Below are 72,089 nucleotides of genomic sequence, written 5' to 3' on the forward strand. Positions count from 1 at the left end.
AAGATGGCGGCCGGCACAGCACGAGGCCGCTCTCCCTCCCGCACCACCGGAACGTCCCTCCGCACCTTCAAGGTCCTTGCCGCTCTCCACAGCCTCCAAGGACGTCGGGGGGCCCAGCAGTCAGCGCAGGTGTCCGGAGGCACCAGCACGCTCCTCCGCGCAGGAACCAGCAGCCGGAGACAAAGGGCCAGAAGGAGTGTCTTAAGATGTTGCCCAGGATCCCGCCGCGGCCAAGGAGAGGATTCCCGCCAGTCTCCACCGCAGGCCTCCCGCTGCTCCCGCACTCCGGTCCCGTCCGCAAGGAGCCCCCAGTCCCGGTAAGAGGCCTCTTCAGCTCCCCAGGGAGCGCAGCGACGGCCAGAAGGGGCAGCAAAGGCCGCAGGCTTCAGGGCCTAGATCTCTCCCCTCAGGTGGGCTCGCACTCTATGCCCCCTCTTCTCCAAATAGCACCTCCACAAGGATCCCCCAAGCAGCAGGGGTCCTACAGGGCAAGGTAGCACACAGGTAGAAGCAGGATGGGTGAGATATCTTCAGGATGGATTACAGGATAGCAGGAGCTCCCCTCACACACGTCTGCTCAGGCAGCCATCCAAGCCACACCCCTGGAAGTACCCCTTTTAAGCTAAGCTGGCAGTAGTACACATGCATGCACTTCCTATTCCTAATTTACTAAGACCACTGTTTCATATGCCAAGCTTCAGTAAACCCTCTGCCCATGTAGAATCGCACTGGATTCTTGAAGAGGCACATGATCCTTTAAAAAAGACTCACGTGATGCTGACTGTACAGCAGCCTCAGAAATGTAGGCATAAACTGTAAATTTTGTGTGCAGGTAGCCACACCCTCTTTAGACAAGCCCATCCTTCTGCCCCAGGTGCAGACGTTATTAAATCCCTTCCCCAACTATCTACTGCTATCTATATACCATAACTTATGAAAGTGCATGTAATAGACCAACTGTGCTGTGGGATGGTTTACACAGTAAAGTACTACAGATGAAATGTGGAGGGAGAAGGCATAACTGATGCACTGGGTTTGCAAGGTGCTGTGTGAGCAGAAAGAAATGAATCCACTGAAGCACAACAAGGAAAGGATTACCCTAAGCACTGAGGGGGAAATAACACTGCAGCACTGTGGACATACAGCAGTAGCTAAGACTGGTATTTATACAAGAGACAGCTGCCCTGAGTTGTATATGGGTGTTCAAAGAAGAAAGGGAAGCCTTTAGTTACCTTTTGTGGATCTTCAACAGGCAGACTGGCTGAGCTTGCATGAACACAGCCCAGGCTTTCTCCCAAGAAGTACATAGTATACCCTATCCCTAATTCTTGTGTTTTGTCCTAGGTCTCTGTTACTACAGAAATCTCAACAGGCAGTGAATAACAGACTGCAAAGAAGCAAGGCATCTAGTAGCCAAATTTTAGTGCCTGATGAAGCAGATAATCTGTGATACGTGTTGCATGATGGGTGATTAAGTGGATTTTACCCTCCGAGTGTGTCCAGCGCCTCTTGATGTCCACCACCTCCTTGGAGGCTCCTTGTTTCTTTGTGTATCTGTTCGAAGGTGGACCGGCTGCCGGCATACTTACACACAAGCCCTTTTCCATTGTTACACTTGGCGAGTGTAACATTCTGGGTGAGCATTGCAATTACCTCTGTTCACCCTTGTTTTTAGTGGTAATGCGCTAGGTAGCGCCCTCTCTATTCCTTTGCTGTTTTTATCTATTGTCTATAGCAGTGTTCCAGATCTCCTGCAATAACACATATGGGGTAAGAAGGGTAATGTTAAAATGTCCAGTTCCTTGGGATAAGCCGCAGCCGCCCCAACCTGAGGTGTCTAGCAGCAACTCCTCTCTTCCATTAAAGGGGTATTCTGGATAGCAAAAATGTGTCCTTTTGTTTCCCTCATGCCCAGTGTAATAACAGTGTAATGTACTTTCATCGACAGCAACAGTGTCTGGGGGAGATTTATAAAAACTTGTGTAGAGGAAGAGTTGTGCAGTTGCCCATGGCAACCAATCAGATTGCTTCTTTCATTTTTCACATGTCTCTTCAAAAATGAAAGAAGCAATCTGGTTGCCATGGACAACTGCACCACTCTTCCTCTACACAGGTTTTGATAAATCTCCCCCTCCATATCTGAAGTGAAGGAACTGATGGAAAACACCTAGTCCTAGGTCCTCTTCATTTCCATATTTGATAGCAAGAATAACTTAGCAAATGCTTTCCATACATTTGAGAGATTTTTTTTATTCAAGAATATATTTTAGCTGTTTATCTATATTACAATATATACACATTCTTACTTGTGAAAAATATCTAGTTAATTTCATTGGAGTCACTGTGTACTTTTGTATATTTATATTTTTGCCATGGGTGTTCAGTTTCTTCAGCACCCATCCACTCCAGCCAACGATTGTAGTAACCACGGAAGCCATCAATTTTCTCCAAGTACACATTCTTCTTAAGGTTCTATAGAGGGAATATCCAAGAATTAGTGCCAACAACCAGCAAATAAAATACCCGACTTGTTTAAAGGAGATTTGCATTCTGCACTCAATGCTTTCCCACCTGTGGGACACCTAAGATCAAGGAGAATACGCCAAACTTGAGGATAGGCAGCTTTCTGATTTGTTTAATTGTTAGAAAATTAGGTTTTATACAGATATGAGTGAAACTACTGCTTCCCCAGTGCTCCAAATTCCTGAAAAAGTTTGGTATGATTTTTCCAGAGATTTACAGCACTTGTAAAGCAAACCTTTCTTATGTCTCCAAGGTGGGATTGATAACGGAACCAAGTTTTTGGACTGGCCCCTTAGACCCCTTCTGCAGGAGGTGCCATCGCTGATAAAGAAGTCAAATCAATTTCTTACTTGCTTGCAAGATGTCTCGTGGCAAGAAACCGGTTTTCTGGCCTCAATAGACATCGAAAGCCTGTATACTAGCATTACACAGAAACTGGGTGCAGAGTGCATTAAAGGGGTACTCCGGCCTTAAGACATCTTATTCCCTATCCAAAAGATAGGGGATAAGGTGTCTGATCGCCGGGGTTCCGCAATCTCTCCTGCAGCACCCACCCGTGTGAGCTCCACGCAGCGCTGGAGGCTCAGAGTCTGAAGCCTCAAGACTACGGGTCGGAGTATCGTGACGTCACGCCCCGCTTGATGACGAGGTGCAAGATGCAAGAGCTGTAACCCACCTAAAACGGACAAGCCGTTTTATATATACCTTTGCACCTCGAAGACTGCAGTGAATTAAGAGGTTTTTCTATGCTTTAATGGTGAGTGCTGCCTGTTCTTTCTTCTTTTGGATACCTTGTCTAAGGGAACTTTTTCTAGACATAATAAATCTACCAATTGACTACCGAGCGGCTTCCCTGTCTATCCTGCTATGATTTCTCTGCTGCTGAGTAAAATCTATAAACTAACCTATGGGTGTAGCTATCTGTGTAAGCTGAAGAGATTCCTGGAGCTTGCACCGGGCTGGAGTGCGTGCAGCACAGACCTATAGTGTTTTATCAGCCACCAGCATCTTCTCATTACTGTTTGTGTGGATCTCCTAGAGCAGTGGTCTTCAACCTGGGGACCTCCAGATGTTGCAAAACTTCAACTCCCAGCATGCCCGGACAGCCAACGGCTGTCCGGGCATGCTGGGAGTTGTAGTTTTGCAACATCTGGAGGTCCGCAGGTTGAAGGCCACTGTCCTAGAGACTGGAGCCTGGGATTATATAATATATATTGGGGGAGGGGTAGTGTAAAATGAATATATTACTCACAGAGTCCTGTTATTTAATCCCAGTATACAGATTGTAGTACAATATAGAGAGCTCTGGACTCCTGGAGGACAGTGAAGAGAAGACGCTGTCTGCTGATAACACATCATCAATCCATGCTGCACACAGGAATCTCTCACACGGATCACTATACTCAGAGGTCAGTTCATAGATCTGTACTTAGCGGCAGAGAAAGCACCGCAGCAGTGATAGCAGGAGAGACATGGGAGCCATGCACAGTATACACCCCTAATATAAATCACTGCCCCTCGCACACACAGTACTAGAATGAAGGATATGCCCATTTGACAGTCACTGACAGTGAGATGGGGTACAAAATCCTTCATATTTCAGGAATGGGGCAAATAAATAAAGTATAAACACCCATAGACGCGGGGCACCCTAAGCTTCACAGGTCTCCTTTAATTTTAAGTCATATGTTTGTAAGAGAAAACATTTTCAACATGTTACAAATTTAATTATTCTTTTTATTGGGCTCCATTTTGATTAGAAAACTAGGTTTACACTACGTTTTTTTAATGTGTTTTATACACTTAAAAAAAAGGTAAAAACAGGTAACGGATGTTAAAGGACAACTGCAGTGGTACACATTTATATATGCCCGTGCCTCAAAAATAAACCAAATAAACTCATACATACCTTCCTACAAGCCCCCGTTGGTCTGGCACAGGCCTCACGGTCCGGCAGTGCTGACGTCATTCCACTTCCTGGGGACGGGGACGCCGCAGAGCCGTCAGCCTATCACTGGCCGTAGCGATGTCCCGCCCCGGTCGGTGATAGGCTGAGCCCACTGTCATGTAAGAAGCCGGCAAGAGCTCCTTACATGACAGTGGGCTCAGCCTATCACAGGCCAGGGCGGGACATCTCTATGGCCGGTGATAGGCTGACGGCTCTGCGGCGTCCCCGTCCCCAGGAAGTGGAATGACGTCAGCACTGCCGGACCGTGAGGCCTGTACCAGACCAACGGGGGCTCGTAGGAAGGTATGTATGAGTTTATTTTGTTTATTTTTGAGGCCCGGGCATATATAAATGTGTACCACTGCAGTTGTCCTTTAACAGATTCTAAAAACAGATTGCTATATGCCATACAACAGAATCAGTTTCCTACTGACTTACATAAAAAAAAAAACAGATGTGTAATACATACTTTTTTGCCGTATACAATAGCATAACAGATACAGCGAAGCAGATACCTAAATGGAGCGTGAACCCAGCCTTATTCCCACCTTTTGTCTAGCCAAGAATGGTTTTGGCTGTGACTTTTACCTTGTCCGCTCATATACTCACTCTGTCAAAGTCTGGTGGGTACTGAGCTGCAAATTCCAGCTGACGGATAACCACTTCATTGGGAGCAACACTTCTGTTCCTCATGTCACGAAGAATATAGGTTAAGTAGTCATAATCTAACCTCTTGATGGCCACATTTATCAGTGTGCTATATACATTGTTATTTGGGCAGAATCCAGCGACCTGCAGAGGAAGTGACCAATCAGATAAGCAGAACATGTGCAACACATCTTAAAAATGCTAAATATTTCTTTCCCGACTTTATCAACTATGAGACACTAAATAGACAATGTAAAATGGTAAAGATTATCAATACCGTCATGTCTTGGAGGAGCTTTAAACCATCTTCTTTTTTATGGCATGCTTTAGCAAGATTGCAAAAGGTATGCATGTTTGGTGCAAATCCTCTCTGTGCCATTGTAGGCAGCAGTTTCTATAACAAAACCAGATAATAAATAAGAGGCATATATAGGTGACATTTTAAGAAAAAGAAAAAAACACAATGGGAGAGATTTATCAAAACCTGTGTATAGTAAGAGTGGTGCAGGTGCCCATAGCAACCAATCAGATTGCTTCTTTCATTTCTTAAAAGGCTGGTAAAAAAAATGAATGATTGGTTGTGATGGATAACTGCACCACTCTTCCCCTATGTACTCAATTTGTTAAGTAAATATACCCATCAAAGACATGTAACAATACATGGTAGTCCTGCCCACAGCAGCCAGTCAGCTTTCCTTTTTCCAGAGCAGATATTGCAGATCTGATTGGTTGTTATGGGTAAGACCCACATAAGACGTTTGAAGGCAGTTTGAAGAAGCACCAACTTTTCCACAGTGGCTTATGCTGCATGTTAACTATTGTGCATCATTCTAGACATCTTAGACCCTTTTGCCTAACTTTATACCACCCGTTGGTTGATTTACTTTATGGTAATATCTTACAGAATATTTTTTTTCGGCAGGCACAGGAATAATAAATGTCGCTCAAAGTACCTTTTTTGACAGATGTCTGCGTTAGCAAACAGGTAAAAAGTGCTTCTTGGTGCTGCAGTGAAGCGTCAAAGAGTCGTAGCCTCCTCCCTTGCCCTGTTTGAGAGACAGATAGGGCTGCGGCTCAGTGCATCTCAGTGGTCAGACTGCCCTAGATCTTCATAACAGGATTACTGAAGTTCTCGCAGTGCGCATATATGACTGCCACTCCATCCACTGTCTATGGAATTAAATAACGCTTGGCTATCCACTGCACTCCCATAGGCAATAAATTGGTCAAGTATGCTCACTCCTGCTCCATTCAGACCTCACTGCACACACAGGGCTGCTGCCTGGTCACATGTGCTTCTCTAACAGCTGGGTAACATTAATATAGAGTAGTGGTCTTCACCCTGCGGACCTCCAGATGTTGCAAAACTACAACTCCCAGCATGCCCGGACAGCCGTTGGCTGTCCGGGCATGCTGGGAGTTGTAGTTTTGCAACATCTGGAGGTCCACAGGGTGAAGACCACTGCTATAGAGCATATCTGTGGTTTAGGAAAAAATTCCCCAAAATCCCGATTGAATGGAGCAGGAGTGCCAAACCTCAATGCACACACAGTGCTGCAGCCGGGTAGTCCTGTGTGTCTGCTCATAAAATGGTTAGTTATGATCACCATTTTCTAGTTTCAAACAGCTAGTAGCAAACAATGCAGAGAAAGAACAACACCCCATTGATAGTATTATTGTGTATTCTCTAAAGAATGGTTTAAACATTTTATGTTGCATCATGTTCTTACCAAAGCTGACTTCAGATTCAATGTTTTACTCCTATTCAACACCAAAGTGTTAAAAAAAGTCAGATCAGGTTGTATTCCATACGCATCCATAATACTTAGGAGTGTCGATTCTGACCCAGATTCTGCTTTGACGACTTCAGCCAAAAGCGTGAAGGTTTTTATTGTAGGGGATACTTTGTCACCTTTCATTTTTTTAAGAATGCCCCCTAGGTCACCAATCAGCGCCAGTCTGTCAGAAGGGGTATTGACATTTGCAAGTGATACCATTTTATCTGTATTTATAGATAGGTCTAAGAGGTTTGGTAGATTGCTGGCATCAAGAGAGGACACACTGGAAAAACCTGCTAAGTCTATAGCCGTGTCATCACTAATATCTGAAGAACTTCTTGAGAGAAGCGGCTGACTCCTTATCTCTTCACAACCTTCCTTTCTTTTCTTCACTCCATTGCTTTTCCTCCCTTGCTCCTCTTTGCCCGCACTTAAACTCAAGGGTGCCAGATCTTTGGATTGCATGAGTAAATGTAGAGCCTCAGCAGCATCTCCTATTCCACAATCTCTGGTGGCACGAATAAGCAAGTTATAAGTGTTTATATCTGGCTTTACACCCATACGCAGCATCTGTCTCCAAACCTGAAACGCAATATGCGACATAAATACATTATAAAAGGAAAAAATTTGTGCAATCTCTTACAAGTCAGTATTGAAGAACTTGATGGTGGCTAGGCAAAATCCCTTTCTAACCAAAATGATCTTCTGAGATGAGAATTCACTAACGTTACCATCTTACATGTGTCTATAACATATCAGATCACCATTCATTTCCAGGATGAAACAGCACCACAAAACCTATTTACAACTGAAAATAGTTTCATGGATTCCATGATGAAGCCATTATCCGGTGAAACATGTTGGGGAGGTTACAGTTTAGTTATTAAATAGCAGTGTGTTATCCCTCAATGCAGGTAGCGATGGACTACAGACACCATGTGCACTAATGTGATGCATAGTAATCTCTCCACATGCTCAGTCACTGTCTGAATTAGCTGGGCTCGGATCAATATATACTGCAGTGGTGCAGCTGAACACCAAGTAATAGAAGTCATAGTTATATATAATGCAGAGCACTGTAGCTTTAGTGATATTCATAGTGTATCTCTGCAATGAATATTCTGACCAAATGTTCTGTCAATAGACAGTATAGTGTGTACACTGAAAAACACTGTAGCAGCTGACTTCTGGACTGTGGTTAGCAACCATAACTACAAGTGGTATATTACTACAGTGCTGGCTGGTATCATTAATAGTTAACACTCATGTATATCATCTCAGTGTAATAAGATGTAATCTCTATTAGCCATAAATATAGATATATATAATAACACTCAGTGAGTGGCATTAGCATTTCACGTATACAAGAGGATGAATAGAGGCAACATCTGTTGCCTCTACAAATATAGCACAACCATGTAGTGTCTACTGTTCCTATGTACAGATAATATCCACATGAGCAACAAATGTTGCTAGCATTATTTGTAAGGCCATGTTAACATACAGTAAAACTGCAATTTTTTACTTTTTATTATAAAACTGCATTTTTATAGTTAAAAGGCAGATTCTTAATAATATGATATGATAATAATGTGTTCTATTGATGTCAAAGGAAAATCATCCTTTAATGCACACGAAGGGGGGGGGGATGTCCATTAACGTTTGATACATTTATTTCATAGGCAAAATTTTAAACAATTTGTTTACATTTTTTTTAACAATTTGTTTACATTATTTTTAACAAAAATATCAGATTTTTTACAGCTAAAAAAGATGTGTGTGTGTTTGCGTGAAGAGCCAAACTGTGTAGGAGTATAATACACTCTTTCAGCATAATTGTCTAGTGGACATTTGGACAGTGAGGTTTGTCAACCATTGTCTTTGGTTTGAATAATGATAACACAATCTTCCAGTAGCACAGGTCATCAGTTGATCATTCCCAGATTTCCCACAAATTCTGTAAGTCTAGTAGTATTAGACAAAAAAAATGTGTTACACTTAAAATCTAACACTAACCATGTGCAAGTAAGGCAGTTTTCAGTACATTTTAATAGAGGTACTCTGCTGGAAAAAAAAAATATCAGCTGATGCAAGAAAGTTAAACAGATTTGTAAATTACTTAAAAATCTTAATCCTTCCAGTACTTATCAGCTGCTGTATGCTCCACAGGAAGTTTTTTTTTTTTTCTTTTCTGTCTGACCACAGTGCTCTATGCTGACACCTCTGTCCAGGTCAGGAACTGTCCAGAGGAGGAAAGGTTTGCTATGGGAACTTAATGCTACTCTGGACAGTTCCTAAGACAAAAAAACAGATAGAAAGGAAATTCAAAAAGAAAAGAACCTTTCTGTGGAGCATACAGCAGCTGATAAATACTGGAAGAATTAAGACTTTTAAATAGAAGTAATTTACAAATCTGTTTAACTTTCTGGCACCAATTGATTTAAAAAAAAAATTATATTATATTAATATATATCTATCTATATATGTTTTCTAGCAGAATACCCCTTTAAGAAATGGATGCCTTGTGGGATGTTGCATTGTTTTGGTTTGTACCTGTAAAGCGTATAAGAAGCCCAGCTTTTCATCCTTTATGCATCCCATAAACAGAACATTGAATATTTCAGGCGTGTTGACACAGACCTTTTGTGAAATTTCCTTAAAGTTAGAGAAAAGAAGGGTCAGAAACAACTTCATTTAGTTTACAAAATAAAATTCAGAAAATGTTAGAAAGTTATTCTCCATCTTGAGACATCACTGCTCAAAGGAATTCAAGGATTAACTAATTTGGAGTTAAGATTACTCTGCACTTAGCAGCTGACACTTAATATCTAGGTTCTACTCTGTGGAATCGTCAAGAAAAAACTAACCAGCGCTCCTACCGCTCATTCTGGTCAGAATGCCAGAAACAATCAATTGGGCTATTTTGGACACTGTCCGATACAAAAACATATTGTCAAAAAATTATTCTTTCTAATATACTTCATAAGAAAATTTTATTTCTTATTTGTAGAAATCATGGCTTTGTCCAAGCTGAAGCACAGGCATGGACAAAGTACAGTAAGTGAGGGTGGGCTAGCACTCCTCTGTGTTCTCTCCTGTCTGATAGCACTCCTCTGTGCTCTCTCCTGTCTGATAGCACTCCTCTGTGCTCTCTCCTGTCTGATAGTACTCCTCTGTGCTCTCTCCTGTCTGATAGCACTCCTCTGTGCTCTCTCCTGACTGATAGGACTCCTCTATGCTCTCCCCTGTCTGAAAGTACTCATCTGTGCTCTCGCCTCTCTGATAGCACTCCTCTGTGCTTTCTCCTGTCCTATCACAGAGGCTAGCTGGAGTTACGTAAAAAGTAAGCAACGCTGTTTTCTTAGGTCCAAGATAAGTGCAAGTCCCAGAAGTGGTACCCTCGTCTATCAGACATTTTTGGCATATCCTATGGATATCCCATAAATGTTAGCGATGCAAACTCCCCACTTTTGTTTGCGGTGGCAGTGGAGCCCCTGACGCTCCTCATCCGACAGGACCGTTTATGTGGGTATGAATATTGGGGGTGGGGACGAACGTATTGGCCTGTATGCTGATGACAGTTTTACCCTATGTTATCCAATTGATGGACCCATTCACAGTTTTCTCCCGCCTGTGCATTAACTTGACAAAATCTGCATTCATGCCTCTGCTGGAGGGAGCATGGCCTTTGGTGGTATGTGGCCTGCCAGTTGTCCAGTCCTTTAAATACCTCGGTATTTACATTAATAGGGACCCCTCCATGGATCTCCAATCTAATATGATCCCCTTACTCCCTATGTTAGAGTCAAATTTAAAATCTGGAGCTCCCTTCCATTGGTTGTGGTGGATTGCATCAACTTAATTAAAATTAATTATTCTCCCTAAATGCCTTTATAGTCTAGAACATGCTGCTTGCCTAAGACCTAAGACCTTTTTTGATACTTTCCAGTCCCTGCTGTCCCCGTTTATCTGGGGCCCTAATCGTCATAAAGTAGCCCTTTCGGTACTACAATGCCCTAAATTGTGGGCAGGCACTTCGCTCCCAGATATCCATTTATACTATTTAGCAGGTCAACTCCGCTACCTTCGCTGTTGGGTCCTATCTGACCCCCTGCCTAGCTCTGAACAAACCCTGGCACGGTTTGCTAATGTTAAATTGATGTCTTTCACTCAAATGCAAGAAAAGTATGATATACATAGGAACTCGTTTTACAAATACCTACAGTTGCGACATGCTCTTTATGAGCAGTTTCCTACAGGGAGCCCCCCAATTTCAGACTAACACCTGATAGGAGTTTTGAAATCCCAAGGTCCTAGAGGGTTGATTTCTGTATTGCACTCACACCTCATTTAGGCCAAAATTGCCCAAAATCCTTTACCAGCTGAAAGGCGTGGCGGGATCATATCCCTGAGATGTCTGCTGAATAGTGTGAGGAGGTTCAGGCATCTCTCACCATGGTTGATCAAATTACATATTATCCATTACAGCTACATTACCCCGGTTAGATTATTAGCAATCGGTCGTTCGGACTCGGCAGCATGCCATCGCTGTCATGCACCTATAGCGGACTTCCGGCACCTTATGTGAGACTGTGCTTATATTATGCAGTTCTGGACAGAAGTCTTACAGCTCTTAGCCACTTTTGTACAACCTGCCCCCCCCCCCCCCGTGACCCCTCTCTTATGCTTTTTTTGGTGTCCTGGATGAGGAGGTGTGGCCTCATCACGTCCGTGTTCTACTCAGAGAATCTCTCTTTATGGCTCTCAAAACAGTGGCTCTTCGATGGAAGGACTCCAGACGTGCTCAAAATGGAAGAAGCTGATTAACTCAACTCTCCCGTTCATGCAAATGGTATACAAAAATAGGAAATGTCCGGATACATTTTATAGGGTGTGGGGTGTATGGTGCTCTTCTCCCCTTACCCAGTGTACTCCTGCTGAAATACGGAGCCTACGCTCCTTTATCCCTTAGGTACCCATCCCCATGATCAATGTATGATTAGTGGTTTCTCCCCCTTTTATGTGATGATTCTCTTTTCTATATCTTCCCCGGGCAGCTTGGGTTTCTACTTTTTGTTGAAGTTACCAAGTACTGTGATGTTGGCGGGTAAGGGCGGACGGTGGTTTTGGTTTTATGTATCTGTACATGATACGTTTGGTATGTTCTTTGTTTGTTTTCATGCCACTGTTACCGGTCTCATCTGTGTAGTATCTGCACATCTACGGTAGGATTGACCATTCTTATCATGATGGTACATACAGTCTAATGCCTTACATTGATGCCTTAATTTTTTTTCTCCTTCTGTATTACTGATCTGAACATGTAAGCGGTGTTTTTTTATTGTTTCAATAAAACGAATTGGAAAAAAAAAAAGAAATGGAAACGCTCTCTCTATTTGCCAGTAAAGTGAATCCTATCCAGTCCATATATTCAAATGGTAGCACTAGGTTAGATGTGATTATCTTTTACGTCTCCAGTTTCCATCAAACCCACTACACTGGTGCCAAAAATCAGGTATCTGGCCCTCCACCTTGCCAGTACACAAATATCCAAGTGCTTGCATACCAAGTGAGAAAAGGTCAAGCCCTGGTGCTTTGAGAGAACGACTATCCAATCCACTGTGTGACAAACCCCAATACAAAGAAAAACTTCACATGAGGTATAAGAAGTCACCTTCTCCTTGTGCCTGCTTATAAACATGACATAAAATGATAATTTATATCTTTCAGTCTTGTGCCGACAGATCAGCACAGTACCATAAATCTTTCTCAAATACAGTAATTGACACCCTAAGGGCATTAAATCTAATGGTGTTTTCTGCTGGGTGCTATTAACCCCTTTACTCCTTAGCCTGTTTTGACCTTAATGACCAAAGCACATTTTCAAAATCTGACAAGTGTCCACTTATTTGGTAAAAACTTTGGAACGCTTTTACTTATGAAAGCGATTCTGAGATAGTTTTTTCATGACTTATTCTACTTTACATTAGTGGTAAATTTGGATTAATATATTCAGCGTTTTTTGTGAAAAACTCCAAAATTTAGCGAAAAAAAAAAGGAAAAATTAGCATTTTTCAAGATTTTACATTTTCTGCTTGTTTGACAAAGTCATGCCACAACAAATTAATTCACATCTACAATTATGTTCCCATCATTTGATAAACATTTTTTACTTTTAGAATGTTAAAAGGTTTATAATTTTAGCAGCAATCTTCCAGATTTTCAAGAAAATGTCAAAACTCAGATTTTGCAGGGATCAGTTAAGTTCTGAGATGGAATTGAGGGGCCTGTATGTTAGATACCCCCATATATCACCCCATTTTAAAAACTGCACCCTTTAAAGTAGTCAGAATGACATTAAAGAAGTTTATTAACCCTTTAGGCATTTCAAAATAAAAAATCATGTTTGTAAGTCGCCTTATTCAGTGTGCCATAACTTTTTATTTTTTCACCGACACAATTGTGTGAGGACTTTTTTTTTGCGGGGACATGTTGACGTTTTTAGGGGGAATATTTTTGGGTGTGGTTTTGGGTGTACAAAATATATACATAGAATTTATTTCATTGTTTTTTTATAAATATTTTGCATTTTTTCAAATATTTTTTGGTTCTTTTTCAAATTTTTTATGTTTTTCAATTTATTTTTTTACTGTCATACACATAATTCAGTGGAAACACATCTATACTCCACTGAATTATGCCTATGCCTGTCAGTTTTACACTGGCAGGCATAGGATGGTAGATCACCCTCTACCTTAGGTGGAGGCTGATCAGCTTCTTTTGCCACAACAACGGAGGCCATTATCAGGCCTCTGGTTGCCATGGTAACCATTGGTGCTCTGCTTTCCCTTTGCACAGCGCTGATCGGGAACAGAAGGAGCGCTCTCCCTCTGTAACCCTAATAGACGCTACAGTCACAGTGACCGTAGCATCTATAGGGTTAATTCAGGATCGGAGCACGTCTCTGATCCTGAGTGCTGCGGGTCGCCTCCTCCGATGGGGCCCCCCCTCTCCTCTGATCGCTTCACTGTGTGAAACATCGGGGGAGATGGCAAAGGAGGAGACCCCCGCAATATCATTGCTATGTGTCTGTCAGTACTGACAGACCAATAGCAGCGATCGCTGGCCAGGGACCGCTGCCATTGGTCCTTGGCCGGCTTCAGGGACGCTCGGCTGTGCAGCACAGCTGAGCTCAGTAAACTGTCACAGCGCAGTCATGGCTGTAAATGTTGGCACTCCTGAAATGTTTCAAGAAAATGAAGTATTTCTCACAGAAAAGGATTGCAGTAACACATGTTTTGCTATACACATGTTTATTCCCTTTGTGTGTATTGGAACTAAACCAAAAAGGGAGGGAAAAAAGCTAATTGGACATAATGTCACACCAAACTCCAAAAATGGGCTGGACAAAATTATTGGCACTCAACTTAATATTTGGCTGCACACCTTTTGGAAAAAATAATTGAAATCAATTGCTTCCTATAACCATCAATAAGCTTCTTACACCTCTCAGCCGGAATGTTGGACCACTCTTCCTTTGCAAACTGCTCCAGGTCTCTCTTATTGGAAGGGCACCTTTTCCCAACAGCAATTTAAAGATCTTTCCTAAGGTGTCCAATGGGATTTAGACCTTGACTCATTGCTGCCACTTCAGAACTCTCCAGCGCTTTGTTGCCGTCCATTTCTGGGTGCTTTTTGACATTTGTTTGGGGACATTGTCCTGCTGGAAGACCCAAGATCTTGGACACAAACCCAGCTTTCTGACACTGGGCTGTACAGTGCGACCCAAAATCCATTGGTAATCCTCAGATTTCATGATGCCTTGTACACATTCAAGGCACCCAGAGGCAGCAAAACAACCACAAAACATCATTGAACCTCCACCATATTTCACTGTAGGTACTGTGTTCTTTTCTTTGTAGGCCTAATTCCGTTTTTGGTAAACTGTAGAATGATGCGCTTTACCAAAAAGCTCTATCTTGGCCTCATCTGTCCACATTATATTTTCCCAAGGATTTTGGCTTACTCAAGTTCATTTTGGCAAAATATAGTCTTGCTTTTTATGTCTCTGTGTCAGTAGTAGGGTCCTCCTGTGTTTCCTTCCTTAGAGTTTAATTTCATTTAAATATCGACGGATAGTTGGCGCTGATACTGATGCTTCCTGAGCCTGCAGGACAGCTTGAATATCTTTGGAACTTGTTTAGGGCTGCTTGTAACCTTGAGATTGTTGATATTTTTCCCCAATTTTGGTTCTCAAGTCCTCAGACAGTTCTCTTCTCCTCTTTCTGTTGTTCATGCTTAGTATGGCACACACAGACACACAATGCAAAGACTATGTGAACTTCTCTCCATTTTATCTGCTTTCAGGCGTGATTTTTATATTGCTCACACCTGTTACTTGCCCCAGGTGAGTTTAAAGGAGCATCACATGCTTGAAACAATCTTATTTTTACACAATTTTGAAAGGGTGCAAATAATTTTGTCCAGCCCATTTTTGGAGTTTGGTGTGACATTATGTCAAATTTGCTTTTTTTCCTCCCTTTTTTGGTTTAGTTCCAATACACACAAAAGGGAATAAACATGTGTATAGCAAAACAAGTGTTACTGCAATCCTTTTCTGTGAGAAATGCTTTAATTTTCTTAAATTTCAGGGGTGCCAACATTTACGGCCATGACTGTATCTTGTTTCATTATGGCTGAATAGTACAAACAAAAGAATTACAGCAGCACACTGATAGCGCTAAGAAATATGTGTAATATAACACTTTTTTTCATTGCAATACTGCTATATTAGCTTACCATCTGGCCTATTTGGCTTACCATTTCACACGTGGTGGGATGGTACATACTATTTGGACAAATGGTAAGCTAAGAACCTCTATTTTTCTCTATAGCAGTATTGAAAAAAGTGTTATATTACACATATGACTTAGCGCTAGCAGTGTGCTGCTGTAATTCTTTTGTTTGTACCTGTAGTTCAGCCGTAGCAGCTTGCACCTGTGTACTTGAGAGAGATATATATATATATATATATATATATTAAAAAAAAAAAAAAAATTATTTATATATATATATATATATATATATATATATATATATATATGATAGTTGTGTAGGATGTGCTGACCAATTTCTGCTTTTTGTGGCTGAAAAGGACTCTGAAGGTGGAGTCTTACCTTGAATATCTCAATGCTACCTTGAAGTCCTGAACACATTGAGCAGACTTTCAGTAAACTTCGATAAGTGATAGGGTTAAGTTGAATGTTCTTATCCATCAATTCCTTTCGTAATTTCAGAGCATGCTGTAGAGCAGAGTCTTTCCAGGGTGACTCAGCGCAGGCATTAAAGAGGGCAGTATACGTGGCATCTGTAGGTACCAGACCTCTCTTTTTCATCTACAATTTGAAACACAGAATAGGTTTGGACTTTAAATACTTTAAGGAGCTTTGCTACAATGATCATTTATGTTTACATCATTTGCCTAAGTTTCCTCACACACATCTAAAAAAAAAAAACATACTTGGAATTTAGATTGTGAGCACCAATGGAGACCAACACAAGTGATCACAATGGTTGCAGTTCAGTTCTGTGAAACTGGGGTCTCTAGTGGTCAGACACTTATCAAATATCCTGAAAAGGGTGAGAAATATCTATTGTGGTACAACCCCTTTAATAAATAAACATCATATACAAGACATAATAAGATATTGCACATGTACTTCTCTTTAATGTGTTGTACCCCTTTAGGGTATTATACTGACTTATACACCAGCATAGGGTTTTCGAAGCTGTAACACTGTTGTTCTATCCGTAGGACAGGCCATCAATGATAGAACAAAAGGTCAGTGCTGATCACTGGAATGTCATACATAGCAACATCCACAAAGGGGGCTGTGCATGGTACTGTAACTACTGTTACCCATTCAAGTGAATTGGTGCTGAGCCTGCTGTTGCCCCTTTATAATGATAACAAAAAGTCACTAATAATGTGTGTGTATTTAGAGTCCGCACTCCATTCTATGTATACTAAACAACATAAACATAGCATTGGGAAAATAAACTACCTAGAAAAGGAACTGAACAACGATAGGAACGCTGATGAGCCGATAGGCCCATGTAAAGTACTAACCCTTCCCAACATATATAATAAAACTAACATTTTAATTCCTCTTATTGAAACTTAGAAAGTATATGGGTCAAATAAAAAAGTAGAAAAGATTAAAACCTTAGCTGAACTATGGTTGTTAGGCTAAGGGTGGATTCACGCCACGTTTTTGCAATACAGTTCCCGTATACGGTTTGAGCGTCAAAACCATATGGAACCGTATTGCAAACCGTACTCATTGACTTTGTATTGCAAACCGTATGTTAACCGTATCATGCGGTTGCATACATTTTGTATCCGTTATGGTTAAAAGCGTTTAATTTCCCGTACTTCAAACCGTAGTCTACTACGGTCTGAAGTCCGTCTGAAAAACCGTATTTAAACCATATCCGTTTTTTATATAATGGCGGTCTACGAGAACCGTATTCAACCGGATACACTTACGGTTACATCCGGTTTTAACAATACGGTTTACAAATCTGCACATGCGCAGTTGGCTTCGAAAGTTCCACCAGCTTCTAGAATCTTCTATCTGGGAGTGTTTTTAGTGTAAAACCGTATGCAACCGTATATCCGTTTTTTATTATAATACGGTTTTTAACCGGAATCCGGCATATACGGTTTAGTACGGTTTTTAGCGATACGTTTCCTTCAAAAAAACGTGACACGGGAACTGGATTGCAAAAACGTGGTGTGAACCCACCCTTAAAGGGGTATTATTTGACTATGCTACAGGGGCTGTAAAGTTAGTGTAGTTTATAATATAGTGTCTGTACCTGTGTGTGACGGTTTTCTCACAATTCTTATGTGATTTTCACCCCAATATTTATTTTTATCAGCATTAAAATGACTTGTCTCAGATTTTTCCCAGGTTGCAATGCGGCCAAGACCTGACTCACTAGTCAGCTGATGACAGGGAGCCTGTCTGCTTCAATGGGCGGAGGGATCGCTTGTTGGGTGAGAGATCCATCTGCAACTAATGCAACAGATGTAGGCACCCTGATTGGAAACCACAGGTCTTTTGAATGGATGCAGCTCATTTATGTTTCAATGGGTGGGGTGGCTGATGTGTGGGAGGGAGGAAAATAGAATTATGGAATTTGTAGTCAAAAAGAGAAAACTGAAACAGGAAATACCAGTTCACGAAAAGCTAGCCACAGTATTATGGTAATCTCACAACATAGCCATTTAGCCCCAAGACAACCGCAGATCCTTCCTAAGCATGTCCATTACTGTCTGGCTGATACGTACTAAAATCACCTTATGGTGGATAACCCCTTTAAAGAGTACCTGTCACCAAACTAAACTTTTTTTTAAAAATATGTTTTTATTACGTTTTTCAAAGAAAACAATGAGGAACAACAAATTCAAACAATCCTCTGGGAGATCATACCACTCCTTATACAGTATGAGAGTACCATAAGCCACAGAATATAGCATACATGAACAACGCATAACTGAAACCAGTTACCAGGACTATATACCAGATTAGATAGTAAGGCATCATCCCTGGAGAGAACACCAATAAACATAAACACAGACACAACCAGTCACACATACACTAGAACACATCCTAGGAGCTCACTTTCCAACCCAGTAACCATACTACACATGGGAGGCCCCCGAAACCGGAGGATCCGTAGAGACGTCCAGCAACCACCATGGCACGACTCACATGGCAAGACTCACATAAAGAGCATGATAGAGATAAACATATTTATTCACTAAGGCAAACCACTGGGAAATTGGTGGGGAGGATGTATCCTTCCAGGCCATCACAATAACTTTACCTGCACAAAACAGGAGAAAATACGCCTATAATAGCCCGATGCCAGACCATTGATAACTCCCAATAAACAGACCTCCGGAGAAAGCACAAAGGGAAGTTCCAGATGATCAGACCAAACTAAACTTTTAATATATTGTTCCTTTTGTAATTATAAGACACTATTTACTTGCTGTTAAAATGTTCAACCTTTATATGTTTTTAATGTGATTGAAAAAAACGGCCACCAGGTGGCTCTGTTCTGTTCCATGCACAAGTCAAACAGTTAGTTTGGTCTCCTCCCAGCCTGGCAGGAGACCAAACTCAGGAAGTGTGTGCGGGGCATGGTGAGGCACAGCTGTCGCAGGCTGTTGCTGAAGCCTGCAGGGGAACGCCAACTTTCTCCTGCCAGGAGCTCACACAATGTGAGGGAAAGGTACGATACAGAGCTCTTAAAAGCTCAGAATTATTTTTAAGGGCAGGAGGGGTTGTTGGTATGCAGATTTCCAAACACATAGAATATTTCAGCCATTTGTTCAGAAAGCATTAACATTTGATAACTGCATCCATTTAATGCCCCCCCCCCCCCACCCCCAAAATGTTTCACAGTAAAAACTTCTTCTTTAGCGGAATGGGACATAGCATAAATGCCCCCAAGACAATGACTCAGATTTACTAATACTGTCAATTTTATTACGTGTCTCAGGCCTCTTTTACCAACGTAATTATCGAGTGTCTGAAATGCATAATAAAACTGGTGCATGCCATTTAGCATAGTTCTTTGCAACAGTTAATTTGCCCCAAAAGAAGTAGAAATAATTTAATAATATTGTTGTAATAAAACTACATGAGAAAAATTGTATAATACTAAAAAAAAAAAAGTTGGTGTACGTACATCTGAATACAATTTAAAAGCCTTCTTAACATATCCAGCTCTGCCGCATCCTCCTATGAGGACAGTGTAGTTACTTTCTTCAGGCTGCAGTCGTTCCTCTTTTAGCATCTTTACTTCGAAGAGCTCCAAGGCCTCTGCTAGCTGCCCAAGAGATAACATTTCTTTAGAGGGATACACAAGTAGACCAACATTAAGTGTAATAAGGTGTGTAAGATGTGCAAAGGAAATTACATTCTAAGAAATACTGGTAAGAATGCTATCTGGAACTGTATGCTATGTCTTAAACACCTAGCACCTCTTTTCCCTGTGAAATAAACAAATGGGACTATACAAATGTAAATGACTTTTGTATGGGGTAAGCCACCATTAACATTGATGACATATGGATTTAACAGATCATCAGTATACAACAATCTGTAACCAAGTGACAGTTGTCCTAATTCTACAGAACAGTGCCACTGCCAACCAGGTACCCCCTTGACTATTACAGAACAGCTCAATTCATGGAAGTGGGACTGTCCTGCAATTCCCATAGAGGACGTAATTGCAACTGGAAAGAAAAAAGCAGGTCTTGGGAGGCGCTGCTCACGTAGGTCACAAAATGGAGAGACTCAGGCCAGCACCGGACAAGCACAAGCATGTTCATTGACAAAATGGACAACGCGTGTCGTCACATACAGAGTGCCTTCCTCAGGTCCAAATGTACAATGCAATCTTCTTGAATGATAGTGTGCAAGATTGCTGGAGGGGATCCTGTGAGTAGTGGCGCAGGCGTCGGTCCATACAATAATCAATGTAACCATTGCATTGTCTAGATCAGTGTTTCCCAACCAGGGTGCCTCCAGGTGTTGCAAAACTACAACTCTCAGCATGCCTGGACAGCCAAAGGCTGTCCAGGCATGCTGGGAGTTGTAGTTTTGCAACATCAGGAGGCACCCTGGTTGGGAAACCCTGGTCTAGATGCTTTCTTGACAAAAAAAAGTATTTTTGGGGTTTTTGTTGACTTGATAAACATTTAAAAATTCTGAATTCTATGATGTTGTCGAATCTCCTTTTTGTAGTCTGCATTAAGCCAACAGTCGTGAACCTCACTGTCCACAAAGGACATTGAACCTACTGCTTTTTCATTATGTTACAGAGACATGTCTAAAGTTTTGATCAGTCGGTTGCTCAGTGCTGATACCCCCATAGATCAGAAGAACAAGCAGGGAGAAGCGTTAAAGGGTAGCTCCCACCATCCATTTTTTCTTTCTTTCTGTCCCTGCCTATTGCCCATCTCTCCCTAACCCCCCTCCCACCCTTTACATTTTTTTTTACTATATTAAAATCCCTTTTTGTCTGCCTGGTAGTGTGCTCACTACCAGGCAGACTTCCCAGCAGGCACCACGTCACTGATGCCTGCTGGGGCCGGCACTTCCGCCCTTAGCTCACTATACAGGGTGCCTCCAGCTGTTTCACCACTACAACTCCCAGCTTGCCCTGACATCTACTGGCTGTCAGGGCATTCTGGGAGTTGTAGTGGTGAAACAGCTGGAGGCACCCTGTGGTGAAAACAATAACTTTATTAGCGCAGCAGTGCTACTTCGGGAGCAGCAGCAGCAGCGGTGGCGGCGCTCTCCCGAACCCCGCTCCCCACCCCCATACCTCTGGTGCTGAGCGGCGGCGCTTCCCCGAACCCCGCTTCCCCCACCTCATTCCTCCAGTGGTGAAGACTCCGGACAGGGTAACGGCCTCCGGACAGGGTAACGGGGGCGGGCGGGCGGGGCCGCGCACGAGGCCAGTGGAGCTGGCCAATGCGCGCAGCCCCAGCTATCAGCGTGCTCGCTCTCGCCTGTCTGATTGACAGGCTGGAGCGAGCACCGAAGTGACTGGATTTCGACTCATTGCCAGGCTGAAATGAGTCGAAATCCAGTAGTGACGTCACTGCAGAATGCATTCGGCCACTAGGAGGGCGAACCCTAGTGGCCGAATTTAAAAGTGATTTTAAACTTGTTTAAAATCACTTTTTTTAATTAAAGTATATTAGAGATATGTTGTAGTACTTAAGTACTACAACATATCAATTTTTAGATTTCATGACAGTGCCCATTTAAGTATGTCCTTTCCAAAATGTAAACTCACACAAACTATTCAGATACTGTTTCTCCCACTGCAGACCAACAATACAGACATCCTTACCTTGTCTTCCTTTATTTTGGCCTTACACTGTAGGAAGTACCAGTAGGGAGTGTTCCTTCTTCCCCTGTACCTCTTCTGAGCAGCTTGTTTCTCACCAGTAAGTTCTTCGTCCTCTTCATACTTCATGTCCTGCAGCTCTGGAGAGGATTTCTTATATACGGTCCTTGTGGATAAGGTATTAGACAATGTCCCAAATTTGTCCTCCTCTGCTAGGTCTGAATTTTGGTCAGCACCAGCATGGCCAGAAAAAGTTCTGAGTGGTGCAATACTCCAGTGCAATGATAGCCTGTGACTTACCGGAGTCCCGGACTGAACGGCACATATATGTCTGCACATAGGCCATGCTTTTATAAGACATCTTGATGCCAGCGAGAATGATGGCAGCTTAGTTAGGATCTGCAGGATGCCCATGGTAGCTGACAATCAATGGTCCTCACTAAACCTAAAAACAACACAACAAAAACCCATCAGCTGGAAAACAATGGATGTCACCTAAACAGGACTAGATCAGACTGCACAGGTCAGTATTTAGTCAAAGGGGTTATCCAGGAAAAAAAAACTTTTTTTTTTATATATATATCAACTGGCTCCAGAAAGTTAAACAGATTTGTAAATTACTTCTATTAAAAAATCTTAATCCTTTCAGTACTTATGAGCTTCTGAAGTTGAGTTGTTCTTTTCTGTCTAAGTGCTCTCTGATGACACGTGTCTCGGGAACCGCCCAGTTTAGAAGAGGTCTGCTATGGGGATTTGCTTCTAAACTCGGGGACAGGCGAGTACAGCTTCCTATACTTTACATTGCACGAATCCCTCAACATACGATGGATTCGACAAACGATGGCTCGTTTGGAACGAATTACCATCGTATGTTGAGGGACCACTGTATAAGATCTAGAAATCTATTGCCTGTCTATGGAAGGTATATACCTATATAAGATCTATTAATCTATATCCTGTCTATGGAAGGTATATACTGTACATATATAAAATCTAGAGATCTATATCCTGTCTATGGAAGGTATATACATATATAAGATCTAGGAATCTATTTCTTGTCTATTAAAGGGTATATATAGGATCTAGAAATATAATACTTGTTCCTGGGGGATATATACATATATAGGATCTACCAAACCTACAAACACTAATACTGCAGCAAACCAATATATTTTCATCCCAATGTATAATCTTTATTAAATACAGAAAAAATACACACATAAAAACATAGAGACCCGGATCCGAAACAGACGTAGGGGTGGACGTCTCCTGCTTGTTTCTTGGCTTGGATATGTGGGTATCTCTGTGGTGTTTATTGTTGTTGCACTTTAGAACTTGCACTTTACCTCTGTACCCTTACTTTGGATATGATACACTCCGGGGTTAATTCAACATGTAGTTTATGCCGAGACGTCCATTTTTCATATGCTATCATGTCTGTTTTTATCATGTTTTTCTGTGTGTATTTTTTCTTATACTCAATAAAAATTATACATTGGGATAAAAATATATTGGTCTGCTGCAGTATTAGTGTTTGTAGGTTTGGTAGTTTATAGCTGCGGTCAGCAGTCCTCTCGAGGTGGTCCACAATTTATGCAGTAGGAGTACATTGGGAATTTGGATTTTCATATACCCCATCCTTTTTTTATTTTATTTACAGCTTCACTACACCTGTGTTTTTGGTATTTATATATAGGATCTAGAAATATATTCCCTGTCTATAGATGATGTATACATATATAGGATCTAGAAAAACATTCCTTATCCATAAATAATGTATACACATATAGGGGGAGATCCATCAAAACCTGTGCAGAGGAAAAGTTGACTAGTTGGCTATAGCAACCAATCAGATTGCTTCTTTTATTTTTCAGAGGCCTTTTAAAAAATGAAAGAAGCGATCGGATTGGTTGCTATAGGCAACTGGTCGATTTTTTCTCTGCACAGGTTTGGATGACTCTCCCCACAGGATCTAGAAAGCTCTTCCTTGTTCATGGATACATTTATAGGAATCTAGAAACACATGTGTTGTCTAATGAGGAGATACACTAATATACATAGATCTAGAAATATATTTCTAGTCTATGGATGATGTATACACATACAGAGATATAGAGACCTAGAAAACTATTTCTTGTCTTTGGTGGATATACAGTCAAGGCCGTAAATGTTGGCACCCCTAAAATGTTTCTAGAAAATGAAGTATTTCTCACAGAAAAGGATTGCAGTAACATGTTTTGCTATACACATGTTTATTCCCTTTGTGTGTATTGGAACTAAACCAAAAAAGGAGGGGAAAAAAGCAATTGAACATAATGTCACACCAAACTCCAAAAATGGGCTGGACAAAATTATTGGCATCCTTTCAAAATTGTGTAAAAATAAGATTGTTTCAAGTATGTGATGCTCCTTTATGGGACAAGTAACAGGTGTGGGCAATATAAAAATCCCACCTGAAAGCACATAAAAAGGAGAGAAGTTCACCTAGTCTTTGCATTGTGTGTCTGTGTGTGCCACACTAAGCATGGACACCTGAAAGAGGAGAAGAGAACTGTCTGAGGACTTGAGAACCAAAATTGTGGAAAAATATAAACAATCTCAAGGTTGCAAGTTCATCTCCAGAGATCTAGATTTGCCTTTGTCCACAGTGCGCAACATTATCAAGAAGTTTGCAACCCATGGCACTGTAGCTAATCTCCCTGGCCGTGCACGGAAGAGAAAAATTAATGAAAGGTGTCAACACAGGATAGTCCGGATGATGGATAAGCAGCCCCAAACAAGTTCCAAAAGAGATTCAAGCTGTCCTGCAGGCTCAGGGAGCATCAGTGTCAGCGCGAACTATCAGTCAACATTTAAATGAAATAAAACGCTATGGCAGGAGACCCAGGAGGACCCCACTGTTGACACAGACACATAAAAAAGCAAGGCTACATTTTGCCAAAATGAACTTGAGTAAGCCAACATCCTTCTGGGAAAACATCTTCACAGTCTGGACAGATGAGACCAAGATAGAGCTTTTTGGTAAAGCACATCATTCTACTGTTTACCGAAAACGGAATGAGGCCTACAAAGAAAAGAACACAGTACCTACAGTGAAATATGGTGGAGGTTCAATGATGTTTTGGGGTTGTTTTGCTGCCTCTGGCACTGGGTGCCTTGAACGTGTGCAAGGCATCATGAAATCTGAGGATTACCAACGGATTTTGGGTCGCACTGTACAGCCCAGTGTACAGTGGAGAGTTCTGAAGTGGCCAGCAATGAGTCCAGATCTAAATCCCATTGAACACCTGAGGAGAGAGCTTAAAATTGCTATTGGAAAAAGGCGCCCTTCCAATAAGAGACCTGGAGCAGTTTGCAAAGGAAGAGTGGTCCAACATTCCGGCTGAGAGGTGTAAGAAGCTTATTGATGGTTATAGGAAGTGACTGATTTCAGTTATTTTTTCCAAAGGGTGTGCAACCAAATATTAAGTTAAGGGTGCCAATAATTTAGTCCAGCCCATTTTTGGAGTTTGGTGTGACATTATGTCCAATTTGCCTTTTTTCCTCACTTTTTTTTGTTTAGTTCCAATACACACAAAGGGAATAAACATGTGTATAACAAAACACGTGTTACTGCAATCCTTTTCTGTGAGAAATACTTCATTTTCTTTCAAAACCAACATTTATGGCCTTGTTTATGGAGGATGTATACATATAAAGGATCTAGAAACGTAATCCTAGTCCGGAGTATGTATACATAAAAGTGGTGCAGTTGCTCATAGCAACCAATCAGATTCTTTAAAGGAGTACTGCAGCATTATACAACTTACAGTGGAGCAAAAAAGTATTTAGTCAGCCACCAATTGTGCAAGTTCCTCCACTTAAAAAGAGGAGATTTGCCTGTAATTTTCATCATAGGTATACCTCAACTATAAGAGACATAACGAGAAAAAAAAAATCCATAAAATCACATTGTCTGATTTTTACAGAATTTGTTTGTAAATGATTGTTACGCTCTGCACAGAAAGTTTTATCTGGTGACAGGTACTCTAAGAGCAGAGGAGCAGTGTAAGCCATGTGACCCTGCCTGCCCAATGGGAACCCCTAAATTCTGTAGTATATAATGTAGTGGGGGGAGGAGTTGCCCCAGTACAGCCTAAAGCTGTATGCTGAGCACAAGTGTGGTAAAGAAGTGAGGTGAGGAGAAATCCTGAGGCCCCAAAACAAATCTCTTCTCAATCCTATCCAGCCATTCTGCCAATGATCCCCCGTAGAGTGGAAAGCCAAGCCCTGGCAGAGAAAGTTGTTGGACCTTGTCAGAACCCTAGCCGGCCTGGAGAATCTTCAGTCTCATAACAAGTCAGCATTAATCAGTTTGGTGAAAAACACCATAAGTCACAGCAAGGCAACTGGGCTTCCAAAGGGTTACACTGCATCCACTCTACTTGTGTGTAAGGGTACGTTCTGCCGCTGAAGGACCTCTGTATGGTGCCCTTAAATGTGCCTGCTCAGAGCGGCAATACGCCGCTCCGAGCAGACACACTGCGATATGCGAGTCGCAGAGCGCATGCGCAGTATACTCGCACATCGCGGCAGCTCTCGGCCTAGCTCACTGAGCAGGGGAAGCAGCCGCGATGTGTGCAAGTACACCTCGCATGCGTGGGAGACCCATCGCAGTGTCTGCTCGGAGCGGCTTATTGCCGCTCCGAGCAGGCACATTTAAGGGCACCATACAGAGGTCCTTCAGCGGTGGATCTGAAGCGTAAAATACGCTGTAAATCCGCACGTGTGAACGTACTAGGGATCGACCGATTATCGGTATGGCCGATATTATCGGCCGATAATCACGATTTTGGGCATTATCGGTATCGGCAATTATCTTGCCGATAAGCCGATAATGCCCCGCCCCCACCGCACCGCGACCGCCACCCCCCCGACCCGCCGCACCTCCGACCCACCACACCGCGTCGCACCCCCCCACCGTGATGCTGGGCGGTATACCGGTATGGATTTTTGCCCATACCACTATACCGGTCGGGCCCCTCCCCCACCCTCCGAGTCAATTAAAAAATTAAACTTACCCGTAATGGGGGTGGTCCGGCCCATCCATCGTTCCTGTAGTGTCCGGGGGCGTTCCGGGTGAAGAGTGAACCGGTCCGGGCTGTCCTTCTTCTCCGGCGGTCATCTTCTCCACTCCGGGCAGGCTCCGGCCTAGTACGCTGCATAGACGCCGCTACGTCGTGACGTCAGGTGCGTCGCTGCGCAGCGGCGTCTATGCAGCGTACTAGGCCGGAGCCTGCCCGGAGTGGAGAAGATGACCGCCGGAGAAGAAGGACAGCCCGGACCGGTTCACCCTCCACCCGGAACGCCCCCGGACACTACAGGAACGATGGATGGATGGCCCGGACCACCCTGACAGGTAGGGGAGAGAAGCGGGTGGTGGCGGCGGTCTATGGCCCCGCAAAAGCCACTCCAGATCATTGATTTAAAGCGCCCGCTTTAAATCAATGATCTGCAGCGGTGTCGCAGGGGGTTAAATAGCCGATAACTTATACCGTAATATCGGTATAAGTTATCGGCTTTCGGCCCTAACCTGCACCGATTATCGGTATCGGCCCTGAAAAACCGATATCGGTCGATCCCTAGAACGTACACTAATAACATCTGCACGCTGCTCAGTAAAAGGCAGTTATCCGTAACCCAACATTGGTGGGTTTCTTTACTCCCCGTGTCTGGCCCAAGAGAAGCTGTGCTTGGGCTGTGTATAGGCTAACTGTGCCCTGGCGTCACAAAGTGATCAGGTATTGCACCCCCCTGTCACCACAAATTTCTATGGGAGAAGCAGAGATGCAGCGTTGGGGCATCCCACGTTCCCCATAGAGCTGAACTGAGGGGGTGTATCTGTGACACAAACATTAGCCACACAGAGTCACAACAGTTTGGGAGTTCTCAGGGGGTACAAGCGGTCGGACCACCGCGATCAGACACTTATCCCCTATCCTTCAGATAGGGGATAAGTTGTCTATGGCTAGAGAACTCTTATTATTACTTTTTTTTTCATTTTAATCTTTAATTTTTCAGAGGCCTTTAACATGAAAAAAGTTGCTATGGGCAACTCAACCCCTCTTGCTCCCACATAGGGATTGCTTGTTAACCCCTTAACGACGAGCACCGTAAATGTACGTCCTGATGAGGTGGCACTTAACACACCAGGACGCACATTTACGTCCTATGCATAACCGCTAGCATCGGAGCGATTCTCGCATCATGCGCGGCTGGTCCCGGCTGCTGATAGCAGCCAGGGACCCGCCTGTAATGGGCGACATCTGCGATCGTGCGGATGTCCGCCATTAAACCCTCAGATGCTGTGATCAATACAGATCACAGCATCTGCAGCATCGCGGTACTTTGAATGGATGATCGGATCGCCCGATCATCCAGCATGGCGGCCGGAGGTCCCCCTCACCTTGCTCTGGCCATCTCCCGGGGTCTTCTGCTCTGGTCTGCGATCGAGCAGAAGATGACCGATAATGCTGTACAATGCTGTGTCCTATACATAGCACTGAACAGTATTAGCAATCAAATGATTACTATAAATAGTCCCCTATGGGGACTATTAAGGGACATCTGCAGCGTTACAAACACTTATCCCCTATCCTCAAGATAGGGGATAAGTGTTTGATCGCGGGGGGTCCGAACGCTGGGACCCCCTGTGATCTCCTGTACGGGGCCGCGGCTCTTCCATGCAGGGGGCATGCCAGCACGCCTCCTCCATACATCTCTATGGTGGATGCGGGGAGGCAGCATTCGTGCCTCCCCGCATACCCCATAGTATTGTATGGGGACGGGGAGGAGACGGGGCATCACCATGAGTGCTAATGGCGGCGCCCGTTAGGGAGATCGGGGGGGTCCCAGGGGGTCAGACCCCCCGCGATCAAACACTTATCCCCTATCCTGTGGATAGGGGATAAATGTAATGCCTCTGCAGTTGTCCTTTAAAGTGTAAAAATAAAAGTAAAAAAAAAAAAAATTTGAAAAACCCCCTCCCCCAATAAAAACGCAAATTGTCCCATTTTCCCTATTTCACCCCCAAAAAGTGTAAAAAAATATTTTATATACATATTTGGTATCGCCAAGTGCGTAAATATCCCAACTATTAAAATTAAATGTTAAGGATACTGTATGGTGAACGGCGTGAACGTAAAAAAAAATCCTAAATAGCTGCTTTTTTTTTTATAACATTTTATTCCAAAAAAAATTATAAAAAAGTATTAGAAGTTTTGTTATAAGCAAATGTGGTATCAATAAAAAGTACAGATCACGGCGCAAAAAATGAGCCCCCATACCGCCGCTTATACGGAAAAATGAAAAAGTTATAGGTCTTCAAAATAGGGGGATTTTAAACGTACCAATTTGGTTAAACAGTTTGCGACTTTTTTTTTTTTTTAAGCGCAACATTAATAGAAAAATATGTTATCATGGGTATTTTAATCGTATTGACCCAAAGAATAAAGAACACGTCATTTTTACCATAAATTGTACGGCGTGAAAACGAAACCTTCCAAAATTAGCAAAATTGCGGTTTTCTTTTTAATTTCCCCACACAAATAGTATTTTTTTGCATGCGCCATACATTTTATGGTAAAATCAGTGATTTCATTACGCAGGACAACTGGTCACGCAAAAAACAAGCCCTCATACTAGCCTGTGGATGGAAATATAAAAGAGTTACGATTTTTAGAAGACGAGGAGGAAAAAACAAAAATGCAAAAATAAAATTGGCCTGGACCTTAAGGGATTAACATGAAAAAAAGCCATCTAATCGGTTGCTATGGACAACTGAACCACTCTGGCTCCCCCATAGGGATTGCTTGTTAATAGAAGATATGGATGTGGCTGATAACATGGAGCAATAGCTCGTATACAGAACACATGGCGAGAAGAGACAGTACAGACTAGGCCTCAGGGGTAGCAAGCAGCTCGGTGTGTCGGTTCCGTACTCAGTCCCCGGTCCTCCCTTACTAACCTTCCCGTCCCTGCAGCTCCTCACCGCCGCTCGCCCCATACTGTCCTCTGTCACAGGTCACGTTACCCGGTGCATTGCCGTGGAATGAGATTTGCCATAGAATGAGATGGTCCGCCTCCATCACATCCTATTGGCTCTCTCTTGTCACGTGACATATTTAAACGTCGCGCATCGATGCGCACAGTAGTGTCAGTTTGGCTATCACAGGGAGAGGATCTCCTCACCCTGTGATTGCTGAAGCTGTACGGAGCTCTCATGGCCTCTGTGGCCCGACAGAATTTCACACATGTACGCAGCTCATACGGCTGGCACATATACATTTACTGTTGATCCACAGCGCTATCGGGAGCCCGATGCCCGATGGCGCTGTCATCAGGATCCCCACGCCCGCAGCTCTACACCCCGTCCCCCGCATCTCTACTCCCCGTCCCCCGCAGCTCTACTCCCCGTCCCCTGCAGCTCTACACCCCGTCCCCCGCATCTCTACTCCCCGTCCCCCGCAGCTCTACTCCCCGTCCCCTGCAGCTCTACACCCCGTCCCCCGCATCTCTACTCCCCGTCCCGTTAACGCTCAGGGAGCGGGGAACAGAAAGTAGAGCATCGGGCGCAGGTTAAGTTATTCGCGTAGTGCTGCGCATGCGCAGTACTACTTTACCTGCGCCCGATGCTCTACTTTCTGTTCCCCGCTCCCTGAGCGTTAACGGGACGGGGAGTAGAGATGCGGGAGACGGGGAGTAGAGCTGCGGGCATGGGGCGCTCGCGGGGACGCACACTGATGACAGCGCCATCGGGCGTAGGAATCCCCATAGCGCTGTGGATCGCTCCCTGAGCGTTCACAGGGGACGGGGAGTAGAGCTGCGGGGGACGGGGAGGAGGGATGCGGGGGACGGGGAGTAGAGCTGCAGGGGACGGGGAGTAGAGCTGCGGGGGACGGGGAGTAGAGATGCGGGGGACGGGGAGTAGAGATGCGGGGGACGGGGAGTAGAGCTGCGGGCGTGGGGATCCTGATGACAGCGCCATCGGGCATAGGGATCCCGATAGCGCTGTGGATCAACAGTAAATGTATATGTGCCAGCCGTATGAGCTGCGTACATGTGTGAACTTCTGTCGGGCCACAGAGGCCATTAGAGCTCCGTACAGCTTCAGCTATCACAGGGTGAGGAGATCCTCTCCCTGTGATAGCCAAACTGACACTGCTGTGCGCATCGATGCGTGACGTTTAAATATGTCACGTGACAAGAGAGAGCCAATAGGATGTGATGGAGGCGGACCATCTCATTCTATGGCAAATCTCATTCCACGGCAATGCACCGGCATGCACCGCAGCGGCCTTAGCGCTTCCTTCTTCCCACAGTGCCTTGCGACAGCTCGTTCAGCCGCTGTACGGCGATTATCTGCAGCTCCCAGTTGGGGCTGATGCTTTTTCCCGGTGTGTGCGGTACAGCGCTCCGGTCACCATGCAGGAGCTCATCGCTTGTGTGGATCACATTCGCTTCGACCTGGAGCTGGCTGTGGAGCAGCAGCTGGGGGCACAACCGCTGCCATTCCCGGGCATGGACAGTAAGTGCTCAGGGGCCCGATACAGCATGGTGGGTAGCTGAGCCGTCTGTCTGCGGTCACGATAGCCGTGCATGGCGGAGACTACAGAGCAAAGACACGCCGCTGTATACTGCTGCAATGTTTCCCAACCAGTGTGCCCCCAGCTGTTGCAAAACTACAACTCCCAGCATGCCCGGACAGCCAAAGGCTGTCCGGGCATGCTGGGAGTTGTAGTTTTGCAACAGCTGGGGGCACACTTGTTGGGAAACACTCCTGTTCAGAAGTAGAGTATAGGTAAATGACTCTTTGTACTGAATGGGCGGCTCATGTTGCCCCCTGACATGTCACAGAGGTATAGTACAACACAGTATTGGTGGGGTCTGTGAAGGAAGACCCCCAAGATGGCTACCTTAAAGGGGACAACCATCTGGACATCTCCTATCACTTCTCTTTGTGTCTGTCAGGCCATAGAATAAAATAGCTCTGCCTATTATCATCTGATACTTTTAAGGCTCTGTTCACATTGACAGACATTTATCAACCTATTTACCAGAGTTGTTTTCCGTATAAAATTGTCGCAATTGCGCCACTGTCTTTTTTTTCGCGCTACAATCTGCCACGAGAGCGATAAAAGCATTTTTTTCCCAAATCGGTGTACATAAGCGTTTTTACAATTTTGACTTGCCATAGTCAGAAATTTATCAACCGCGCAGAAAAAAGTCGCTAAGGCTTTAAAAACCTACTAAATATACTCCAGACAAACCTTGGCTTAACTAACAGAAACTGACTATTGTTTTCCCTTCGGTGAGCTGATATTATCGTCCGATATTCACGATTTTGGACGTTATCGGTATTGGCAATTACCTTGCCGATAATGCCCCGCGCCGCCACAGACCGCTGCCCCAGCTGCCCCATTACCTCCCCCATCCCCGGTTTTATAATTGCCTGTTCCCGGGGTCTGCGCTACTTCTGGCTCCTGCAGCGTCCTGCATTACACTGTGCGCTGCGCAATGACGAGTGACGTCCTCAATGCGAAGTCACTGTCAGTGCACACATTGACAGCTCAGGACGCCACTGGAGCCAGAAGGAGCACGGGCCCCAGGAACAGGTAATTATAAAACCAGGGCTGGGGGAGGGGATGGGGCAGCGGCGGTGGTTGGACTAAGGACCGGCAGGGGGAGAGAAGCAGGCGGCGGCAGACTCTGGCCAGAGGACAGGCAGGGGGAGAGAAGCAGGGGATAAGATGTTAGATCGCCGTGGTCCCGCTGCTGGGGACCCCGGGGATCGCCACTGCGGCTGCCCACCATCATTACTGCACAGAGCGAGTTCGCTCTGTGCGTAATGACGGGCAATACAGGGGCCGGAGCAGCGTGACGTCACGGCTCCGCCCCTCATGACATCACTGCCCGTCCCCTTAATGCAAGTCTATAGCAGGGGGCGTGACAACCGCCACGCCCCCTCTCATAGACTTGTATTGACGGGGCGGGCTGTGACGTCAAGATGGGCGGAGCTGTGACATCACGTAACGATGCTCCGGCCCCTGTATTGCCCGTCATTACGTGCAGAGCGATCTCGCGCTGCGCAATAATGATAGCGGGGTGCTGCAGCAGCGATCCCCTGGGTCCCCAGCAGCGGGACCCCGGCGATCTGACATCTTATCCCCTATCCTTTGGATAGGGGATAAGATGTCTAGGGGCGGAGTACCCCTTTAAGCAGTGTTTTGCAAACAGTGTGTCTCCAGCTGTTGCAAAACTACAATACTGGAGAACCCCTTATTATCTGGATTAGCTAATGACGGATGAAAGGAATTTTACTGAATGTCATTGGATGAAATGGTTTCTTCATTTTGTGCACACAGTAATATTGCCTCCTATTATTTTTTTTCCAGAGTCCGGGGCAGCTGTTTGCGAGTTCTTCCTGAAGTCCGCTTGCAGCAAAGGTGACTACCTAGGGATATATACATGTATATATAATGTGTGCAAGTTTTACTGCTACAGCAAAGGTCACTGTTCAGTCCTGATGCTACCTTTTGGTGGTCCTCCCCCTTATTTATCCGCTTGAGTAAGGGCAGAGGACCCCCGAAAAGTAGCATTAGGTGTAGCACTTTAATGCTTTCTAAAACTTGCACAATGAAGATGTCATTTACAGTAAGTGAAAGAAATGGAAGCAAGAAACTACTTAGAATGTCCGTGAGTAAGACTCTGATTTTCCCAGCCGAATTCTGCGGAAATATTCAGCTGCAGCAGAGTCCCATTGATTTCAGTAGGATTCTGCTGCACTGTGCACATGGCGGAATTTCTCAATCTATGGAGACAGCACATTTCCGAGTGGTCCTAGCGCCGCCGAAACGTGCAAATGTGTGGAATGGCCGCCTGTGTTTTTCTGGCTGGACATTCTGTACCTTTTATTCCCTGTGAACATAGCCTAAGGGTGTTTTCATATGCTAGTAACTAGCAGCGTATTTCCCTACCATACATTTGAATGGGTCCGCGGACAGTCCACAAATCTGACATTGTTGTGGACTGTCTGTGGACCTATTTAAAGCAATGGAAGGGTAACTCGAAGCAGAATTCCCACAGCGGAAATCCCACTGCTACTAATAGCGCGTGAACGCACCCTTAAGCTGTAATAACATCTAATTTGTCTTACATTCTATATCATGATCTGCGTATGGACTCTAGTAAGCGCTGTATGGGGTGAGAGGTCAAATCTGTTTGTTGTATTTTGGAAACTGTATAATATATCACTGTTCTTAACCTCTTAAGGACGTAGGGCGTATGGGTACTCCTGTTGGAAATCCGGTCCCCGCTGCTAGCCGGTCGGGGACCGAACCGGGATGCCTGCTGAAATCATTCAGCAGCAGGCATCCTGGCACATAAATGAGGGGGGTCCTGAGAGCACGGGGGGCATCCCCATGTCGGCGATCGGCGGAAACCGCCGGTCAACTCAGACCGGCGATTATCGGCGATTCTGGTACTCACCGGATGGGGACCGGACCGCGATACCTGCTGAAATCATTCAACAGGCATCCTGGCTCATCGCCGGAGGGGTTCCTGAGACCCCCTCATATCGGCGATCGCCACAGTTCGCCAGTAAATACTCACTGGTGGTCTACGGCGCTTCCAGGTCACATGGGTCACATCTGACCCCATGACCCGGATAAGGATGATGATCATCATCCGTACAGTACTGGCAGGTGGCAGTGTTGCCACCCCCCAGTACAGTTGTGATTGGGCGGCCAATCACAGCAGTACGGGGAGGTGGGTGTAGGAGCATGTTGCTCCATTCTGCTCACCATTTCTGAGAGATCTGGTGTGCAGGACGGAGCCCCTTGCTGCCATCTCTCCCCCCCCCCCCCCCCATAGTGAAAAAAGTGCCCCCCTTTTTTTATTAAATTTTTTTCAGCTTACCATCCGTGGGTGTCCCCGGGTCCGTAGCACCTTTAGCCGCGTGACCCCGGCCCTACTGGGTCACTGCGGTCTGCCGCCAGTGTTTTTTTTTTTTTGCGCAGACCTCTTTTTTTTTATTTGCTAAAGCCCACCCACCGCTGATTAGTCCCGTAGTACTGATCAGCGTTTTTTTTTTGTGGTGCAGGCACTTTTTTGGGTTATAGCTGTTTTTTTTTTTGCACTTCTAGTCGGTTCGTGCCACCAGTAGCAGGCCTGTGCTGTGTGGATGGACCGTACCTCTATCTGCGGCCTGCCCCACCCCTATCAGTGATTTATCACTCATCAGCGGATTTTTTTTTTTTTTGGGTTCCGGCGGGTGCATCTTTTTGGGGTTAATCGTTGTATTTTATTTTTCGGGTATTTTGTGTGGGGGGTCTGTTTACGTGCCACCAGCCACTGTTCTGGGCTGAGTGGCCGGACTCCCCACTGACTTCTGCTCTCCCTGCTGCCACAAAGCGCTAATCATTGCACACATTGCATGTGCCTTTCTTGCCTCAGACACTGAAAGCGCCTCAGAGGACGAGGAAGACCCCACCTTCCTTATTTCCTCGTCCTCCTTATCATCTAGTTCTGAGCCATGTGGGACCGCAAAACTCCTCTGCTCCTGACCCTGTGCCCCATGCTAGTATGAGTCCCCCTGGTGCTCATACCAGTCAAGCCCCCCAGCCAAGTTTACTGGTGCCCCATAGCGGCAAACTTGTCTGGACTCAGCTAGTGGACCACGAGCCCGTGATTCCGGAGTTTGTTGGCGACTCAGGAATCGAGATTGACATCGTCGGGTTCACTAAAATGGACTATTTCTTTTTTTTTTCAGTGACGACTTTGTCAATCTGATGTTTGAGCGGACGAACCTGTACGCCCAACAGTTCTTCGTTGCACACCCGGGCTCACTCTTGGCTAGGCCCAATGGCTGGTTCCCAGTCGATGCAGCCGAAATGAGGATATTTTGGGGCCTCGTTCTGCATATGGGCCTTGTCAAAAAACCCAGTGTCAGGCAATATTGTAGTGGGGACATCCTTTACCAGACCCCGCTCTACAATATGGCCATGGCATGTCCCCTGTTCGAGGCTGATAATGCGGCATTCCCCCCCCGAACTGATCCCGCGTATGACCGCCTGTATAAAATCAGGCCGGTCATCAATCACTAAGGGGCCAAATTTTGGGAGGCCTATGTCCCTGGGCGGAAGGTCGCTATTGATGAGTCTCTTATCAGCTTTAAGGGGAGACTCAGCTTCCGGCAATACATCCCTACCAAGCGTGCGTGGTATGGCGTGAAGATGTATAAACTTTGCGACAGTACCTCCGGGTACACTTGCAAGTTTATGGTGTATGAGGGACGAGATTCCCGCATTGAACCCCCAGATTGTTCCCCCACCATCCCTTTCTTCACATCCCTCGCCGCCAGATCCACGCTCGCTTGTGGGACAGTCCGGAAGAATCAAAGAGGCCTTCCTTCCTATCCCCTCCAAATACCTATCCCCCCGGGTGAGTCCCGTGCCTTTTCCCATGAAAACCTGTTTCTGATCAGGTATAAGGACAAGAGGGACATCCTTATGCTCACCACAATTCATGGGAACAGCAGCTTACCTGTCCAAAGTACCGTGGGACCGGTCCTCAAGCCTAATTGTATTCTGGACTACAATCAGTATATGGGGGGGAGTTGATCTCTCTGATCAAGTCCTCAAGCCATATAATGCCATGCGGAAAACACGGGTATGGTACAAAAAAGTTGCGGTCTACTTGGTACAGGTTGCCATGTACAACTCATGGCATCATCATTCTGGGAATTGGCATATCAGTATTAAAATTGCAATTCAAATGAATTCTCCCCCATAGTACACTTCATCCATTCCTGGAAAATAAATTTAGGGAACTCACGTCTGTTCCAAATCTCCCCTTCACACCTATACACCTTCCCTAGGGGGTGTACTGTTTGTAATAGGCTCACATGGGGATGTTCCTTTCTTGTATTTTCCTCTGAATGTATGTAACTGTTAGGTCCGTAAGAAACATCAGCCTCAAATGCGAAGAGTTCTCGCTATGAGCTCTGTCGTATTTACAGGCGACAATTCGGAGTCACGTGTTAGTTCCCAGAAAGGTGAAGCAGAGCATGGGTTGAAAATTGCAATTTTAAAAAGCTACTCTTCATCCATTCCTGGAAAATAAATTTAGGAAACACCCGTGTGTTAAAATGTCCTCTTTACCCCTATACCCATTCCTTGGGTGGTGTACTTTCTGTAATGGTGTCACATGTGGGTGTTTCATTTTTGTATTTTCCTCTGAATGTATGTAACCGTCAGCTACTGATATGCCATAGGCCTCAAATGCAAACAGACCTCTATGACTTCTGAGCCTTGTTGTGCGCCCGCCCAACACGTTACCCCATATGTGGATGTTTTTCCATACTCAGGAGAAAAAGCTCTCCAAAATATGTAACCCAATTTCTCCCATTACCCCTTGTGAAAATGTAAAAAATTGGGTAACCCCAGCATTTTAGTGTAAAAAAAATAAAATGTTTAAATTTATGGCCCATTTTTCCAAAAACCTGTGAGGTATAAGTACTCACTGTACCCCTTTTTACCTTCCTTGAGGGGTGTAGTTTCAAAACTGTGGTTACTTGCCAGGGTTTTTAAATTTTTTTATTTTATTTTGTCAGAACCTCTTGCATTGCAGTGCAAAGCACCACTTTAGGCCTCAAATCTCATTGGTGCTGTCTCACTCCTAAGCCGTGTTTTGCACCCTCATAGTGCTTTACCGCCTTATATGGGGTATTTCCTTAGTGTGGAGAAATTGGGCTACACATTTTGTGGAGCTTTTTTTCTCTTACTACTTGTGAATCTAAAACATTTTTGGATTACAGCAGCATTTCAGTGTTACAAATCAATTCTTTCACTTTTACGGCCCACTGTTCAAAAAACATGTGAGGTGTAAATACTCACTATAACCCTTAAGTCAAGTCCCTTGAGGGGTGTAGTTTCTAATATGGTGTCACATGTGTGGGGTTACTACTGTTCTTGCACAGTGGGGGCTTTGTAAACGCACATGGCCCCCGACTTCAATTCCAACAAACTTTTCACTCCAAAAGCCCAATGGAGCTCCTTCTATTCTGAGCATTGTAGTTCGCCCGCAGAGCACTTTACATCCACATATGGGGTATTTTCTTTCTCAGGCGAAATTACACTACATATTTTGGGGGCCTTTTGCCCTATTACCCCATGTGAAAATGAAACATTTGGGGTAACATTATCAAAATAGTGTGAAAAATCTAATTTTTCACTTTTACGGCCCACTGTTCGAAAAAAACCTGTGAGGTGTTAAAGGGGAACTCCGGTGCTTGCACATCTTATCCCCTATCCAAAGGATAGGGGATAAGATGCATGATCGCGGGAGTCCCGCAGCTGAGGACCCCCGTGATCTTTCACGCGGCACCCCGTTTGTAATCAGTCCCCGGAGCGTGTTCGCTCCGGGACTGATTACGGTCGACCGCAGAGCCGGCTGCGTGTGATGTCACGCCTCCACCCCCGTGTGACGTCACGCTCCGCCCCTCAATGCAGGCCTACGGGAGGGGGCGTGATAGCTATCACGCCCCCTCCCGTAGGCTTTCATTGAGGGGCGGAGCGTGAAGTCATACGGGTGCGTGACGTCACACGCCGCCGGCCCTGCGGTCAACCGTAATCAGTCCCGGAGCGAACACGCTCCGGGGACTGATTACAAACGGGGTGCCGCGTGCATGATCACGGGCGTCCCCAGCTGCGGGACTCCCGCGATCAGGCATCTTATCCCCTATCCTTTGGATAGGGGATAAGATGTGTAAGCACCGGAGTACCTCTTTAAGTACTCACTGTTACCCTTGTTACGTTCCTGGAGGGCTCTAGTTTCCAAAATGGGGTCACGTGGGGGGGGGGGGGGGTTCTGCTGTTCTGGCATCATGGGAGGTTTGAAAATGCTCATGGTCCCCGACTTCAATTTCAGCAAAATTCTCTTTCCAAAAGTCCAGTGGCGCTCCTTCTGTTCTGAGACCTGTAGTGAGCCAGCAGAGCTTTTAACATCCACATAAGGGGCGTTTTCTTAATCGGGAGAAATTGGGCTTCAAATTTTGGGGTCCATTTTCTACTATTAAACAGTGTGAAAATGAAAAATTTGGATTAACATAATCATTTTAGTATTAAAAATCAAATTTTCCATTTTCATGTCCAACCTCAATGTAAAGTTATCAAAGACCTGTGAGTTGTTAAGGCTCAATATACCTCTGGCACCATGGGGGCTTCCTAAATGCAACATGCCCCCAAAAACCATGACAGCAAAATCAGTTGTAAAAAAATCCCTCTTGAGCCATGTTGTGAGCCCGCAGAGCACTTTAACATATGAGGTATTTCCATATTCGAGAAAAATTGGGCTACAATTTTTTATTTTTTTTGGGGGGGAGGGACTTTTTCTCCTTATACCACTTTTAAAAATGAAAAAAAAAATGGGGCTACAAGAACTTATAAGTGTAAAAAGAAATGCAGAATAAGATTTTTCTCCTCCACTTTGCTGCTATTCTTGTAAAAAACACCTAAAGGGTTAACAAACTTTCCGAATGTCATTTTGAATTCTTAACGTGGTGTAGTTTCTATAATGTGGTTATTTATGGGGAATTTCTCAGAGAAAGGCCCCTCAAATCCACTTCAAACTTAACTGGATTCAGATTTTGAAATTTTTGGGAACATTTAGAAAATTGCTGCTATACTTGGAATGTCTTAAAAAAGTAAAAACAAGTCAACTTTATTATGTCAACATATTGTATTTGTGAATCAATATATCATTTATTTGGAATATCCATTTTCCTTACAAGCAGAGAGTTTCAAAGTTAGAAAAATGCTACATTTTCAAAATTTTCATGACATTTTTGGATTTTTCACCAAGAAAGGATGCAAGTAACGACAAAAATTTACCACTAACATAAAGTAGAATATGTCACTAAAAAACTATCTTTCAATCAGAATGAAAGGTAAAAGCATCCCAGAGTTATTAATGTTTAAAGTGACAGTGGTCAGATTTGCAAAAAAGGTCTGCGTCCTTAAGGTGAAAATGAGCTGCGTCCTTGAGGGGTTAAATCTACAAGATGTTATTCACAAATTTTAAGTAAAGTTAATAACAATAGGCACAATACTAGTTTATATCGTGAGTTAATTAAAAAGTACCAATACGAAGTAAGTTTGTTATTGCCATTATATGTGGATTATGGATTCTTCTGATGTGATTTCAGGGGGTATGTGCCCTTTTCGTCACATTAGTGGGGAGAAGACTGTGGTCTGTAAGCACTGGTTACGAGGGCTTTGTAAAAAAGGGGACCAGTGCGAGTTCCTGCATGAATATGACATGACCAAAATGCCAGAGTGTTACTTCTACTCCAAGTTTGGTAAGTAGTTCTACAGGTACCACCCTGTAATTCTGCACATTTACTATGTCAAGGCTTCCTTGTTATGTGATACTTTAATTTATTATTCCCCTGTTCCGGTGTCCATTGCTTTACAGGCTTTGGGCCTGTAATTTTACTATACCTCTGCACAGAAGTAAGATAATAAACCCTTAAAGGTATACCCCCACCCTAGGATAGGGGATAAGATGCCTGATCGCGGGGGTCCCGCCGCTGGGGACCCCCGCATTATTGCATGTGGCACCCACCTCTTTTTACATTGGTACCGGTGGAGGCTCTGAGTCGCGACTCCAGGACGGAAGTCCGTGACGTCAGGGCTCCGCCCCCGTGTGACGTCACGCCCGTCCCCTCAATGCAAGTCTATGGGAGGGGGCGTGATGACCGAGGGGACGGGCGTGACTGCTGAGGTGGTGGTGGGGAATAGAAAAAACAAACAAACTAATATACCGTATTTATCGGCGTATAACACGCACTTTTTAGGCAAAAATTTTAGCCTAAAGTCTATGTGCGTGTTATATGCCGATACACCCCCAGGAAATGCAGAGGGAGAGAGGCCGTCGCTGCCCACTTCTCTCCCCCTGCCTTTCCTGGGGTCTAGAGCCCTGCTGCCGGCCCTTCTCTCCCCCTGGCTATTGGCGCCGCTGCCCGTTCTGTCCCCCTGACTATCGGTGCCGGCGCCCCATTGCTGGCGCCGATAGCCAGGGGGAGAGAAGCGGCGCCGACAGCCAGGGGGAGAGAAGGGGCAGCGGCACCCATTGCCGGCGCCGCTGCCCCGTTGCCTCCCCCCATCCCCGGTGGCATAATTACCTGTTGCCGGGGTCGGGTCCGTGCTGCTGCAGGCCTCCGGCGTGCGTCCCCTGCGTCGTTGCTATGCGCTGCGCGGCACATGATGTCAGTGCGCCGCGCCGTGCATAGCAACGATGCAGGGGACGCACGCCGGAGGCCTGCAGCAGTGAGGACCCGACCCCGGCAACAGGTAATTATGCCACCGGGGATGGGGGGAGGCAACGGGGCAGCAGCGCCGGCAATGGGTGCTGCTGCCTCTTCTCTCCCCCTGGCTGTTGGCGCCGCTTCTCTCCCCCTTGCTATCGGCGCTGGCAATGGGGCGCCGGCACCGATAGTCAGGGAGACAGAATGGGCAGTGGCGCCGATAGCCAGGGGGAGAGAAGGGCTGGCAGCAGGGCTCTAGACCCCAGGAAAGGCAGGGGGAGAGATGCTGGCAGCGACGGCCTCTCTCCCCCTGCCTTTCCTGGGGGTGTATCGGGGTATACACGCGCACACACGCACCCTCATTTTACCATGGATATTTGGGTGAAAAACTTTTTTTACCCAAATATCCTTGGTAAAATGAGGGTGCGTGTTATAGGCCGGTGCGTGGTATACCCCGATAAATACGGTACTTACCTAGCCTGATCCCCTTAGCTCCTATTTGCCTCCATCCGGTCCCCCCGATCTTTCCTCTTCTTCCTGTCCCTGAGATGAGCGCTCAGAGCAAGATCTGCCCTTTCAGCCAATCACTGGCATTGTTAGCACCCAGGCTGCTGTTTCAACTCAGCAGCACCCTATTAATGCATTGTGGGGCCACTGAAGTGTTCACAGAGGTAGCCCCCTTACTCTGTAACACCACTTATGTGCTGCAGTTGCTATAAATCACAACATGCAAAGTGTTAAAGGGGTACTCCGGCCCTAAGACATCTTAGCCCCTATCCAAAGGATAGGGGATAAGATGCCTGATCACAGGGGTCCCGCCGCTGGGGACTCCCGCAGTCTTTCATGCAGAACCTCACTATCATCAGCCTGCGGAGCGAACGTTGATGTTAGCTCCGGAGGCTGATGATAGCGGGCTTCTGCATGAAAGACTGCGGGGGTCCCCAGCGGCGGGACTGATACTCCGGCCCCGTGATCGTTCTTCATCAGACCCGGAGCGATGTTTGCTCCGGAGGCTGATGATAGCGGGGTGCTGCATGAAAGACTGCGGGGGTCTCCAGCGGCGGGACCCCTGTGATCAGGCATCTTAACCCCTATCCTTTGGAAAGGGGATAAGATGTCTTGGGGCCGGAGTACCCCTTTAAAAACCCAGGATCAGAATTGTCTCCGATCCTAGCTGAAGTTTACTGAAAACATCCCCCTTTAGTGGCAACAATTTGAGCTATATTTCAGGGTGTCCATGAGAATTCAAATAGCTGAATTTACAGTAGATAGACTTACAACCATGGCAGCCCTTCTCCACCAGTTGCATAATACTGACACTATAATTGGTACTTGTTTTCTTTTCACCTTGCTACCAGGGCAAACACCCCACCAAAGCTGAAGACATCAAATTATACTTGTGCACATTTCGCCACATATACCATCCTGATATATAATATTAACTTGTGATGAAATCTGTCTGTTTTTAGGTGAGTGCAGTAACAAGGAGTGCCCTTTTTTACATATTGACCCAGAATCAAAGATAAAAGACTGTCCCTGGTATGACCGAGGCTTCTGTAAACATGGTAAGGCCAACAAAAAGCATATCTGTCGTGGTATTCCATAGAGGTCTGTATCTAAAAGACTTTTTACTTGCAGGTCCTCTATGCAGGCATCGGCATACACGTAGAGTCATTTGTGTCAACTATTTAGTAGGATTCTGTCTGGAGGGTCCTAACTGTAAATTCATGCAGTGAGTATTATTGTCTTATTTATAGTTGTCTATTTGTAAGCTTATAAATGCTGCATCAGAAAGGGCAGTATGTAAAACATTCTCAAAAATCAGGGAAAATGCTTATTTTGGTAGTACCATATTTTTCGCCGTATAAGACGCACTTTTTCTGGGGGGGGAAAGTCGGTGCGTCTTATACGGCAAATACACCCCTATCGCGGCGGTCCCTGCGGCCATCAACGGCCGGGACCCGCGGCTAATACAGGACATCACCGATCGCGGTGATGCCCTGTATTAACCCTTCAAACGCGGCGATCAAAGCTGACCGCCGCGTCTGAAGGGAAAGTGACAGTCGGGCAGTTCGGGACCGCCGCGATTTCACCTGCCTCCTAGGTGTCTTCTCCATTCAGGGATCCCCTGTATGGCCGGCGCTCTCCTTCCTCGTCGTCGCGTACGTGCGTCGGCGTGCGTAACGACGTGATGACGGAGAGCGAGGATACCCGTCCGGCAGCAGAGACGTTCCGGACCGACAGCGACGGAGCGACATCCAGGGCAGCGGTGACTGGTTCGGAGCGGCGGGGACGCGTGAGTATTACCTCCTATGCAGTGGTCTTCAATCTGCGGACCTCCAGATGTTACAAAACTACAACTCCCAGCATGCCCGGACAGCCAACGGCTGTCCGGGCATGCTGGGAGTTGTAGTTTTGCAACATCTGGACGTCCGCAGGTTGAAGACCACTATTGGGTTCAAATTCTTTATTTTTTTTTAGATTTTGCACCTATAAATTGGGTGCGTCTTATACGCCGGTGCGTCCTATAGGACGAAAAATACGGTAAGCCTTTTAGATGCAGCAGACATGGATAGGTAAAATCATGTGCAAAAAAACATTGGTGCATCTGGTGTCTATAGCAACCAATGGGATCAGATTGTTTCTTAAACAGTATCTATCCTTTTAAGAAAATTCTGACCTTTCATAGTGGCATGTAAAGTTAATTGGGGGGTTTGAGAGACCCCCACTGATCCATAAAATGAATAGAAGAAAATAATGAAAAGATAGTGCCTGAAACGTAACTTTTAATTAGTATTTCATAAAAATCACCCAAAATTGTTCGTCACCATTAAAAATAGTTATGACAGGCTTACTGTGAACCTGAGCATGTCATACTCAGGATTTACAACTTAGTCAGTCCTATATAGGACAATATTACTCCAATACTTGCGCCTTCAACGCGTTGCTGTTGATCTGTGAAGATCAACGTCATCAGGATGGCGAGGAGCCGTGATGGAGAACTAGATACAATCAATATAACATAGAAAATAATCACAGGGAGTCTCTCATAGTATCGCACTAGCTTGATTTCACTATATCGTGCTATACCCCATTAAGTAAACCTGGGAAGGAGAAACAACATAAATCTCCGGCTGTAATAAAAATCAACAGAGCATCACGTATCCCCAAGCACATGGAGGTAGCCGTCACGTTTGCCCTCCTCGAGCAGTGGTCTCGAACTGTGTGTGCTGGGGGACGCCGCTCTCTCTCTGCGATAAGCTGCTGTGCAGAACCTGCCGTGGTGCAGGGAGCCATGACTTGCCGGCTACTGCTGCTCACTGATGTTTCAGGCACTATCTTTTCATTATTTTCTTCTAGTATTTTGCCGGATTGTAATCACTAAGTGGGGTGGATGAGGCCAGAACATTACTCATTACATCTGTTGCCTTAAAATGAATACAGTGGTCCCTCAATATACGATGGTAATCCGTTCCAAATGGACCATCGTTTGTTGAGGGATCCGTGCAATGTAAAGTATAGGACAGTGGTCTACAACCTGCGGACCTCCAGATGTTGCAAAACTACAACACCCAGCATGCCCGGACAGCCAATGGCTGTCCGGGCATGCTGGGAGTTGTAGTTTTTAAACATGGTCTGCAGGTTGAAGACCACTGGTGTAGGAAGTTGTACTCACCTGTCCCCGCCGCTCTGCACCGTCCCCGGGGTGTCCCCGACGCTCCGGCAAGGCCTCTGCTTCCCCCGCATCCTCGCATCACGTCGCTACGCATGCTGTTCCTATTGGATGGTGGGACGGCGTGCGCAGTGACGTGATGCCGACGATGCAGGGGATCCTGAAGAGGACGCATTGGAGCCCCGAGGACAGGTAAGTGATCGTCAGCGGACCACACGGGGCACCGTAAACGTCTATCCGGTGGCAGCTGAAGCAGTCTGCGCTGCCGGATAGCAGTTTATGCGATGGCCCCGACATACAAAAGCATCGTATGTTGATGCTGCCTTTAACATGTGATGGCCTCTGAGAGGCCATCGTATGTTGAAATGATCGTATGTCGGGGGGTCACTGTACAAAGAAATGCACAGATGTTCACTGCAACTATTTCTTTTCCGCTTGGCACTGTTCAGCTTTCCTTAGTCTATGAAGCTTTCTGTGAATTTGCACACTGCTTGCACCATAATCCAAGGAGTGCTGAGCAGGAAGCATACAGGCCCTGTGTAGTGGGGGGAATCTCAGCACCCGCACTACGGCATTCAAAAATTTGAGATAACAAAATGCCAGTGTCATGGTGATATTTAAATGACAACCCAACATAACATGATGAAATATTCTTCTTTTACTCCAAGTATTCTATACGTTTTGAATATCTGCTTCGACTGTGAGATTCCAGAATATATTTTAGCTTGGTGCAAAATTTATGTGCTGTTAGTTACATTTACTGCAGTTTTATTTATTTATTTATTTTTTGCGTAAGGCTTGTTCAGTTTGTTCTTTTATAGTTTAGTTGCAAACATATTCTTGGCAAGAATTGTGTACAAACATTACAAACATATGAACTACAGAAAATGTACACAATATTGTATGGAATTTAGGAGCGGTTTACATCACTTTTCAGGCTTAAGCTGCCAGTTGATCTTGGAATACTGTCAAAAAGGTATTGGGGGACATTTATCAAGAGGTTTAGTCAGGTTTTCTTTACTATAATTGTCGCAAAATTGTCGCAACTGCGACTACGTGTGTTTTCATGCAACAATTTGCGTGAAAAGCAAGAAAATTCAAACTTGCTTACGTAGTCAATTTTCTCCAAAATAGATTTGCTTTAGTCAGGTATTTATTAACTGCGACAGTCGCAGCTGCGCAATAAAATGTCGCAACGGCCGTAAAAATTGACTATATTTACTCCAGCTCCAACATGGAGCAGGAAAAGCTACTGCCGCCCGGGCTCCGACATACTTTCTCCCTGCTACCCTCACTTCGCTACAGGGACACTGCAGTGATTTACATCCCACCCCTCTCACCTGCCAGCGCCATACAACTCCCATCTGTCTGCTAACTATTGCAAGACTACAAGTCCCAGCATGCCCTTACAGTGAGGACACGCTGGGAGTTGTAGTCTTGTAGCAGTGGGAGTTGAGCGGTGCGGGTGGGAGACAATGGGGGGATGTATATCAGTGTCCCCATCATTATTAAGTGAGGGTAGCAGGGAGGCAGTATGAGGAGCCCAGGCGGCTGCACTGTAATGTCAGCCCGGGCTCCTTATTACATATACCGGCGCTGCAGACTCCAAAATCCCCTGCTGTCATTTCACATTTCCCACTGGGTCCTGTGATTGGCCAGGACCAGCAGCCAATCACAGGACCCGACCGGAACATTGACATAACATTAGGGGATATAGGAGTCTGTCAAGGGGGGGCCTTCAGCAATGACTGTGTGTGTGTGACTCTGTGTGTGACCGTGTGTGACTCTATGTCTGTGTGTGTGTGTCTGTGAGTGTGTTGTGTGTCTCTCTGACTGTATGTGTGTGTGTGTCTCTCTGTGTGTCTCTCTTTGCACGACTACAACTCCCAGCATGCCCTTACTGTAAGGACATGCTCGGAGTTGTAGTTGTTCAGTGCAGGCGAATGACAAGCTAGTCCCCTGCCCCCAGCTGCAGGACTACAACTCCCAGCATGTCCTTACTGTAAGGGCATGCTGGGAGTTATAGTCCTGCAGCTGGGGGCAGGGGACAAGCTTGTCACTTGTCCACACATCTCCTGCACCACACAACTACAGCTCCCAGCATGTCCTTACTGTAAGGGCATGCTGGGAGTTGTAGTCATGCAGGGCGGGAGATGTGCGAGCAGGTGATAAATGTACTAACCCATTTGTTGTGTGTTTTTTTTTTTTATCTCTCATTTCAGATCCGTGTATTCTGTGGACTCCTTCGGATTCGGTGGACTACTTCGATGACCAGCGTTTTTCTTTGTTTGATTTTAATAAAATGGTTAACGAGGGCTTGTGGGGGAGTGTTTTTTGTATTTGTATAAAAAAAAATTAAAACCTGTTGTGTTTTTTCCTTACTTTACTTGACAGGCTTAGTAGTGGAAGCTGTCTTATAGACGGAGTCCATTACTAAGCCGGGCTTAGCGTTAGCCACAAAAAATAGCTAGCGCTAACCCCCAATTATTACCCCGGTACCCAACGCCACAGGGGTGCCAGGAAGAGCCGATAACAACAGGCCCGGAGCGTCAAAAATGGCGCGCCTAGGCGGTCACAGGCTGGCATTATTTAGGCTGGGGAGGGCCAGTAACAATGGTCCTCTCCCACCCTGGTAACGTCAGGCTGTTGCTGTTTGGTTGGCATAGGGGACCCTATGCGTTTTTTTATTTTTTATTTTTTTAAATAAATAATTAAATGTAAAAAAAACGCATACGGTCCCCCCCTATTTTTATTCTCAGCCAAATACCAACCAAACAGTAACAGCCTGACCTTATCAGGGTGGGCGAGGACCATTGTTACTGGCCCTCCCCAACCTAAATAACGCCAGCCTGTTAACGCCTAGGCCCAGGAGCGCCATTTTTGACGCTCCGGGCCTGTTGGTACCGGCTCTTCCCGGCACCACTGTGGCCATGGGTACCGGGGTAATAATTGGGGGTTAGCACTAGCTGTTTTTGTGGCTAACGCTAAGCCTGGCTTAGTAATGGACTTCGTCTATAAGACATCTTCCACTACTAATCCTGTCAAGTAAAGTTAGAAAAAAACACAACAGGTTTTTAAAAAATGTTATTACAAAAAAACACTCCCCCCACAAGCCCTCGTTAACCATTTTATTAATCGAGCAAAGAAAAACGCTGGTCATCGAAGTAGTCCACCGAATCCGAAGGAGTCCACAGGATACACGGATCTGAAATAAGAAGTAACAAAAAAAAAAGAGTAAGTACATTTAGGTAGAAAAATCAGTGGTAAAAAAAAATGTAATAAATACACACACAGGTGTGTATGTGTATATATATATATATATATATATATATTGCTGCAAAGTGGTGTTCTGTAGTCATTCTTTGGTTTTTGCTTATGTGTGCTAAAAAAAAATGGTATTTAAAAGTGATTTATTGTTTTTTGCTCATGTAAGCCAAATTTATCAACACCCTGTGATAGTATGATAAATATGTCATACATAAGCAAAAACATTGCAAGAAAAAAAATGACTACAGAACTTGCTTACCAAAGCAACGATGATAAATGTCCCCTATTGTGATTGACACTGCAGCATAGGTAGTTTTTAATTGACCAACCATAGTCCCCTTGTGGCTACATTTGGTAATGATCACAATTTCTGAGAGCCTGGAAGGCTACACTTTCTTTTGTCCTGCACATAAAGTGTAGACTAGGTTTGGTCTAGTAAAACACATGTCTATGCTGTGGTGAAAGTCGGAATAATATTTTGATGATATCCCGAGGTATACTGGCAGTTAAAGCGTGATGTGTTCACCCCCATGTATGCAAGTCTATATCACGTTTTTTTTATTCCCATAAAGCAGGCATTTACTCTTGCGAATATCTTTATTGTGGACCAACACATTTTGCAGTATGGAATAAAAGCCGTTTAATTTTGCAGCCCCCGTTTTGAATTGCCTATGGGAACGACTGAACAACCTCCTCTACCTCAACAGACCCAGAACCAGCAGAAGGTAAGTAACTATGTTCACTTTGTAGTGGTCTTTCTAATAATCAAAAGGTTTTATTGAAATATTACACAGAATGTGACAAAACTTTGGCATGTCCTAGTCCAACAGTCAGCAGTGATTAAACTTGGTTTTCACCTTTCTGCAGCTTCTCTCATTCATAACCTCACCCAGGTCCAATCTATAACTGACTTCCTCATAGAAGCTGATGAGATTAGTCTGACAGGACCGATCCCACATAAACCCATGTTGGTTCTGTGTTATAAGGTGTTTTTTACAACTTTCTAGCCATCTTCTCCCTAAAGACAGCTCCAATATCCTCATTTAGGAGCAGTTTGTCCCTACTGTAGCTGACAGAGAAGGCAGCCCTATCTCCATAACCCCAAATCCCTTATTCCTACACCAAATTCTTGAGCTACTTATTTACCTCCAATATCTCCCCACTGCCTTTCTGTTGTGGCATGTGATACAGGTAATATTTCAGAAAAAAATTCCTTGCAAGTCCTTGCCTTAAATGGGCACTGCCAGATTAAAGCATTAACCTTTCTAATATACTTCTTAAAAAAAAATGTATTTCCTTTTTATAGAAATCATGGCTTTGTCCAAGCTGAAGCACAGACATGGATTAAGTCCAGTGAGTGAGGGTGGACTAGTACTCTTCTGTGATCTCCCCTATCTGATAGGACTCCTCTGTGCTCTCTCCTTTCTGATAGCACTCCTCTGTGCTCTCTCCTGTCTGATAGTACTCCTCTGTGCTCTCTCCTGCCTGAAAGGACTCCTCTGTGCTCTCTCCTGCCTGAAAGGATTCCTCTGTGCTCTCTCCTGCCTGAAAGGATTCCTCTGTGCTCTCTCCTGCCTGAAAGGACTCCTCTGTACTCTCTCCTGTCTGATAGGACTCCTCTGTACTCTCTCCTGTCTGATAGGACTCCTCTGTGCTCTCTCCTGTCTGATAGGACTCCTCTGTGCTCTCTTGTCTGATAGCACTCCTCTGTGCTTTCTCCTGTCTCGTAGCACTCCTCTGTGCTCTCTCCTGTCTGATAGCACTCCTCTGTGCTCTCTCCTGTCTCGTAGCACTCCTCTGTGCTCTCTTCTGTCTGATAGCACTCTTCTGTGCTCTCTCCTGTCTGATAGGACTCCTCTGTGCTCTCTCCTGTCTGATAGCACTCCTCTGTGCTCTCTCCTGTCTGATATGACTCCTCTGTGCTCTCTCCTGTCTGATAGCACTCTTCTGTGCTCTCTCCTGTCTGATAGGACTCCTCTGTGCTCTCTCCTGTCTGATAGCACTCTTCTGTCCTCTCTCATGTCTGATATGACTCCTCTGTGCTCTCTCCTGTCTGATAGGACTCCTCTGTGCTCTCTCCTGTCTGATAGGACTTCTCTGTGCTCTCTCCTGTCTGACAGCACTCCTCTGTGCTCTCTCCTGTCTGATAGCACTCTTCTGTGCTCTCTCCTGTCTGATAGCACTCTTCTGTGCTCTCTCCTGTCTGATAGCACTCTTCTGTGCTCTCTCCTGTCTGATAGCACTCTTCTGTGCTCTCTCCTGTCTGATAGCACTCCTCTGTGCTCTCTCCTGTCTGATAGCACTCTTCTGTGCTCTCTCCTGTCTGATAGCACTCTTCTGTGCTCTCTCCTGTCTGATAGCACTCCTCTGTGCTCTCTCCTGTCTGATAGCACTCCTCTGTGCTCTCTCCTGTCTGATAGCACTCCTCTGTGCTCTCTCCTGTCTGATAGTACCCCTCCATTCTTGTGCTTCAGCTTGGACAAAGCCATGATTTCATAAGCCATGATTTCTATAAAAAGGAAATAAAAGTTTCTTATCAAGTATATTAGAAAGGTTATATGTTTTGCCAAGATGTAACATATCTAAAAAGTTTTTGTATCTGACAGTGCCCATTTAAGTTTACTGCCCAAATTTCTGGACACTTCACCTACCCTTTGCTTTGTCATTGGTGCCAGTCCCTCCGAGTAATCCAGTGTTTTCCAACCAGGGTGCTTCCAGGTGCTGTCAAATAGAATACATGTTATGATTGAACGCTGCATGGAAGGGGTAAACTGCTGGGATCAAAGTATACTTTAATCCTGGCAGTGCGGCACAGGCTAAGCTAAGCTCCTGCCGCAATCTCGTAGGTATATTGGGCAGTACCCACGAGATCCTCATCATGTGTATATTTGTTATGGTGCGGCACTGTGCATCTGCCCATGACGTGTGTACATGTCAAGGGGCATTATGGGGTTAAGTCCCACACATAAGAGGAAAATAAACTTTAGATCAAAACCACTCCCACACACACTTTTTGTTTGCTTTGTAAGGTTTTCCCTCTCTGCTGCCGTACTGATTTAAGTGAATTCTGTATGCAAAAAAAATTAATTGTATTACGAATGTCACACACTATACGCTATGAAATAACGCCATTATTTTTTCTCATTGTTTTTTTTTTGCTTTATCTCGATTTTCCATTCATGCCCACAGCAAAATAACAACCAGTCATCACAGAGATCATCCTCACTCATCCAGTTAACAAGCCAGAGTTCACCTCTTGGTCAGCAGCGGTCTCCACAGACCATTGGTGTAATGCAGTCACAGAACAATAACATAGGAAATCGGGGGCCAAGACCACTCGATCAGGTTACCTGTTATAAGGTAAGATGTTACGCACAGTGGTCTAGATTTAGCAATGTTTCCGATTTTTGTCTCAGACAGATGGCATCTAATCGCATCTCATCTTTCATTTCTGAAATTGCTCTGGTAAAGTAAAATGTTTCCTGTAATTGGTTGCTATATGACTGAGACAAAATCATCATTTTTTTTTTGTTTCATTGACAAATCTGTGCCAATGTGTTCCTTTTATTTACAGTAGGTCACTGTGTACCAGGCCATGTGCATCTTTGTGCACTTTATTCTTAAAAGGATGGGTTGTTAATAACCACAGCTTTGCTGGTAACTTATGATTTCCTTTTGCTTAGACCATGTCATTTTTCTCATACCATTTCAGTGTAATAGCCGTCTAAGATGCTTAAGATTTCTTTAAGATTAAGACCCTTTTCACTTGGGAAAACCTGTTGAATTTTGCACCCATGCAGTACTAGATCCATAGTATGACTGATAGCACTGTCAAATCAGAATATGCAAAGTAGGCTCCAAATGATGCCTCCAGCCTAAGGCTAGGTTCAGACTATATAATTTCTGCCTGCAATTCCGCTCTGAAATTGCAGGCGGAAATTCTTCTTGCTAAAATGTACAAGCTAGTGAATGGGTTTTCCATTCACCAATTCAAACTTCGGAATTTTTGAAGCGGAATTTGTGGACGGGAAATCCGCTATAAGCTATTAACAGCCTATCAGAGAGTGATTTAAGAGGAGCACACAACACTCATTTTATGTGAATACCGCACTCAATAACCAGGGATGATATCCTAGTAATCATGTCAAATGGGTTTTTCCGGCCCTGGGTTATTGCTTTAACATGTTAAAAATTATACTTAGTAGATTGGTAATTCAGAATTTTTTTTTGTGTAGAAAGAATGGACCAAATTTAGTAATTGGGAGGACGGATTGTATCAGTAATTCATTTGCACAAAGTTTACAGCATATTTTATAAAATGTTGCAAGGCTCATATTAGATCTATAAAAAGCCAATGAAAGATCAAAAATAGACACAAGTTATTTTGCATCAGTTTCCACAACATTAGTACATCAAAGTTCTTTTATATTACCTACCCTTAAATTGTATTACTTGTCCTAAAATACAATACATTGGCACTGATTTATCAAGTGTCAATGTGTAAGAGTAAAACTAAAGATTTTCCCATAACAACCGATCACATCTCATCTTTCACTTCAACAAAGCTTGATAAGAAATGAAAACTAAGCTGTGATTGGTTGTTAAGGAAAATCTCTAGTTTCTCTCACATATTTTGATAAATCAGGGCCACTGTTGTCATTAGCCCTTAACCCCTTGGGGACGGAGCCCATTATGACCCTAAGGACGGGAGCATTTTTTGCAAATCTGACCACTGTCACTTTAAGCATTAATAACTCTGGAATGCTTTTACTTATAAATTTGATTCCGAGATTGTTTTTTCATGACATATTCTACTTTATGTTAGTGGTAAATTTTCGGCGATACTTGCATCCTTTCTAGGTGAAAAATGCAAAAATTTCATGAAAAATCTGAAAATTTTGCATTTTTCTAACTTTGAAGCTCTCTACTTATAAGGAATATGGATATTCCAAATAAATTATGTATTGATTCACATATACAATTTGTCTACTTTATGTTTGCATCATAAAATTGACGAGTTTTTACTTTTGGAAGACATCAGGGGGCTTCAAAGTTCAGCAGCAATTTTCCAATTTTTCGCAAAATTTTCAAAATCAGAATTTTTCAGGGACCAGTTCAGGTTTGAAGTGGATTTGAAGGGTCTTCTGGTTAGAAATACCCGATAAATGACCCCATTATAAAAACTGCACCCCTCAAAGTATTCAAAATGACAATCAGTAAGTGTGTTAACCCTTTAGGTGTTTCACAGGAATAGCAGCAAAGTGAAGGAGAAAATTCAAAATCTTCATTTTTTACACTGGCATGTTCTTGTAGACCCAGTTTTAGAATTTTTACAAAGGGTAAAAGGAAAAAAATCCTCTCAAAATTTGTAACCCAATTTCTCTCGAGTAAGGAAATACCTCATATGTGTATGTCAAGTGTTCGGCGGGTGCACTAGAGGGCTCAGAAGCGAAGGAGCAACAATGGGATTTAGGAGAGTGAGTTTTTCTGAAATGGTTTTTGGGGGGCATGTCCCATTTAGGAAGCCCCTATGGTGCCAGGACACCACTATTATGGAAACGACACCCCTCAAGGAACGTAACAAGGGGTACGGTGAGCCTTAACACCCCACAGGTGTTTGACAACTTTTTGTTAAAGTAGGATGTGTAAATGAAAAAAAAATATTTTTCCACTAAAATGCTGGCTTTTCCCCAAATTTTACTTTTTTACAAAGGGTAATAGGAGAAAATGCCCCCCAAAATTTGTAACCCCATTTCTTCTGAGTATGGAAATACCCCATATGTGGACGTCAAGTGCACTGCGAGCGAACTACAATGCTCAGAAGAGAAGGAGCGCCATTGAGCTTTTAGAGAGATAATTTGTTTGGAATGGAAGTCGGGGGCCATGTGCATTTACAAAGCCCCCCGTGATGCCAGAACAGTGGACCCCCCCACATGTGACCCCATTTTGGAAACTACACCCCTCACGGAATGTAATAAGGGGTGCAGTGAGCATTTACACCCCACTGGCGTTTGACAGATCTTTGGAACAGTGGGCTGTGCAAACAAAAAAATTAAATTTTTCATTTTCACAGACCACTGTTCCAAAAATCTGTCAGACACCTGTGGGGCGTAAATGCTCACTGTACCCCTTATTACATTCCGTGAGGGGTGTAGTTTCCAAAATGGGGTCACATGTGGGTATTTATTATTTTGCATTTATGTCAGAACCGCTGTAAAATCAGCCACCCCTGTGCAAATCACCAATTTCGGCCTCAAATGTGCATAGTGCGCTCTCACTCCTGAGCCTTGTTGTGCGCCCGCAGAGTATTTTACGCCCACATATGGGGTATTTCCGTACTCAGGAGAAATTGCGTTACAAATTTTTTTTTTTTTTTTCCCTTTTACCTCTCGTGAAAATAAAAAGTAAAGGGCACCACCAGCATGTTAGTGTAAAAAAATTTTTTTTTTACACTAACAGGCTGGTGTAGACCCCAACTTTTCCTTTTCATAAGGGGTAAAAGGAGAAAAAGCCCCCCAAAATTTGTAGTGCAATTTCTCCCGAGTACGGAAATTCCCCATATGTGACCCTAAACTGTTTCCTTGAAATACGACAGGGCTCCAAAGTGAGAGAGCACATGCGCATTTGAGGACTAAATTAGGGATTGCACAGGGGTGGACATAGGGGTATTCTACGCCAGTGATTCCCAAACAGGGTGCCTCCAGCTGTTGCTAAACTCCCAGCATGCCTGGACAATCAGTGGCTGTCCGGAAATGCTGGGAGTTGTTGTTTTGCAACAGCTGGAGGCTCCGTTTTGGAAACACTGCTGTACAATACGTTTTTTATTTTTATTGGGGGGGACAGTGTAAGGGGGTGTATATGTAGTGTTTTACTCTTTATTAGGTGGTAGTGTAGTGTTTTTAGGGTACATTCACACTGGCGGGTTACGGTAAGTTTCCCGCTAGGAATTTGCGCTGCGGCGAAAAATGTGCCGCAGCTCATACTTGAAGCAGGAAACTTGCTGTAAACCCGCCCGTGTGAATGTACCCTGTACGTTCACATGGGGGGGGGGGGCCTCCAGCTGTTTCAAAACTACAACTCCCAGCATGCACGGTCTGTCAGTAAATGCTGGGAGTTGTAGTTTTGCAACAGCTGGAGGCACACTGGTTGGAAAACCTTCAGTTAGGTTCTGTTACCTAACTCAGTATTTTCCAACCAGTGAGCCTCCAGCTGTTGCAAAACTACAACTCCCAGCATGCACGGTCTGTCAGTACATGCTGGGAGTTGTAGTTTTGAAACAGCTGGAGGCACACTGGTTGGAAAATACTGAGTTGGGTTCTGTTACCTAACTCAGTATTTTCCAACCAGTGTGCCTCCAGCTGTTGCAAAACTACAATTCCCAGCATGTCTGATCACAGAAGGGCATGCTGGGAGATGTAGTTATGCAACAGCTGGAGGTACGCAACTACAACTCCCAGCATGCCGAGACAGCTGTTTGCTGTGTGGGCATGCTGGAATTTGTAGTTTTGCAACATCTGGAGTGCTACAATTTAGAGACCACTGAACAGTGATCTCCAAACTGTGGACCTCCAGATGTTGCAAAACTACAACTCCCAGCATGCCCAGACAGCAAACAGCTGTGTGGGCATGCTGGGAGTTGTAGTTTTGCAAGATCTAGAGGGCAGTATAGAGATCACTGTGCAGTGATCTCTAAACTGCAGACCTCCAGCTGTTGCAAAACTACAAATTCCAGCATGCCCACACAGCAAACAGCTTTCTGGGCATGCTGGGAGTTGTAGTTTTGCAACATCTGGAGGGCTACAGTCTAGAGACCACTATAGTGGTCTCAGACTGTAGCCCTCTAGATGTTGCTATGCAACTACTCACCGGCTTCCGTCGCATCCGGGAGCCGTCCTCTTCTGCCGCACGCCGCCGCAGATCTCCGTCGCCGCCGCCGATCCCCGACGCTCCGCTGCCTCCGGAGGGGTAAGTGGACTCCGGCGCCGCTCCTCTTCGTTTTCCCCATTCTGCCCCGCCTATTGTGGGAGGGCAGGACGGGGAAAACGAAAGTAAACCCCTCCGCCCCAGATCTGCTATTGGTGGTCGCATCTAGACCACCAATAGCAGAGATAGGAGGGGTGGCAACTCTGCCACCTCACTCCTATCGCTTTAGGGGGATCGTGGGTGTCATGGACACCCGCGATCCCCCTTCTATTCCGGGTCACCGGGTCACCATAGACCCGGAATCGGCGCAAATCGCAAGTGTGAATTCACTTGCGATTTGCGCCGATCGCCGAGGTGGGGGGTCTAATGACCCCCCTGGGCATTTGCACGGGGTGCCTGCTGATAGATATCAGCAGTCACCCCGGCCCGGTCCCCGCCCGGCGCGCGGCGGGGGCCGAAATTCCCACGGGCGTATGGATACGCCCTTCGTCCTTAAGTACCAGGACGCAAGGGCGTATGCATACGCCCTTCGTCCCCAACAGGTTAAAGGGTTACTGACATGTAAAACTACTTTTGACATGCTGCCCAGTCACATCAAAAGTTGTGATTGCATCGGGTCTCACTCAGAGAGAAGCACTCCACTCCTAGGCTGGCATACAAATCCAACCTTTTCTGTCCATAGACGTATAAAGAGAAAAGGACTTATTTGACTGACAGCTGAGGGGTAAGGCACGCATTTCCCTGGCTTGTAACTTGCGATCGCAACAAGTCTGAGGAGTAAGACCTGGTGCAATCACATCCTTTGACATGTTAGGGCAATATGTCAAAAGTTGTTTTAAATGACAGTAACGCTTTAAAGAGGATCTGTAGCCAGACTATATTGCCTCATGTAAATCCAGCATAGTACAGTATATACTAGAGTATAAGCCGACCCGATTTCACCTCAAAAACCCAGGAAAATTTATTGACTCGACTATAAGCCTAGGGTGGAAAATACATCATCCCCCCCGCCCATGTCATCATCCAGACCCCTGTCGTCATCACCCCCCCTCGTCATCACCGCCTGTCAATCCCTTCAATTCAGTGGTCTTCAACCTGCAGACCTCCAGATGTTGCAAAACTACAACTCCCAGCATGCCCGGACAGACATTGGCTGTCTGAGCATGCTGGGAGTTGTAGTTTTGAAACATCTGGATGTCCGCAGGTTGAAGACCACTGCGGCCTTCGTCATCATCCAGACCCCCCTTTAGCTTTCTACTCCCCTCCTCTCGGTGGGAAGAAAGAGTGAGTTGGTAAGGGCATCAATGCTGCAGGAACCGTCCGGTGGGGAGGGTTAGTCGTTCCGGGCTGTACATTTTCACCGGGAAGCCCTCTTCTCTGCTCTGGGCCGGCCCCGGACTAGTGACATTGCCTTAAAGAGGATGCACAGGGACATTCATGCGCAGGGAAGTCTGCTGCGCATGGAAGTCCCTGTGCGTCATCGTTCACTCGAGTATAAGCCGAGGGGGGCGTTTTCAGCACGAAAAATCGTGCAGAAAAACTCTGCTTATACTCTAGTATATACGGTATGTGAAAAATCCTCTTTCCTATTAGCCAAAAAGACACAGAAATATTGTACTATTAGGTTAATAGGAACACTGTAAGGATACACTGGACACTCTTTGATTGCAGTATGTTTAAAGGGAGCGCTCCCCATGCCCCTCTCAGCAGAAGCCCTCCAATCAATGTTAGAGACGTGGGGGACACTCTCCTCATGAATACACTGGACGCATAAAGTATGTGCCTGGTGTATTCTCTAAACTTTCCTGTTAGCATTGTAGATTGTAAGCCCTCATGGGCAGGGTCCTCCCTCTATACCAGTCTGTCATTCATTCAGTTCATGTTTATTTCACATAATTTTTGTCATATGTTATGTACTTTAACACTATCTTCGTACGTACAGCTCCCTAGCTCGTATATAATAAGTAAGAATTTGCTAAAAGGCTTAATATGATGACAGCTCCACTATAAATTGCACATGTGTCTGATCAATATGGCCTAGTCAATCTGGGCTAGTTTTCTTACCACCTAAAAACAGTAATGCCTTTTCACTTCACAGCTCATTGAATTCTAATAATGTACAACGTCCTGTTTTTTTTCAGTGCGGTGAGAAGGGACATTACGCCAACAGATGTACAAAGGGTCACTTAGCGTTTCTGAGTGGACAGTGACTGAAGCCCTACATGTTTTACGGATGCAGATGTTTAAGGAGTGAAAGCATTTTCTTAAGTGAAGAAATAAAAGGACACTGGGCTTTATTTTTTATATATAATTGTAACTTTGCAAATGTTAGTTTTTTTTTTTTTTTTTTTTTTTGTAAATAACTAAGCAAACTCCAATTTAGTTTGCAGTTTCTAAAGAAAAGTTTCCCTTGTTCTGTCACTTTCCAAAATTATATTTTGGCAATTACTTTTTTCTAATTAAAAATGTACATTTATTTGTATTGATCTACTGCATTTATTTTTTACTAGCTGAGTACCTGGCATCTTCGTATCTTAACATGTAGAGAGGAAAAGCATAAATGATGGCTTCACCCCAATAGGGAGGGTGCAGCTGTTCTCGGGGAGAAGATGGCTAGAAGGGTGCAGGAATGTTTACATCAGGGACTGGGGGGGAGGGGACCCACAGCATAGAAGGGAAGATGGTGTAGATAGAAAGCTGGGAATAGATAATAAAACTGGGGGTGGAGCAGTGGTAGGGGTTAGAAAAGTCATAAGTGTTCAGAGGAAAGCTAATAGGAAAGAAAACATTAAAGGAAATATCTCGTAGTAGAAAACTTAAGTTTTAGATCGCTTGGTCGCATCTCCTGTATGGAGCCCTAGCTCTCCCGTGGAGCAGTGCATCACGACCTCTGGCCGAAGCGGGGGCCGCCACGCCCCCTCCATATAGCTCTATGGGAAAGTCGAAGATAGCCGAAGGACTCTCCCATAGAGATATATATGGAGGGGGCAAGGCGGAACTATTAATGTTGGAGGCAGACTATGATATAGTGGGGATAAGTGAGACAAGGCTAGATGCCAGCTATGACTGGTCGGTTAATATACAGGGGTACAGTCTCTTCAGAAATGACCATACAAGTAAGAAAGGGGGAGGGGTTTGCTTATACATAAAATCCTGTCTTAGGCCCTTTCTGTGCGAGGACATGATGAGGAAAAAGATTTTTTACCCGTATCCGGTTTTCTGACCAGACCTAAAGCCAGATAACGGTCAAAAATGAGCCGACCGGAGTCAAACGGTGACTCCGCTCGGCTCATTAAAGTCAATGGATTTCAGCGCCGGTCCAGCTGGGGTACGGGAGCGCACGGTTTTCCCCTTCCCAAGCCGGATCCGGCAGCCGTAGCCTGAAAACTCGGTGTGCATGATCCCTAAGAGAGGACCTTAGTGAAATAGATTGGGACTGTGTCCTCAGAAATAAAAGTACACAAGCTAAATGGAGTATTTTTAAGAGCATCCTAAATAAATCATTTAAACGACATATACCCTATGGGAACAAACATGTTAAAAATAGGCAAAGACCAATGTGGTTAACCAAAACAATTAGGGATGCGATACATAAGAGGAAAGCATTTAGACTATTAGAACAAAACAAGGTAGAAGGGGATGACTTAAACAATTATAAAGAGAAGAATAAATTCTGTGAACAAGAAATAAAATCAGCAAACATAACCGAGTGAAGGATTGCCATAGAAAGTAAAAAGAACCCAAAAACATTCTTCACCTACATAAAAAAAAATCTTAAAACTGAGAATGTTGGCACCCTAAGAAGTAAACTGGGTGTATTAGTGGAGGAGGATAAAAAAAGGTCAATCTACTAAATGCCTTCTCTACTGAAAATTCTATTGAAAATACAATACCGGATGACATGAGTAGGGAGAATGTAAATTCTCCAGATAATCTCACCTGTCTAACTCAACAAAAAGTGCACCACCTTAACACTTTAACGACCATGGAGGTGTATACACGTCCAGGGGGGATGCATGTTACCGCACCAGGACGCATATGCACGTCCATGGTTCTCGTGGGTGCTGCCCAGTGTACCCATGAGATCGCCGCAGGAACTCGGCTGTAACACACAGACGAGACCCTGCCGCACTGCTGGGAGCAAAGTAAACTTTGGTCCCGGAGGTTTAACCCTTACAGCCGTGGTTGGAAGTGACTGCGGGCTGTAAGTGTTTTGACAGAGGGAACTCCCTCTGTATTCCCTGCAGCACCCCACAGCACGATCGCGGGCCTGCCACACTGCCGGGACCAAAGTAAACTTTGGTCCGGGCAGTTTAACCCTTACAGCTGCGGTCGAAAGCGACAGCGAGCTGTAAGGAGTTTGTCAGATGGAGGGGGCTCCCTCTGTCTCTCTCTCCTGTAGCACCCGGCAACGATTGCAGGGTGCTGTTAGTTACTTGTAAAACGGTCTGGCAGCATATAACAGCGATGCTTTGGAATACTAAGTATTCCAAAGCATTTAAAAAAGTGTAAAAACAATGGCCCAGATTTATCAAAGAATGTCTATGGTAGAGCTATTTTCCCACGTTTATTTGAGTGGTGGATTTGATTAGCATGCATCTTATTTATCAAGAAGGTGCAACAGGATGATGAATTTTGTGCAGCTCTGCTGTGGTGGGAAAAGCTCTACCACATACACTTTTTCTAGACACGAGTAGTAGAAAGAGACCGATGCACTTACCACTTCAGTTGCTTAATTTTTCTTTATTAACGAAAGCATTCGTTACAAAACAGGACCACGGTGCAGGGAAAGGACCAGCGACGCAGTGTTCAGTGAGCCGGTGTTCAGTAGCCCGCTGAACACCGCGTCGCCGGACCTTTCCCTGCACCATGGTCCTGTTTTGTAACGAATGCTTTCGTTAATAAAGAAGAATTAAGCAACTGAAGTGGTGAGTGCATTGGTCTTTCTTTCTCCTACTCGTATCTGCATTTGGACTGTGCTATACGACCAAGATTGCACCACCTGCAAATTTGCTCCTTTTGGACCAACTGCCTTAAGGTGTCCTAGCTAGGGCAAGTGTGCAGTGTGTGAAGTAGTAGTGCCAGGTCTCTCTTCTCTACACGTACACTTTTTCTAGACGCTTGTGAGGGAGGGAAGTAGACACTTTCCCGGGTCCTGAATTTGGCAGGTTAGGTGTTTTTGCTTCCTTTCACAGAGCTGCTGGGACATTTTTACTTGCATTTTAGACAAATTTGATTGCGGTGTCTAAGGGGTTAAAGCAGGGCATCACCGTGATCGGTGATGTCTGGCATTGGAGATGGGTCCTGGTGGCAGACCACCCAGGTATGACCCGTGCTCAGCTCCTGAGCACGTGTCCTAGAAGGGGAGTGGGACGCTGTCATCCACAAGAGGTTAAAGGTTGAACTGTGGAAGGTAGAAATTATTCTCACACCTACTGGTAGGTGCTGTAGCTTTGCGCCTAAAAAAGTACCTTTGCGCACAAAATAGCGACTTTTGATAAAAGTCAAAACAATAAATACGTCACCACTGCATGGTCAAAACCAAAAAGTTCTACGGGTAGGCAAAAAGAGTGAAACTGTTTATATCAAAAGACGCATAAAAGTCTCAAAATATGCTGCTTGCGCCTGAACTGCGCCTAAACATAGACAAAAAAAAATGCTCTAAAGGCAATGATAAATCTTCCCCAATAAGTGTAATAAAAAAAAATATAAATATATATATATATATATATATATATATATATTGAATAAATAAATATAAAAATGCATAACGGCACATATGCACACGGCCCATATCTGTAGCATATTACATGCTGCGGATGCCCTGCCAGCAGTCACAATAATGAGCTCCCTGCTGCGGATGGGTAACTTTGTGTCCACTCATAGCGGCCGATTTCCTGCTGGCAATCATGAGCGGACACACTGAGTTACCCAGCCCGGGGGCATCCGTGGTGTGAAATATTCTGCATATGCGCTCTATGTGACCCTACACTGCATCCCAATCATACTGCGTTTCAGCAGTATGTTAGAGGTATCTGTCAGCATCACGTAAAAAAATTGATGCTGACGTATACTGGGAATCTTTGGTGATATTAACTTCCTATTTGTGGCACATTAGTATATATGAGGGGGGAAACTTTTCAAGATGGGTGGTGACCATGGCGGCCATTTTGAAGTTGGCCATTTTGTATCCAACTTTTGTTATTTCAATAGGAAGAGGGTCATATGACACATCAAACTTATTAGGAATTTCACAAGAAAAACAATGATGTGCTTGGTTTTAATGTAAGTTGGATTCAAAATGGCCAAGTTCAAAATGGCCGCCATGGTCACCACCCATCTTGAAAAGTTTCCCCCCTCACATACACTAATGTGCCACAAACAGGAATTTAAAATATCACCAACCATTCCCATTATATTAAGGTGTATCCATATAAATGGCCCACCCTGTACATTGGCATCACTCTTTTGACATGACTCCAACGGACACCAATGCTGCAGAAATGCAATATGAATGGGGACTATCACCAAACCCAAACCACCCCCACAACAAAATAAACCAGTTTTTTCAAGAATTATTTTTCTTACGCCCAGTGGATGTATTTGCAATGAGTGGGTGCTTATTCCCACAACTTGACGAATATATCCATCAGGAACTTTAACTGTCACAGACAGCCGCGTGTCACTGCTAGCTGACTAAGGACCAATCAGAGCAGTCCCTGGTCCAGCCAATACACTTCTAGGGGTGCGGTATCGTTCTGACAGCTGTTTCTTTCCAGGCATGGAGTGGGGTCTATAATTCAAAGGGAGCTCCTCTCCTCCTTGGTCCTACCAGGCAGTCAGGCAACCAGATATGGCTTAAGTGGGGGTACTTCCCAGCCCGGGTCAAACAGCATGATAAAATATGGGGCACATTTCCTCCATTTCAAAAGTGACTTACCAAAATGATGTCCCACAAATAAAGAATTTGTGGGGGGAAAAAAAGCTAATTGCTATTTTTTTCCTCTGACTTTGAAATAATTCTAACCACACAATAAGGGCTCAATGTACTCACTTTTGCCCTAGGTAAATACTTTAGGGGTGTAGTTTTGAAAATGAGGTCACTTCTGGGGGTGCACTATTGTTCTGACAGCTAGAATGCTTTGCAAGATGAAGTGCGGCCTATCATTTGTATAAAGATATCCTGAAAGCCAACTGGTGCTCCTCTCCTTTTGGGTCCCACCATGTGGCCATGCAACCAAATATGGCCTAAGTTGGGTTATTACCGAACATGGGACGAACAGCGTAATAAAATATGGGGCGCATGTCCTCCTTTTCAGATGCAATGTACAAAAAATATGTCCCACAAATGATTAATTTGTGGGGAAAAAAGCAAATTAAAATTTTTCCACTGACTTTATATCCATTCCAGCCACACAAAAAGGACTCAAAGTACTCATTTTTGGTCTAGGTGAATACTTTAGGAGGTGTAGTTTCCAAAATGCAGGCACGAAGTGCGGCCTATATTCCATTCAGACTAAAATGATGCCCTGAAAGCCAAATGGTGCTGCTCTCCTTCTGGGTCCTACCACGCAGCCAAGGAACTGAATATGGCCTAAGCGGGGGTATTTCCAAACACGGGCCGAGCAGCTCAATAAAATATAGAGTGCATTTATTTCAATATCAGAAGCGATGTACAAAAAATATGTCCCACAAATTATGCATTTGTGATAAAAAGCTAGTTTCACATTTTTAACACTGACTTTGTAATAATTTCTGCCAAAAACCTATGGTGTTAAAATACTCACTGTACCCCCTAGCGAATACCTTGAGGGGTCTAGTTTTTAAAATGGAGTCATTTGGGGGGGGTCCTATGTTCTACCACCTACAAATTTCAGCAAACCTTGCATAGCACATAAAAAAAATTACTTTTCACATTTTGAAATTTTTGAAAATTTCACATAAAATTGTGAGGCTTCTAATTCATTGAAAATATTAATAAAAAAAAAAGGAAATGCTTTCAAAACAGTTTCATAATTTATTTGGTCAGTAACTATAAATATATACCTCTAGCAGACCCCACTTCACAGTATGGCCATGACACAGAAGCAGTTTGAGGCCATTCGGAAATGCCTGCATTACTCTGATAATGAGGCATGTCCCCCCCCCCCCCCCCCCTGTGATCCCACCTATGACCGGCTTTACAAAGTGAGGCCGGTCATAGATCACTTTGGCGCCAATTTTTTGGAGACCTACGTACCGCTCAAGGAGCTCTCGGTAGATGAGTCTCATCAGTTTTAAGGGAAGACTCATCTTCCGCCAGTATATTCCCTAGAAGCTGGCACGGTATGGCGTGAAAATCTAAAAACTTTGTGAGAGTACCTCTGAGTACGCTAAGTTTAGAGTATATGAGGGACGAGATTCCCGTATTGAACCCCCAGATTGTTCCCCCATTCTGGGTGTTAGCGGGAAACTCATTTGGGACCTTGTGCACCCATTGCTGGATAAGGGTTACCACGTGTACGTGGACAACTTTTATACCAACATCCCTCTGTTCACATCCCTTGCGCATTGTAGTGCGCCCGCAGTGCACTTGACGTCCATCCTCAGAAGTGATGGGGTTACAAATTTTAGGGGGCATTTTATCCTATTACCCCTTGTAAAAAATGTAAAATTTGGGGAAAAAACTGCATTTTAGTGAAAAAAAATTCATTGACACATCCAAAGTCGTCAAACACTTGTAAGGTGTTAAGGCTCACTGTACCCCTTGCTACATTCCTTGAGGGGTGTAGTTTACAAAATAGTATGACGTGTGTGTTTTTTTTTTTTTTTTAAAGCTGTTCTGGCACCATAGGGGCTTCCTAAATGTGACATGCCCCCCAAAAACCATTTCAGCAAAATTTGCTTTCCAAAAGCCAAATATGACGCCTTCTCTTCTGAGCATTGTAGTGCGCTTGATGTCCACTCATGGAGTATTTCCATACTCAGAAGAAATTATGTTACAAATTTTGGGGGGCATTTTCTCCTATTACCCCTTGTAAAAGTGTAAAATTTGGGGGAAAACCAGAATTTTAGTGAAATAAAAAAAACTAATTTACACATCCAACTTTAACGACAAGTCGTCAAACACCTGTTGGGTGTTAAGGCTCACTGGACCCCTTGTTACGTTCCTTGAGGGGTGTAGTTTCCAAAATAGTATGCCATGTGGTTTTTTTTTTGCTGTTCTGGCACCATAGGGGCTTCCTAAATGTGACATGCCCCCCAAAAACCATTTCCGAAAAACTCATTCTCCAATCTCCATTGTCGCTCTTTCCCTTCTGAGCCTTGTAGTGCACCCACAGAGCACTTTACGTACACATATGAGGTATTTCCTTACTCGACAGAAATTGGGTTACAAATTTTAGGGAGATTTCTCTACTTTTACCCCTTGTAAAATTGAAAAACTGGGTCTACAAGAACATGCGAGTGTAAAAAATTAAGATTTAGAATTTTCTTCTTCACTTTGCTGCTATTCCTGTGAAACACCTAAAGGGTTAACACACTTTCTGAATGTCATTTTGAATACTTTGAGGGGTGCTGTTTTTATAATGGGGTCATTTATGGGGTATTTCTAATATGAAGGCCCTTCAAATCCACTTGAAAATTTTGTGAAAAATTGGAAAATTGCTGCTGAACTTTGAAGCCCTCTGATGTCTTCCAAAAGTAAAAACATGTCAACTTTATGATGCAAACATAAAGTAGACATATTGTATATGTGAATCAATATATCATTTATTTGGGATGTCTATTTTCCTTATAAGCAGAGAGCTTCAAAGTAAAAAAAATAAAATGCAAAATTTTCAAATTTCATCTAATTTTGGAATTTTACACCATAGACGTATAGACGAAAATGTACCACTAACATAAAGTAGAATATGTCACTATAAAATAATCTTGGAATCAGAATGAAAGGTATAAGCATCCCAGAGTTATTAATACTTAAAGTGACAGTGGTCAGATGTGCAAAAAATGCCCGGGTGAAAATGGGCGAAAATGGACGTATGTTTACGTCCTCTGCCGGCTCCCGCGATATGCCGCGGGGTCACGCGGTGTCCCCGCGTCATATCGGGTCGGTCCCGCCGGCTATCAACGGCCGGGTCCCGCGGCTAATACAGGACATCACAGATCGCGGTGATGCCCTGTATTAACCCTTCAGATGCGGCGATCAAAGCTGATCAGTGTGTGCAGTGTTATAGGTCCCTATGGGAGCTATAACACTGCAAAAAAAAAAAAAAAGTGTTAAAGGACATCTGCAGCATAATTAACACTTATCCCCTATCCACAGGATAGAGGATAAGTGTTTGATCGCGGGAGTCCGACCACTGGGACCCCCTGTGATCTCCTGTACGGGGCCGCAGCTATGCCGTGGCTCTCCCGTGCAGGGGGCGTGCCAGCCGCAGCATGACGTTACGGCCGGCACGCCTCCTCCATACATCTCTATGGGAGAGGCGGGGAGGCAGTGTTCCTGCCTCCCCGTCTCCCCCATAGAACTGTATTGGGACGGGGAGGAGACTGGACGTCACCGTCGACCTCTAGGTCGACGCTACGCGCCTTCAGCGTTCACTATGAGCGCTAATGGCGGCGCCCCGTTAGGGAGATCGAGGGGGGTCCCAGCGGTCGGACCCCCCCGATCAAACACTTATCCCCTATCTTGTAGATAGGGGATAAGTGTATATTGTGCTGCAGTTGTCCTTTATTAAAGGTCATTTAACCCCTTCCCTAATAAAAGTTTGAATCACCCCCCTTTTCCCATAAAAAAAATAAAACAGTGTAAATAAAAATAAACATATGTGGTATCGCCGCGTGCGTAAATGTCTGTTAATTAAACCACACCGGTTTAAATAAACCGCACGGTCAATGGCGTACACGTAAATAAATTCCAAAAAAGCGTATTTTTGGCCACTTTTTATACCATAAAAAAATGAATAAAAAGTGATAAAAAAAAGTTTGATCAAAACAAAAATGGTACCGATAAAAACTTCAGACCACGGCGCAAAAAATGAGTCCTCATACCGCCCTGTACGTGGAAAAATCAAAAGTTATGGGGGTCAAAAGAGGACATTTTTAAACGTATACATTTTCCTGCATGTAGTTATGATTTTTTTCCGAAGTACGACAATGTCCAACCTATATAAGTAGGGTATCATTTTAACCGTATGGACCTACAGAATAATGATAAGGTGTCATTTTACAGAAATATGCACTGCGTAGAAACGGAAGCCCCCAAAAGTTAAAAATTTTCATTTTTACTTCGATTTTGTTGCAGTGTGATTTTTTTTTCGCCGTGAATTTTTGGGTAAAGCGACTAATGTGACTGCAAAGTAGAATTAGTTACGCAAAAAATAAGCCATCATATGGATTTTTAGGTGGAAAATTGAAAGGGTTATGATTTTTAAAAGGTAAGGAGGAAAAAACAAAAGTGCAAAAACTGAAAAACCCTGCGTCCTTAACCCCTTAAGGACCCATGACGTACCGGTACGTCATGAGTCCGCTCCCGATTTATAACGCGGGGCAACGGCGTGGCCTCGCGTCATAGCGGGTCGGGTCCGGCCTCTAACAACGGCCGGGACCCGTGGCTAATAGCTAATTGATCGCGCTGCCGCTTGCTATTAACCCTTTAGACACGGTGTTCAAAGTGGAACGCCGCGTCTAAAGTGAAAGTGAAACCATGCCGGTTAGCTCAGGGAGCTGTTCGGGATCGCCGCGGCGTAATCGCGGCATCCCGAACAGCTGCAGGACACAAGGAGGGTCTCCTATCTTGCCTCCTGGTGTCCGATCGCCGAATGACTGCTCAGTGCCTGTGATCCAGGCATGAGCAGTCAAGTGGGAGAATCATCGATCAGTGGTTTCTTATGAGAAAGCACTGATCAATGTTAAAGATCAGTGTGTGCAGTGTTATAGGTCCCTATGGGAGCTATAACACTCCAAAAACAAAGTGAAAAAAAAGTGAATAAAGATCATTTAACCCCCTTCCCTATTAAAAGTTTGAATCACCTCCCTTTTCCCATAAAAAAAAGTGTAAATAAAACTAAAAATAAACATATGTGGTATCGCCGCGTGCGGAAATGTCCGAATTATAAAAATATATAGTTAATTAAACCGCATGGTCAATGGCGTGCGCGCAAAAAAATTCCAAAGTCCAAAATAGTGCATTTTTGGTCACTTTTTATATCATGAAAAAATGAATAAAAAGCTATCAATAATTCCTATCAATGCAAAAATGGTACCGCTAAAAACTTCAGATCACAGCGCAAAAAATTAGCCCTCATACCGCCCCATACGGAGAAAAATGAAAAAGTTATAGGGGTCAGAAGATGACAATTTTAAACGTATAAATTTTCCTGCATGTAGTTATGATTTTTTTCTAGATTTAAGACAAAATCAAACCTATATAAGTAGGGTATCATTTTAATCGTATGGACCTACAGAATAAAGATAAGGTATCATTTTTACCGAAAAATGTACTGTGTAGAAACGGAAGCCCCCAAAAGTTAAAAAGTTGCGGTTTTTTTTTTCAATTTTGTCTCACAATGATTTTTTTTTCCGTTTCACTGTAGATTTTTGGGTAAAATGACTGATGTAATTACAAAGTAGAATTGGTGGCACAAAAAATAAGCCATTATATGGATTTTTAGGTGCAAAATTTAAAGAGTTATGATTTTTTAAAGGTAAGGAGGAAAAAACGAAAATGCAAAAATGGAAAAACCCCGGGTCCTTAAAGGGTTAAGGGGTTAAAGGGGTATTCCAGGAAAAAAACTTTTTTATTTTTTTATATCAACTGGCTCCAGAAAGTTAAACAGATTTGTAAATAATCTTAATCCTTTCAATAATTATCAGCTGCTGAAGTTGAGTTGTTGTTTTCTGTCTGGCAACAGTGCTCTCCGCTGACATCTCTGCTTGTCTCGGGAACTGCACAGAGTAGAAGAGGTTTGCTATGGGGATTTGCTTCTAAACTGGGCGGTTCCCAAGAGCACTTGGACAGAAAATAACAACTCAACTTCAGCAGCTCATAAGTACTGAAAGGATTAAGATTTTTTAATAGAAGTAATTTACAAATCTGTTTAACTTTCTGGAGCCAGTTGATATATAAAAAAGTTTTTTTTCCTGGATAACCCCTTTAAGGGGTTAAGGTGAAAATGGGCTGGGTCCTTAAGGGGTTCCAGATGGAATCCACCCTAGAGTTTTCTGGTAATTTAGTACTGTGCTAGACAGGCTCATAGGGGGAGAGTTATCAAAACCTGTCCAGATGTTGCTAAGTTGCCCACAGCAACCAATCAGATCACTTCTTTCCTTTTTAATAAGGCCTCTGTAAAATGAAAGAAGTGATCTGATTGGTTGCTATGGGCAACTTTTCCTCAGGACAGGTTTTGATAAATCTCCCCCTTATATTCAAAGATTTTATAATGACAGGGATTATTCCACAGGACTGGAAAATGTGGTACCGACATTTAAAAAGGGGTCAAAAATTAATCCTGGGAACTACAGGCCTGTAAGTTTAACATCTGTTGTGGGTAAGATTTTTGAGAGTTTTCTCAGAGATGCTATTCTGAAATATCTTAATGAAAATAACTTTCTAACAGAGCACCAACATGAGTTTATGCGGAATCGGTCCTGTCAGACTAATCTGATCAGCTTCTATGAAGAGGTCAGTTATAGACTGGATTGGGGTGAAGCTGTGGATGTTGTATATCCTTTGACTTTTCATACTGTGCCACACAAAAGGTTAGTACACAAAATGAGGATGCTGGGACTAGGGGAGGATATATGTAAATGGATTAGCAACAACTGGCTCAGTGACGGGAAGAAGAGGGTGGGGATCAATGGAACTTACTCTGGTTTGGTAACAGTTACTTGTGGGGTATCACAGGAGTCAGTACTGGGTTCACTTCTTTTCAATATGTTAATTAATGACCTTGTAGAGGGATTATAGAGTAGAATTCCAGTATTTGTAGATGACACTAAACTGAGTAAGGTGATCACCACAGAGGAGGATAACATAATATTACAGAGGGATTTGTAGAAGCTGGAAGTTTGGGCACAGACATGGCAAATTAAGTTTAATGTGGATAAATATAAAGTTATGCACTTGGGCAGTAAAAACTAAATGTCCAATGATTTGCTAAATAAGAAGACATTGGGTAAAATCTCTACCAAAAAGGACTTTGGGGTACTGGTGGACAGTAAACTTAACATTAATGATCAATGCCAGACAGCAGCTGCCAAGGCTAAAAAAGTCATGGGATTTATCAAGTGAAGCTCTTGAAAGGGACATAGTTTTGCCTCTGTAAAAATCATTAGACCATATGGAGTATTGTGTCCAATTTTGGGCATCTGTATATAAGGAGGATGTGGCTAAACTGGAGAAGGTGCAGAGGAGGGCAACAAAGGTAATTAATGGTATGGGAGGATTACAGTACCAAGACAGGTTATCAAGCTTGGGGCTATTTAGTTTGGAGGAAAGTCTTAGGGGCGATTTGATCACAATGTACAAATATATGAACGGAGAGTACAGAGATATTTCTAGAGATCTTTTCATACCTAGGCATGTAACCATGACAAGGGGCATCCTCTACATTTAGAGAAAAGAAAGTTTCACCATCATCACAGATAGAGATTCTTTACTGTAAGAGCAGTGAGAATATGGAATTCTCTGCCACAGGATGTTGTGATGTCTGACTCAAACAAGTTCAAGGGGGGGCCTGGATGTTTTTCTAGAGGAATATATTATTACAGGTTATGGATATTAGATCTATGAGGATAGAATGTTAATCCAGGGATTTATTCAAATTACGGTATTGGAGTCGGGAAGGAATTTCTCTTCTCATGGGACAATTTACATCAGCCTCATGGGAGGTGTTTGCCTTCCTCTTGATCAACACATTAGGGCTTTAGGTTGAATTTAATGGACCCTTGTCTTTTTTTCAACCTTACAAACTATGTAACTATATGTAACTATGATGTTCTTGACAGAATGTTTAAAGGGGTACTCTGCCCCTAGACATATCCTCTATCCAAAGGACCCCCGCGATCTCTGCGCTGGCGCTGTGACATTTCCGTGATTTCGTAATTGTGACATCACCCCACGCCCCCTCAATTCATGTATATGGGAGGGGGCGTGACGGCTAGTACACAGCCATCATGCCTCCTCCCATAGACATAAATGGAGGGGGCGTGCCAGCTGTGCTCGCCAGTCATCCGGCGTGGAGTGGAGTTCACCAGATGACTGGGGAGCTGCGGCCACCGGGGACCCCCACGATCAGACATGTTATCCCCTATCTTTTGATAGGGGATAACATGTCCAGCAGCGGAGTACCCCTTTAAAAATCCTGGGCAATCTCTGCAGCCCGAGAGTAACACAATCAGGAGATATACTGGAAGTCCTCATGACTTCAGACATAAAACTCCACCCCTACATTAGTTGGAGGGCTTAGGGTTGATTTTTTACTATACTTTCAGCTAACATAAATAATGTATACCAAGTTTCATCTAAATATTTCCAGCCATTTGGAAGTGATGCTGGTTACAAGGTTGCTGCTGCTACCTACAAAGAAGCTGCTTCTTGCATTTCCTAATTTTTATGTATGTGCATGTCCTGAAGTTCTGTAACTTCAAAATTCTTTAGAATGTGGCTCTTATATTGAGCAGGTTTGGCCATTCCTGGGGTTTCGGGAGGGAAGATCACAGGCCCACAGCTTTATTCAGAGACAAACCATAAAAGGGACATTAATTCTATTCTTCTTGGACATCCATATTGTCACTGATGGAATAGTCTTTGATCAAGCAACAAACCAGCCTACAGCATTCCTTGCCATCCTCTCCGAATTAATAATCCGGTGTTTTTTAGTTAACAACAAAGCAACCTTACAGTTCATAAAGAACCAGGCCTCCTGGATAGCCCCAACCGTGCGATCTCCAGGAAATAGTCCAATAAGCACCAAGTGGTGCGATAGGCTACTCCTGGGAACAAGTGTCTGAGTTCATATTCCATTCAACAGGGCAAATGCACACTGTCAAAAGAGGTGCAAAGTT

At 44.2% G+C, this 72,089-nt stretch overlaps 2 protein-coding genes across 5 annotated transcripts; one reads left to right on the plus strand and one right to left on the minus strand.

The window, feature by feature from the left end:
• Nucleotides 1–2,236: 2,236 nt before the first annotated feature.
• On the minus strand, nucleotides 2,237–31,208 carry PTCD1 (pentatricopeptide repeat domain 1). Of its 3 annotated transcripts, none has more exons than XM_056535777.1 (10): nucleotides 31,153–31,208; nucleotides 29,843–29,908; nucleotides 22,138–22,282; nucleotides 19,663–19,803; nucleotides 16,074–16,292; nucleotides 9,451–9,552; nucleotides 6,850–7,479; nucleotides 5,397–5,513; nucleotides 5,081–5,263; nucleotides 2,237–2,472 (listed from the first exon to the last, which is right to left on the minus strand). In XM_056535777.1, exons 3-10 carry the CDS (start codon nucleotides 22,249–22,251, stop codon nucleotides 2,320–2,322), a joined length of 1,659 nt encoding a protein of 552 aa, XP_056391752.1. In that variant the 5' UTR covers nucleotides 22,252–22,282; nucleotides 29,843–29,908; nucleotides 31,153–31,208; the 3' UTR covers nucleotides 2,237–2,319. The 3 variants fall into 3 exon arrangements, 2 of the variants coding, with proteins under 2 accessions (XP_056391752.1, XP_056391751.1); XM_056535776.1 differs by having other exon boundaries at nucleotides 21,841–22,282; XR_008847170.1 differs by lacking the exon at nucleotides 2,237–2,472 and adding an exon at nucleotides 6,073–6,289 and having other exon boundaries at nucleotides 5,249–5,263; nucleotides 21,841–22,282.
• On the plus strand, nucleotides 31,159–58,397 carry CPSF4 (cleavage and polyadenylation specific factor 4). 2 transcript variants are annotated; one of them, XM_056535780.1, is made up of 8 exons: nucleotides 31,159–31,402; nucleotides 33,270–33,320; nucleotides 40,079–40,231; nucleotides 42,649–42,744; nucleotides 42,818–42,911; nucleotides 48,772–48,844; nucleotides 51,309–51,479; nucleotides 58,184–58,397. In XM_056535780.1, the coding sequence occupies exons 1-8, from the start codon at nucleotides 31,300–31,302 to the stop codon at nucleotides 58,250–58,252; spliced, it is 810 nt and encodes a 269-aa protein (XP_056391755.1). In that variant the 5' UTR covers nucleotides 31,159–31,299; the 3' UTR covers nucleotides 58,253–58,397. The 2 variants fall into 2 exon arrangements, with proteins under 2 accessions (XP_056391755.1, XP_056391756.1); XM_056535781.1 differs by having other exon boundaries at nucleotides 31,334–31,431.
• Nucleotides 58,398–72,089: the final 13,692 nt, after the last annotated feature.

The sequence above is a fragment of the Hyla sarda genome, chromosome 8 (genome assembly GCF_029499605.1).
Source record: "Hyla sarda isolate aHylSar1 chromosome 8, aHylSar1.hap1, whole genome shotgun sequence".
Lineage (NCBI taxonomy): Eukaryota > Metazoa > Chordata > Amphibia > Anura > Hylidae > Hyla > Hyla sarda.

Bases quoted from the DNA above. Each gene is read 5' to 3' on its own strand.
- PTCD1 (XM_056535776.1), bottom strand. From the start codon at position 22,251: ATGGGCATCCTGCAGATCCTAACTAAGCTGCCATCATTCTCGCTGGCA. The intron at 16,293-19,662 runs GTACGTACACCA...TTCAAATTGTAG, and splicing joins CTTTTAAATTGTATTCAGAT to ATGAAAAAGAGAGGTCTGGT. The intron at 5,514-6,849 runs GTAAGAACATGA...GTTTTGTTATAG, and splicing joins TGAATCTGAAGTCAGCTTTG to AAACTGCTGCCTACAATGGC.
- CPSF4 (XM_056535780.1), top strand. From the start codon at position 31,300: ATGCAGGAGCTCATCGCTTGTGTGGATCACATTCGCTTCGACCTGGAG. The intron at 33,321-40,078 runs GTGACTACCTAG...ATGTGATTTCAG, and splicing joins GAAGTCCGCTTGCAGCAAAG to GGGGTATGTGCCCTTTTCGT. The intron at 51,480-58,183 runs GTAAGATGTTAC...GTTTTTTTTCAG, and splicing joins ATCAGGTTACCTGTTATAAG to TGCGGTGAGAAGGGACATTA.